Source organism: Phoxinus phoxinus, assembly GCF_949152265.1.
Source record: "Phoxinus phoxinus genome assembly, chromosome: 10".
Lineage (NCBI taxonomy): Eukaryota > Metazoa > Chordata > Actinopteri > Cypriniformes > Leuciscidae > Phoxinus > Phoxinus phoxinus.
In genome coordinates this window covers 17,586,755-17,658,843 of record NC_136885.1, presented here as the reverse complement: position 1 = coordinate 17,658,843, position 72,089 = coordinate 17,586,755, and the positions used below count along the sequence as shown (strand labels likewise).

At 36.0% G+C, this 72,089-nt stretch overlaps 6 protein-coding genes across 8 annotated transcripts in view; 4 read left to right on the top strand and 2 right to left on the bottom strand.

Moving 5' to 3' along the window:
- The window catches only part of grik5 (glutamate receptor, ionotropic, kainate 5), a 76,634-nt gene extending 67,837 nt beyond the window's left edge, over positions 1 to 8,797 (top strand). For 2 of the 3 annotated variants that reach the window (XM_079627138.1, XM_079627137.1), the window contains 9 exons: positions 1 to 108; positions 282 to 395; positions 1,303 to 1,412; positions 1,565 to 1,738; positions 1,880 to 2,045; positions 3,449 to 3,674; positions 5,446 to 5,574; positions 6,347 to 6,468; positions 7,485 to 8,797. The exon at positions 1 to 108 is cut by the window's left edge and continues 96 nt beyond it. In XM_079627138.1, the coding sequence (XP_079483264.1) occupies positions 1 to 108; positions 282 to 395; positions 1,303 to 1,412; positions 1,565 to 1,738; positions 1,880 to 2,045; positions 3,449 to 3,674; positions 5,446 to 5,574; positions 6,347 to 6,468; positions 7,485 to 8,090 (1,755 nt within the window). In that variant the 3' untranslated portion in view covers positions 8,091 to 8,797. Of the gene's footprint in view, positions 109 to 281; positions 396 to 1,302; positions 1,413 to 1,564; positions 1,739 to 1,879; positions 2,046 to 3,448; positions 3,675 to 5,445; positions 5,575 to 6,346; positions 6,514 to 7,484 lie in introns of all 3 variants that reach the window. The other variant, XM_079627136.1, reaches the window with a different exon arrangement.
- Positions 8,798 to 8,960: 163 nt separating this feature from the next.
- Positions 8,961 to 13,389, bottom strand: LOC307006300 (nectin 1b-like). The gene is made up of 5 exons (XM_079627139.1): positions 13,222 to 13,389; positions 12,137 to 12,496; positions 10,866 to 10,974; positions 10,209 to 10,240; positions 8,961 to 10,066 (listed from the first exon to the last, which is right to left on the bottom strand). Exons 1-4 carry the CDS (start codon positions 13,277 to 13,279, stop codon positions 10,222 to 10,224), a joined length of 546 nt encoding a protein of 181 aa, XP_079483265.1. The 5' UTR covers positions 13,280 to 13,389; the 3' UTR covers positions 8,961 to 10,066; positions 10,209 to 10,221.
- Positions 13,390 to 14,122: 733 nt separating this feature from the next.
- On the top strand, positions 14,123 to 21,842 carry LOC307006319 (cell adhesion molecule CEACAM8-like). The gene is made up of 8 exons (XM_079627168.1): positions 14,123 to 14,284; positions 14,519 to 14,845; positions 17,165 to 17,440; positions 17,551 to 17,805; positions 18,076 to 18,190; positions 20,114 to 20,157; positions 20,319 to 20,344; positions 20,802 to 21,842. Exons 1-8 carry the CDS (start codon positions 14,233 to 14,235, stop codon positions 20,934 to 20,936), a joined length of 1,230 nt encoding a protein of 409 aa, XP_079483294.1. The 5' UTR covers positions 14,123 to 14,232; the 3' UTR covers positions 20,937 to 21,842.
- A 5,998-nt stretch (positions 21,843 to 27,840) lies between these two features.
- On the top strand, positions 27,841 to 31,786 carry LOC307006104 (cell adhesion molecule CEACAM1-like; the record flags this gene model as incomplete). The annotated part of the gene is made up of 5 exons (XM_079626742.1): positions 27,841 to 27,974; positions 28,221 to 28,544; positions 30,971 to 31,246; positions 31,365 to 31,619; positions 31,773 to 31,786. Exons 1-5 carry the CDS (start codon positions 27,926 to 27,928, stop codon positions 31,784 to 31,786), a joined length of 918 nt encoding a protein of 305 aa, XP_079482868.1. The 5' UTR covers positions 27,841 to 27,925.
- A 24,215-nt stretch (positions 31,787 to 56,001) lies between these two features.
- Positions 56,002 to 64,484, top strand: ceacam1 (CEA cell adhesion molecule 1). The gene is made up of 11 exons (XM_079626542.1): positions 56,002 to 56,240; positions 57,322 to 57,630; positions 58,616 to 58,900; positions 59,023 to 59,286; positions 59,377 to 59,649; positions 60,776 to 61,027; positions 61,327 to 61,602; positions 61,687 to 61,938; positions 62,533 to 62,805; positions 63,412 to 63,642; positions 63,771 to 64,484. The coding sequence occupies exons 1-11, from the start codon at positions 56,189 to 56,191 to the stop codon at positions 63,857 to 63,859; spliced, it is 2,556 nt and encodes an 851-aa protein (XP_079482668.1). The 5' UTR covers positions 56,002 to 56,188; the 3' UTR covers positions 63,860 to 64,484.
- LOC307005972 (uncharacterized protein) lies at positions 64,063 to 70,429 on the bottom strand. The gene is made up of 3 exons (XM_079626543.1): positions 69,636 to 70,429; positions 68,984 to 69,073; positions 64,063 to 64,843 (listed from the first exon to the last, which is right to left on the bottom strand). Exons 1-3 carry the CDS (start codon positions 69,697 to 69,699, stop codon positions 64,713 to 64,715), a joined length of 285 nt encoding a protein of 94 aa, XP_079482669.1. The 5' UTR covers positions 69,700 to 70,429; the 3' UTR covers positions 64,063 to 64,712.
- Between the last annotated feature and the right edge of the window lie 1,660 nt (positions 70,430 to 72,089).

Here is a 72,089-nt window from a genome sequence, read left to right as displayed (position 1 = left end):
GGTATCCTCAAGTTCAACTTCCGCATCAAACTGGTGGACGATGGCCTGTATGGGGCACCCGAACCCAACGGCTCGTGGACGGGCATGGTGGGAGAGCTGATCAACAGGGTATGTAGTCGTGCTCATTAACTTGTTCTCTACTGAAATAACAAGTATTTTCACACGGTTGCATTCAATTCAGTTCTGTGTTATTTTCCTTGCTGTGTCTAGATGACTTTTCTAAGAATTTCTGTTGTGCTTCTACAATGTTTTATTGCTCTCTCCTTCTTTCTTTGGAACAGAAAGCTGATATGGCGGTAGCTGCGTTTACCATCACATCCGAGAGAGAGAAGGTCATTGACTTCTCAAAACCCTTTATGACCCTGGGCATCAGTATTCTCTACAGGGTCCATATAGTAAGTCACACACACACACACACACACACACACACACACAGAGAGAGAGAGAGAGAGAGAGAGACACAGTGGCATCAGTTTACGTAAAAAAAGAAAAAGAAAAATCACACTTTGTGAATGACCTCTAAGTTTACCTCAGGACTGACAAACTTGATAACAAGATTTATTGCTGTGGACTCTCAGAATGTGATAGGCTTGAGATATGGGGGGACAGTTGCAACAATGTATTTAAAAATATCTTAATTTTTGTGCTTTTCTAATCAAATGTTGTGATTAATTGAGATTAATTTGGATAACGAATTGGCACATAAAGTAATTAATTTTCATTAGGAATTTAACTCATAATTGTTGACTGATTTCAGGTTTTAATACCCTTAGAGTGACCAATTGTGTTATAAGCAAAACCTGACCCACACTCACTCAAACGGAAAACTGGTTAGTGAAATATTGGCTATATAGCCTATCTGGCGACTCTGTTGTGCCGTTCTGATCAATAGCGCCATCTTGCGTCCGGAGTAAAACATGCAAGATTAAACCATTTGAATGAACTGAGAGGATGATTTAAATTCAATGTGAAATTCTCTGCTTGTCCTGTCCTGAATGACAACAGCCAGTACAGAGTGTATAATCTGGATAACTAAGGGTGATAGATAGATAGATAGATAGATAGATAGATAGATAGATAGATAGATAGATAGATAGATAGATAGATAGATAGATAGATAGATAGATAGATAATGTGTCTAAATATCTAAATGCCTAAATACGTAATACTGCATTTACTTAATTTATGTAATTAAAAGATTGAATATTCATAGTGTACCTAATCCCTTATGGCTTTATTGCTGCCACTTTCCTTCCTTCAGTTGCATTAATTTACCTCTGTTTCTTTTCCACTGTCTCTCAGGGCAGGAAGCCAGGTTATTTCTCCTTCCTGGATCCCTTCTCACCGGCTGTTTGGCTCTTCATGCTGCTGGCTTACCTCGCTGTCAGCTGTGTGCTTTTTCTTTCTGCAAGGTACACACACAAAATCTGCAAACAATCATGGTCTTAATCAGTGTGTTTGTCTTGTTTTCCAGTAAAAATGTCGTACTCTTTATAGTATAGTGAAGAAATAAATATTTAATGCTCCATGCATTTCTCTCTCTCTGTGTGTGTACTTGTGTCAGGTTGAGCCCGTATGAATGGTATAACCCCCACCCGTGTCTGCGTGAGCGCAAAGACCTGCTGGAAAATCAGTACACGCTCGGAAACAGCCTGTGGTTTCCTGTCGGGGGCTTCATGCAGCAGGGGTCAGAGATCATGCCCCGAGCCCTATCCACACGCTGTGTTAGTGGGGTCTGGTGAGTTTGAGCGTGTGCTGGGGCTCCATATGTGTTGATGTTCATTTGAACAGAGTCAATGGACACATTACACAGCACAGCTATGGGCTTTTTGCTCTCTGCTTCCATCATTTATGTCCTCTCTCTCGCTCTCTCTTTTAGGTGGGCATTCACTCTTATAATAATCTCCTCATATACAGCGAATCTGGCTGCTTTTCTGACAGTGCAGAGAATGGAAGTGCCAATTGAATCGCCCGATGACCTGGCTGATCAAACCAATATACAATACGGCACCATTCATGGAGGAAGCACCATGACCTTTTTTATGGTACAAATATGATACTAATATTTAAGTGTATACACATCTATAGAACACATGCTGGCTTGCACATGTGAATGATACACAAGTATAAATCTCATTAACTTGGTGTTTTCACGCAATTTTACATTTATTACAAAATAAAAACTAAAGGCAGTAACAATATAAAAAATATATATTTATTTTGTTCTTTTTAATCAACTTATTTTCATCAGTCATCAATCTCAGTAAACGCTGGTCACAGACACGAAAATGTACCTTTCATTTCCTCAAGCTGATTGCTCACTAAACACACCTCACAGTCATCATGTTTTCAGGCCATTACAAGTTTGATTTTGAAGTGATATAAAGTGATGATATCTAAGTGGCTGAGATGTTGCTTTTTAATTAGTCCTCCCATTAACGCCATAATTTTGTTCCTTCAGACTGATTTGTGAACCTGCTCGAAAACAAGTGGCGGGATTTATCGCACGAACCAATCATATCCAATCATTCTCCTCTCACATGACTTTGCCACTTTCATTCTTAATTACCCCTCACCAAACCCACCGCATGCTTTTATGGGGTCTGTTAAAACTCAGTGGGCTCAGGGGAGGCAAGAGAGACGCGGTGTCCCGCTGTACCTTTACCTGTTGGACAGTGTTACTTTAGAAAATTAGTAATTTATACACATTTTATGTCACATTTTGTAATATTTGCATTGTTTTATTTTTATTTTTTTGTTTTATTATTTTCCAATTTTTCAAGGAGGCACTGCCTCCCTTGCCTTCTCGAAGGAAACTCTCCTGAAATATTTGCATGGATGAATCATTCGCAACAAGATCAATAACAAGCATTTAGTAAATAGATAGGGTGGGTTTTAATTTCATGTCGACTTCAAAACATCTTTATTGATGTATAAAGTTAACAATAGTTATAAAAATAAAAATAAAGAAAAGTAAAAATTTACTAGTCCATAAGGTTGAAAAATTAGCCTAAATTAAGTCATCTCCAGTTTTCTCCAAAATATTTTGTGTGGGATACAAGTTTATCTAATATAGGTGTCAGCAAAAAAATGCTTTATGCATCTCCTTTCACTGAACATCTGTTGAAAATGGAAAAAATGTGTTTAAATATTTTTTGGCTCAATTTTGTACCATATTCACGGAAAGAGCCAGCAGGCATATATTTGCATATGTGTATGGATGGGGTTTTGTTTGTCTTGTTTATTTTCTTGTTGGTTTTTCGTGTAGATTACCCTTGGCGTAATGACTGTGTATTTTCTTATCAGGTTTTTGTTTGCTCAAGTGTTTTTACCATCTGTGTGTGTGTCACTGTTTTCTTTCTGTTTGTTATTGTGCATGTCAAATAGAGTTTAAATGTTTATTTATGATGTATACACTGATGAAACATCCTCTCCTCCCCTCTCTCAGAACTCCCGTTATCAAACGTATCAGCGGATGTGGAACTACATGTATTCCAAGCAGCCCAGTGTCTTTGTGAAGAGCACAGAGGAGGGCATTGCACGAGTCTTGAACTCGAAATATGCCTTCCTCCTTGAGAGCACCATGAACGAGTACCACCGCAGCCTCAACTGCAACCTCACCCAGATCGGAGGCCTGCTGGACACCAAGGGTTATGGCATTGGCATGCCTCTAGGTGAGAGAGAGGATCCCTCGATTAGTAAAATTGAAAGATAAAAGTACACATTCATGATAGAAGCCTCACAGGCAATGTAGCAGCACTGTGATTCATGTGGTTTTGAAACCATAACACCATAATAACTCTTAAAAATAATGTTACCAACATTGTCAATTTATATATCTTTGACAAAACATAAACCTGCTCACTTTCACTTTGCATACAATCAGTTGTAATCAAAATTATTCAACCCCCATCGCAAATCAGGTTTATTGGCAAAATGTACAGACTTTCAGCTGTTTGCAATGAACAAATCAAACAAAGGTAATTAAAAATAGCTGAACACAACAAATGTTTCAAGTGATTTCCCCAAATTCAACTGAAAATGCAACTTTTAATGACTTCTGCAGTCTCAAAACTATTCAACGCCTTCATGGCAAGCATCTTTAGTTCTTAGTAGAACACCCTTTTGCTGTCATGACCTGCTGCAAACGAGATGTATAACCAGACACCAGCTACCTTTCTTGTGCTTTTGGGTCAGTAGTGATGGATGTCTTGAAGTTCTGGCATGGAAACCGCATGCATTTAGTACGTGCCTTACTGTGCAAGCTGAAACCTCAGTGCCTGTTGCCACCAAGTCTTGCGGCAGGTCTTTTTCAGTCTCACTCAAGGGCTTTTCTGAATCTGCCTTCTCAGAAATCTGGTTGCAGCCGTTGATAGCTTCCTTTTTCTGTGCCGTCCGTCCAGGTAGTGTAACCACTGTTCCTGTTTAAGTTTGAACTTGCAAACTATGCTTCCAACAATGTCTCTAGGAACATTTAGTTCCTTCGCTATCTTTTTGTATTCTGTTCCTTGTTTGTGAAGGGTGATGAGATCTTCTCTTAACTTTTTGGACCATTCTTTTGTCATATTTTTAACATGCAGTCAAACGTGACACCAACAAAGCTAACCATTTCAGATATTTCATGTGTTCTAGCTCAAGCACACCTGGTGCAAATAATGAAGCCCTTGATTAGCAGCATCAGGTGTGCTTGAGACAACACCTGTTTTGCAGATTTGTGCTGTTGTGGGGGATTCTATTCAGGGGGTTGAATAATTTTGAGACTGCAGAAGTCATTAAAAGTTGCATTGCAAACAGCTAAAAGTCTGTACATTTTGCCAATAAACCTGATTTGCAATGGTGGTTTAATAATTTCGATTACAATTGTATATGTTCATATACGTCTACATATTTCTGTCATGACAGCTCTCTGAAAGATAGGCATGGTAATGGATATGGCAATGTTATTGTATTTGATCTTGGCGGAATAGATCTGCTACGCTGCTGCTGCACATGTAACATACATGAAGTTACCCCCCATGCACAATATGCGTAAACGCTGCAACTTGTATGCTTACTAAATCACGCCACAAGACTTTTAAACATAACGCTTAGATTATACTGTTATGATTGCTTATTTAATAAGCAAACCATGCAATATGCACAGAGAAATGGAGTAAAAGAGTGTTCACTTATCTTAGATGTTGATTTCATATGCTTTCCGAAAGTGCGCTGCAGACTGCTCACAGCAAACTACCAGTAGTTATGTAAGCAATGATGAAGAAATATTTAAGATTCTGCACTATATACTGTAGGCCGCTAATAAATTAAGCGAGCATTAATCATGTAAACTTATTTGGCTGTCATTGGACAGACTTGTTTTTAGATGTGACATGATGTGAATAACTTATTGGCACTTCCTCATGCTAGATCACAAAACGCATACATCTGCATTATTCCGTCTCACAGGTTCTCCTTTCAGAGATGAGATCAGTCTGGCAGTGCTGCAGTTGCAGGAGAATAACAGGTTGGAGATCCTGAAGAGAAGATGGTGGGAGGGAGGGCAGTGTCCCAAAGAGGAAGACCACCGCGCCAAAGGCATGAACCTCTTCTGCACCTCAACGCAATAATTTCCACCCAGTCTCATCCCTGCTGAAATATCCATTTAGAAACGGTAGCTGTGTTCACAACATGTTAATTGGTCAAAAAGCTACATTGTTGCAAAAAAAAAAAACTGCAGGTAGTTCCAAAAACCAGCAGAGGGCTAGTACGGTATGTTTCTGGTCCAATATGAGCTTGAACCAGCTCATAACCAGCTCATAACCAGCTCATAACCAGCTACCATGTTCCAAAACACAAGGTGCTGGGTTTCTCACACCCACTGTAGCTGTCAAATGCAAGCAGTTTTGTGTGTGTTTAAAGTCGCGATGAAATGGAAGTATAGACAGTTCTTTTCTTCCATATTTTGACACATCCAAGTGAAACGGGTTCTTGAAAAAGAAAAAATGTAGGACAGGCACTTGATTGGTTTCTGATTAGATTGAGGCAGATCTGAATGTGAGCTTAAAGTCGACTGTGTGAAAGAGGCGGGTATGTCTAAATGTTTGGAGAAGTCTGGCATACGTCACCAGATAGGTCTGTCATTTTCAGAATATCAAGTGACATTTTAATTTAAAATGATGAGCTAAAAACTAAATAAAATAAAAATGAAATGCATAGATGAATCGTTCACAATAAGATCAATAAAATGCATCTCGAAAATAGGGTGAATTTCCACTTTGTGCCGACTTTAAGAATGTATATTTAATATTTCTATGCCTGTGATGAAAGATTGTCATAGTGTTTAAAAGTGTTTACTTCACTGTTGCAGGTCTTGGGATGGAGAACATTGGCGGTATATTTGTGGTGTTGATCTGTGGCCTGATTATTGCTGTGTTTGTGGCTGTGATGGAGTTTGTGTGGTCCACACGCCGATCAGCTGAAACAGACGAGGTACGGCCTCTCTCCTGCGACCGCCAATATCACAGTCACACTACAGTAGGTTACCAAAGCAACCCGCCGACTCCTCGCGTTAGTGTGTGTTGTAGTGAAGTCGAAGTCAGTGGTTGTTACGGTGTGCATGCCTACTTGTGCAATATATAGTTCTGTGATATTCATGTATATGCACTGCCAGCCAAAAATAAAAAATAATTAAATAATTTTGTATGTTTTTGAACGTAGTCTCTTGTGCTTAAGAGTCTCTAATGCTTTTTTATTTTTTTTATGAAATATCAACAGTAATACTGTTGAATATTATTACAATTAAAATAACTGCTTTCTATTTTAATATATTTTAAAATGTAATTTTTTCATGTGATGACAGATGGATTTTCTAAACATTTCTTATTATTATCATCAGTATTTGCTGCTTAATATTTTGTGGAAACTGATACATTTTTCAGGATACTTTGATGAATAGAAGTTCAACAGAACAGCATTTATTTGAAATAGAAACATTATAAACACTTTTAATCACTTTAATGCATCCTGACTGATTAAAAACAATTAAAAAAACCCACCTCAAATTTTTGAATAGTAGTGTATTATGGTTTCCACAAAAACCATAAAGCAGCACAACTGTTTTCAACATTGATAATAATAACTAATAAGAAATGTTTATTGTGGATCATGTGACACAATGTGATACTGAAGACTGGAGTAATGATACAAAAAATTCAGCCTTGCCATCACTGCAATAAATAACATTTTAAAATATATTAAAATAGAAAACAGTTATTTTAAATTGTAATAATTTCACAATTTTACTGTTTTTACTGTATTTTTGATCAAATAAATTCTACCATGGTGAGTATAAGAGACTTATTTCAGAAACATAAAAAAATCTTTATTATTCCAAAATTTTGACCAGTAGTGTATATATGTGTGTACATATCTGTGATATATACTTCTGTGATATATACTAATCTTCTTTTGTTCAAGCCTTTAATATATATATTTTCAACATTCAGGTGTCTGTATGTCAGGAGATGTTGACAGAATTCCGTAACGCTGTTTCCTGCAAGAAAAGTTCTCGCCTGCGCCGCCGCCGCCCCCTGTCCAGCTCTCTGGCCCTTCGGCACCCCACCCGCATCACTTTAGGGGCCCCGCGGCCCCTGCGCCTTGTCAGAGAGATGCGCCTTAGCAACGGAAAGCTCTATAGCGGTACGGGACCCCTGACGGGAAGCTCAGGGCCAGGAGGAGGCCCCTCAGACATGGGCCCCGGGCCCCAGCGACTTCTGGAGGACCCGTTAGGTGCCAACAGCACCCCCTCAGTGGGCCTGGCACCGCCCTCAGTGACAGTGCCTCTGCCGCGGGGCTGCACTCATGTGCGCATTTGCCAGGAGTGCCGGCGTATCCAGAGTCTCCGCACAACCTCTTGTACACGAATCCCTCCCTCCTCGGCCCCTCTGCCCCGGCTGGCTCCGCCCCCTCCTCACTCATCCTCCAATACAGACAGTGAAGGGGGAGGCGGGCCGAGCCCATGCCGGATAGGACACTCCCCATCTACAAAAGGCTGCACTTTACCACCACCTCAGTCTAGCAACAACACAGACCTAATGGGAGAGCAGAAATGAGGAAAAAAGAGACTGTCAAAAGGGGAGACAAAAGTATGACACATTTTTGCAATATTTGCCCCCTTGTTCAAAATCATAGACATATGCACTTTCCATCTTTTCCTTGGTACGACAGAATTATCCTTTTCTTTTGGATAGCCATGTGTCATATCAAGTATTCATTCTTTTGTATTATTGAACTATGTACTATAACAGTGACCATGTCTGAAGTAACCTTGAGATTTAAGATTGTCCGCCTCAGTCAGAGGATTTAGAAGTGATCAAACTTCCGGCAGCACACAGACGTCTGCTTGCGCTCAGAGGCAGACTGTGGCACAGACTCTCCTTCCCTTCCCTGACTGAATTCTCTCTGTTACGATAGAGGTCACACACAGGAAGTAGCACAGAGACGCTCTCGTCTTAACGTCATTCTTCGCAATGACACCGTACAGATCAGAGCCAGACCAGATGAGAGCACACACGTTAAAGGAGGACAATGACGCTAAGTTGTTAATTAAAGATATTCTAAACAGATATTCATACTTTTCTGTACTATACTTATTTTTAAATTCACTGTCTGTGTAATTTAATTCTGGGGTTGTGTTGTCTGAATTGGAAATTAAAAAATAGAGATACTTTATTGATACAGAGGAGATCAACTCTGAATGAATATGTATGTTACTGGAAACGAGGAGCTGTTTGTTCATTAAAACATGGACTTTGGTCTGTCTGTAAGAACTTGAGTGCGTGCTGGAGATCACACCACATACCTCAACACAAATGTACATGCGCTGCATTTTCCACAGAACAGTATTTTTAGAAACAAAGTCACACATCTGTTTTGGTTCAACTTACATTTGTACATATTCCCACACACATCACATGCACTGAAACATGACTGATGAAAGAAGGAAGAAAAAAGCAGAATTGAAACTTTAATTTTAATTTTAAAATAAATAGTTCTATACAAATGTGAATTGCATTATAAAATGATGCGTATTTACATTAATATTAGATCAGAAGATATTTTAGGTGAGTGCATTGAGGTCAAGGGGTCAGTTTTAGCAGTTTTAGGAGGGCTTCCACATGTTATGTTAAAACTATAGATCGACAAAGAAACTCATTTGGAATTAAAAAAATATATGAATTTGTCTTTAACAACATGCATTTTTCAAAAAAAAAAAAATACTCTCAACCCTTATGCTGTGTACAGACTGGATTTTGTTTTTCTGCTTTCTGCAGACATTTTTGTTCTTCTAAATCGAAATCAAAGCCAACAAAGGGATACAAAAACATGTGTCTTGTAATCAGGACATTTCTTTTGTTTTGAGAAGATTTTTGACTTTTGCATAGACCACACCGAATCAAGTCTAGCTCTAGAAAGAGAACAGGCACTCTTTTTACCAAAACACTGTCTGTCCGTTTTTGAGCCATTTTAGCAGAATAACAATTAAGGCCTGTTTACACTAAGAACAATAACTAGTGCCACACCAATGGACTATAAAGTTCTGTTTATTTCAGTGTCATGCTGCAGTTATGCCGTCTGCTGAATTCTGGATTCTGATCGGCTTTCAATGATTTGTATTTTTATCAGCTGAAAAAAAAAAAGTGATTCCAGTGATATTGTTCCTCTATAGTTATCGTTATAGTTCATGGTGTGGTTGTGTGGACTTGCTTATTGTTAGAATTAGAATGATCATTAACTTCATAGTTACAGTTATCGTCATTGGTGTGATCGACCCTTTATTGTCTCTACTGTTCAAACAGCTAATTCTTCAATAGACCTGCAGTGGATGTGACGTTTGTACTCTTTTATTCACCTGTGCATACACAGTATCCTGCTCTTCTGTGTGGACACCTAAAGCCATCTGATTGGCTGAGGCTCGCAGTGATGTTAAGCGACCACTGAAGCAAACAGCAGCGTATTCAATGTCCCCTGATGGTGAGGTGCTTCTGTTGACTTTGCCTGTTTTCAGAACCGTGGCATAAGTGACATCCTAATACATGAAGAGAAGTTTAGTCATTTGCAGAAGCTCATGGCCTATTTTGCACTTGTGAAATACCATGTGACTTGAGATTCAGGATTGATTACGTCTCTCACTAGATCATCATTCTTAACAGCAGGTACTGTATTCTCACCTGTTGTAGGTCATCAGGGCTCTGAGTTGTATCTAGTAAAGAGGTAAAACACTGGTCAAATAGCAGAATGGTTTCAAAGTAGAGGAATGGAGTGAGAAGTGTACAGGTGTGGCTTGAAGTGCAAAAGCAATTGGGAAAGTATGGTACCCCCTATATGGGCCACGGGACATTTTTTCTGAAAATCTGTCCCCATTATTTTGTAATCTGTACTTAAGAAAGAATCAGCAATATGTGCAGTTTCACACTGAGCATTTCCTTTAAAAAGAGAGATTTTAATCAACCCATGCTTGAATTTTATACTTACAATCTGCGGAAGTGCTGCCGGCTCTTCTGCCATGTGTAGCAAAATATAAAAAGAGAAATGTTAAAGGTCTTTTAACATCTAAGCTCATTCCCTTCCCTATGTAATATCAGTATGTCCTATTTTAGTTCCAGGTTTGGTAAAGATAAACACGACGATGGACATAATGCTGGCACAATTTCTTGGTTTTAGCTGTATGTCAAAAAAGTATTTTATTACAAATTGGGGAACTTTATTTAGGAGTAAAAGCTCTGTGTTTTTTGCTCTGCTTGGCTGTTGGCATGAATCTGTCATAATTCGACATTATCCACGACATTACAAATTAAGAAATTGCTAAATGTTTTCTAGTCACATACCGTCGGTTGATCAGGAACAAATACCCCACAGCAGCTGTAATCACAGTGATGAGCACAACAGCAGTCACGATCCCTACAGCCGCAGCGATGGACAGAACAGGAGGACTGCCTGTGGACGGAAAATCAGGAGGGAGCTCGTAATAAACCAGCAATTTTTGCAAATCAGTGGATTTTGAAAGAGCATTCATGATGTGCACTCTCTATTTTTCATGCTTATTTTGTGATTTCATTCATTTTATTCAGTGGTAAGCACTTATCACTTATACTTATGGTTAGGGGTTTGTTCCTAAGCACTCACTTAAAGTATTAAACGTATGCCGAGTAAGATGACCTAATTGTGCCACTTTTTAAAAGGAGGTGCACTATTACTTGTCACAGAAACCAGACTTATTTTTTTAATGAAATAGATTATCAAAATTCCATAGATTTGACTGCATAAACCCGAGCTCTGTCTATATCTCTAGGCTGTGATAGGCTACACCCTAGCAACAGGATAGCAATGCGGACAATACTGTGGCATTAGGAACTATTACAGCAGAGGCAAACTCAAAAGAAAAGTTAAAACGTTTTTTCATTGTTTACACATTTAGCCAAATAACTTAATGTTTCAATTCAGATATACCGGTAATTAAGGCAAGACACCATCCATAATACAAATTTAGGGTTGTATTTAATAGGCACTTTATGTTTGTTTCTGTAGATTTCAATTACAATATATCTTTAAAGGCATTTTTTCTGGCTGTTGACAGACTTGTGGAGTGGTAAAAAGACATGCATAGGCCTATCCCCTTTGCAAAAACCCTTAAGTCTAAAATGTCATCAAAATAACAAGAATTTTGAACCTGGTGTAATCCAATGTTCAAACTGGTGTTATTAAAATGTTAATATTTACTTAGATGTTTAAACATTTCAGAAAACTTGTAATGTAAACGGTTTTGCCATTTTTAATGTAAGTAATCATGGGTGATATTATATCTATTTTTTATTTTATTTTATTCTGGTGCCTTGCCTTAAGTAACATCACATAAACAAGAGTGCTGTTGTTTTTTAGCTTGCTTATGGTCAGACCATCAGGATCACAACCATTAATTATAAACAAGAAGTTAATATACTGTTACATTTGAAAAACAATATTCCCCCGTAACTTTGTATATTTTCATTTGAGCAGCACGTAGAGGCGCTACTGAATCAATTAGTGTTGGATGAACAAGACCTTCGTAAAAAATAAATAGTTTAGATTCATTGGTAAATTTAAATGAACCGTTACATACCTTCTATAACTGTAAGAGTGGTTTGTCCTTTATAACTGCCGCTAGGGAAGGTTGTGTAGTCACAGCTGTAAACTTCCTGATCACTCATTCTCACGTCTCTGATAATGATGGAAGCGTCATAGAGAGGTAAGTTCATACTGAAGGTGACTCGGTCTTTCAGAAATGTGTCATGCAGAAAAACGCCATGGTTCATATTAAAGATAATGATTTCATATGGATTGGACTGATTGTGCCATGTCCACAGTACTTGTGATATGTTGTCCTTTGTGTTTCCATAGATGTATTGGCACAACAGTGTGACGTCATGACCCTGGTACCCAGTAACCTTAAGATGGGTGAAAACTTTCTGTCCATGCAGTACTGGTGAAAAGAGAGAGAGAGAGAGAGAGAGAGAGAGAGAGAGAGAGAGAGAGAGAGAGAGAGAGAGAGAGAGAGAGAGAGAGAGAGAGAGAGTAAGGCTTTTAAATCATATGAAATATATGCATAGAAAGAGTTGAGCAGAATTAGTTTTCCTTGTTTACTGTATGTCTAATATGCTTTTATCATCAACATTTGTATTTATTTTATTAAGTGTTTATATAACATTAGTGAGTTCTTGTGAAAGTAATAAAACTCCCAAAACTAAATCATCCATGTTATTGATTCTTAATATAAAAATATGTTTAGAGATCTTGAAAAATTCAGTTAAAATTATGAGTTTTAATGGAAGAGATATTCAGAGTAAATAAATAATAATAATAAAATATTATTGATTGTAAAGACAGCATCTGTAAATATTACGAGAGGTTATATCAATTCTCTACGACAACTATGTTAGTGCAAACAAGATTTAGCACAAAGATCATTTATTTTAAAGTACAAAGTATTTTCACCATAGTTATTAATTTAAGTTACTATTTTTTAACACTGTATTTGTATATGAGAAAACAAAAATGATGCATTAAACTCACTGCATCATTTTTCTCTTGCATTTTTAAGAGCAAAATGGAATGAACAACAACAAAAAACATTTTCAGCATATCACATAATTCTATATCTATAAAATTCTATAAAAAACAAAACTAGTAAATACAGTATTGACTCACCTGTAAACACAGTGGAAGACAGCAGTAAAGGAATAAATACATTATGTAAGTCCATCATAAGCTTATATTTCTAAAGTGATGGCACACCTCATGTTAACACCAATCCATCTTATAAAAGAACTTCAAACTATTCAAAGACAAAAGGAAGTTAACAGCAGCCAATGCCCTGGCCATAAAGACTTTTTAAAACAGCTGCTGAAAAAGCAGAAATGTTATGCACAGGCATATTTCCTAGTAGCTGCATTTTTACACTCGTGGAGGAAAAAAAACATTCTGTGGTTTCCACTTGTGACTCACTCTGTGGTGTGCACTTTTCCATTTCTAATTATTCATATTTAATGACCCAATCAAGAAAAAAGAAAATGGCAATTTTAATTATAGTTTAATTCAGTTTAATTATATATAAAAAAAAACATTAGGCTACATCTAGAGTATCTTTACCTTTACCTGGCATAGACATTTTATTGATTTGACATTTCAAACTGCTAATTTATGGGCTTTGATCACTACACATTATAGCCTATAACACTGTGACCAATCATATTCAAACCTGAACTTCAATCAAATGTGTATCTTTTTGGCAGACAATTCAAATAAGATTTAACTTAAGTGAATTGGCCATGAACACATTTTTAAGAAAATCAAGAGAATAAACAGCAAATGTAATGTTTAATGTAGGCTATAGACAAATCAGTATCACATGTAACCTCATGTTGGACAGGCAGTGCTGGTGCTTGTGTTATTTACAGAATATAAATTCTTGAAAAGTGGCACTCCTGCAAACAGTAAAGTAAAATAGCGAGACTGAACTTTCTTTAATTTAAATGTTACTTGACTGAAATGATAATTGCTCACGTGATCAAATCTGTGACATGACTCGTGTTAATATCCAGCGCTAGGTGGCGCAGTGAGTTCTCTGTATTCTAGAACTGCCGTTTATCTTCACCTGAAAACTGATGTTTAAAGTTCAGATGATTTGAGCTGCAGCTCCTGACAGATGAGAGCTCGATCATGATGGTTTATTATCGTTTATACTGGACGCTGTGGATGTTGTCTTGTTTTGGTGAGACTTTTTAGAAATTAAGTTATGCTGCGTGTTGAATTTCTATATTCTTCTGTCTATAAAATAACTATATAATCCTCTTTTATTTAAATTCAGAAAAATCTATGTCTGACAATTACTGAAGTTGTTATTTTTTGTTACCTCTAAAAATAACTACAGTAGTTGGATTAATGAAAGTAGTTAAGCCTAATTGATTTGCAAAATGTAAAAACAAATGTATTTTTTTTCTTATAGGACAATATTTCGGTCAAGATCTGCAGTTTCCTGGTCCGGCTAATGGAGCAATAGGAGGAAGCGTGGTGCTCGCCCCTGATAACCCACCCTCCATATCGGTTTATTCAATTCAGTGGTCTTTTACTTCAGTTATTATAATTAGAGTAGTGTCTGGTGTAACTACAGTAAACACCGCATATAAAGGCAGAGTCAGTGTGGACAACAACACCCTCGCTCTGGAGCTGCGGAATCTGACACTGGGTGATTCTGGAATATACAGACTCAGAGTAGGCCTAACACCTACTGCTGGAGGGATACTTACAGGAGAAACTTCACTACAAGTGTTCGGTGAGTGTGTTGCTGAAACGTGGTTCAGTATTTACTGTAAAATAATATCCTGTAAATCTTTTACATTAAATGAACAGAAAACTACCGACAAGCCCTGCTGTCAGTATTTTATTGTTAATTTACAGTTCTCCTTTTAATCTACTTTATTACTGGAATAATACCATGCAAACGCATTTCATTGGGAGAAACTGATTTGAACTATTTAAAATTAAAAACTAATATACAGTATTAGTACTTTGAAATTATTTAATTTGAGTCCACTAAACAAAACATTTCGTAATAAGTGTTGGGTGTAATTAATTACTGTAATTATACTTTTCCCTTGAAAAATTAAAGTAAGGGATTACTCTTAATTTTTCAGTAATTTGATTACAGTTACTTCTTATGTAATTGCATTAAATCCTGTATAAAACAATTCTACAGTCACGTGAAAAAGAAAGTACACCCTTTTGAATGCTGTTTTACGTATCAGGACATAATAAAAAATCATCTGGTCTTTAGCAGGTCTGAAAATAAGATAAATACAATCTCAGATGAATAACAACATGTCATGACAATACTCCGTGTCATTATTTATTTAACCAAAAATAAAGTCAAAATGGAGAGGCCAATGTGTGACAAACTAAGTAGCTACGCCCTATGATTTAATTGCTTGTAGAGCCACCTTTAGCAGCAATAACTTGAAATAATAATTTTCTATATGACTTTTTAAGTCTCTCACATTGTTGTGGAGGAATTTTGGCCCTCTCTTCTTTACAACGATGCTTTAGTTCATTGATGTTTGTGGGCATCTGTTTATGCACAGCTCTTTAAGGTCCCGCCACAGCATTTCAATCAGGTTGAGGTCTGGACTTTGACTGGGCCAATGCAACACCGTGATAATTTTCTTTTTCAGACGTTCTGTTGAAGATTTGATTGCTTGGGGTCATTGTCCTGTTGCATGACCTAATTTCGAGCAAGGTTTAGCTGTCCTCTCACCTTTATAAGATTGTCCGAGGCCGGAGTCGTCAAGCACGGCATCAGCATCGGCATCTTCATCTGACTTTATTTTTATTAGGTCCAGATTTCTCTGCATTTGTTGCACATTGTAAAGAACACTGAATATTCAGCCACACTACAGGCATGCACTATATATACCATAGGCTATTATCTGGCAAAATGCAGATTTGTCACGTGACAACTTCTTATGCAAAATGAGATTAGGGGAGGCATTAGAAAATTGTATTAGATTTATTGATTTATTTTCAGTGTAACAATTTAAAATGTATTAAAATAACTACATTATATGCAAATTTACTTCTGAGTAGAAATTATTATTAATAAAAAAAAAAATCTTTGTTGCTATTTTTTTTTTTTTTTTTTTTCAGTTTCTCTGAGCAGTGCACGGTCTGACTTTGGGGTGAATTTGCTGGGACGTCCACTTCTGGGGAACTGGGGCAACTGGCTTAAATGTTTTCCACTTGTGAATAATCTTCCTCACTATAGAATGATGGAATTCAGATTTTTTGGAAATGGCCTTGTAACCCTCTAGATTGATGGGCAGCAACAATTGCTTCTCTAAGATCATTGCTGATGTCTTTCCTCCTTGGTATTGTGTGATTTTTTATTATTTCCTGATACATACAACCATACAATTCAAAAGGCTGTCCTTTCTTTTTCATTTGACTGTAAAACAATAGTGGATTTAACATCAAAATTTGGTCACAATCAAGAATAATTTATGCAATTTATTTGCAATCTTTTTATTTTTATTTATGCAATCTTTTCTATGAAAATCCATCAAACATAAATTGTATGCATTACAAACTGTGGAAATCTAAATAGACGCTTAAATAAACCATCTTGATATTTAATGGGAATTGATTTATGTACATTTTACACAAATTGCTGCTTTCCTTCAGTTGGTGTCAAAACAAACAGATTTACCTCTAATAAAAGGCTGTTTATCAATATGGCGCAAATATTCAAACATAAATAAACATTTCTAGGACTTTTGTACAGCCCTGGACACGCAGATTTGAGATATAGGGCCTCCCTGCCCCCTGCAGCCAAAGACCCTTGATGGCCCCATTGGCATCTACATAATATACCTGACACATGTTTTTTTTTTTTATACTATAATTTGCTAGCCATTTGTTAAATACGGTTTATAATGGTTGCTTTATTCATCAGACTTGTACTCACATCTCTGTGTTTGTTGTAGTCCTAATTTGACAACTTTCTGCCATGCAAAAGCACAAGTTTTTTTTTGTTTTTTACAAATGTTACTTGGGTAATTTTAGATCCAGTGTATTTATTCTTTCTCTTTCGTTTACGCAGGAAAAATATCTAATATCAGTCTTATTGGTCCAGAAGAATCATTAATAGAGGGATACTCATCTACTAACATCTCCTCTGAGGGAACTGGCAACATCACCTCTGTGGAGTGGATGAAAGATAACAGTTCTCTGTCTCCTAGCAACCGCATCATCTTCTCACCTGATAACAGATCTGTGTCCATCAGTCCAGTGCAGAGATCAGACAGTGGGGAATATCTGTGTACTTATAGAAACCCTGTCAGCTCTGAGACCGCAAAACTCAGACTGAACATCAGCTGTGAGTGTTAAACATTTAAACATCAAGATGATTCGAGCTCAAACCTGATATAGACATACTTCAGTGCTCAGTTTGTTCCTCTGACAGTGAGTCTCGTGTGTTTGTTCTAGATGGACCAGAAGATGTTTCTATTGAGGGTCTGAATGTGGTGGATTTGGGGGTTCCTGTGTCTCTGTCTTGCTCTGCAAATTCTGTTCCTTCTGCCTCATTCAGCTGGAGGTTTAATGGGACAGACACCAGTGTGACCACAGACACTTTCACCATAGAGAAGACTGACCTCACACACACTGGAGATTACGAATGCACTGCCTCGAATAGCGTCACAAAGAGAAGCGCCTCACAAAGACATGCTTTACTAGTTCAAGGTAAGTGTTACAACTAACTCTAAATGTGTTTTCAACTTTTGATAACCAGTATGTTGACCTTAATTTAATATTTGTTCATTGGAGCTTTCTGTTGTCCTCATTTTTTACTGTTTTGGATGTACATCTCTATTGCTCGTAATTGCCTTGTGTTGTCTTAAATTTAATTCAGTTTTTTAAATTAAGGTTTTGATACTGTGTATTTAAAGTGTATAACAATTATTGTGTGCAGTATATGGCCTTGGTCTGTTGTTTATTGTATCTTTTCTATAGACGGTAGAGGAGGAGGACTGACATCCGGAGCGATAGTTGGGATTGTCATTGGTGTTTTAGTGGCAGTTGCTGGCATTTGTGGTCTCATTGTCTATTTAATAAAAACTAAGAAAATGTAAGTAATCTGGCACCTCCTGGTGTAATTTGTAATCACAGCTTTAATTTAACATATTATATAGATTACTAATAATAATGTGTTTACAATCACAACATGTATCAGCTTTAAACAGGTCTAGATCTATATGACCTTTAAAGATCTCAGTGATTTAAAAAATATAATTCTCGTGAGATATCAAACTCAGGGTTTATGAACTGTCCAATTACAGTAAATTTCCCTAACATTACAGTTTTTCTGAGTCGCTTTGGTGCATTTCTCACATCACTATTTACATTTGCACAACAGTTAATGCATTTCTCAAAACAATTAGTACAAACTGCAAAACCTAGTTGATAACCTGCAAAAGCGTGTCACTTGCTCAAAATGGATCGCTCATTCCTCAAAAGCAAGTATTCATGTCAATGAAAGTGTCAGTGTCATCAAGATGAAAAGTCTTGACACCATTGCTTATGAACAAGATAGTCAAATGGCTTTGTCATGTTTTCATTATGACAGTTTACTCTGTAAATGTTTTCCAATGCAAAAAGTTAGATATTGGTGACACTACCTGAAAATGCTCAAGACGGCACTATATACTATTTGCACAGCGATTTGAAAAATACAGTAAAGTTACACATTACTGTATTTAGTGAGGTAACTACAAGACACTGAATGTGTCACATTTTTACTGCATATGCTCTTTGCAATTCTAATTTGTTCACAGCATTGTGCAAAAGAAAACATACACCCTTATTTACAACAAACATAAACTCCCTTTGGGTAGAGCTGTGCACAACTGTAAACAATATTGCAGTACATATTGGAACTGAACATACAACATACATAGTGTAATCATTCATGCACATCCAGACGTTCCTCTCTGCCGTTGTGATGCCATAATTGACAACATGATGCACAATTGTAGCCCTGATTTCAACAGGGATCCGCCTATGTACTTGGCCTCTTCTTCCCCTTCCCCTTCCCCTTCCCCGTCCTGCACCCTCACCCTCACCCTCACCCTCACCCGCACCCCTCTTCCACAAGGCTGGCCTTCCATTTCTGTGTCACAGTATTGTAGAAATGGTACTATGTCCTGCTTGGTTCATATATGCTTGTAAAGTGGGGGTTTATGGGATTCAGCTCTGACAGTGATTGTAGAGAAGTGGCTTATCATTGGTTGCAACTAGTAATGCTTTACACGATGACGACAGAGCAGAGACGGTGACGCAGATTTTGTACATTACAAAGATGGATGCCGCCGTGGAACATCACAACATCACTCGTTCGAATCAGCTATCGCGTCTGTTTCATGCGATTTAAAATTGTCATTTTCGTCAACACAAACAGAGAATTGCTGAGAGTCTCGAGATGTTTCTCCGTCGCTCTGCATACGTCATGACATTCATCGCTCTGATTGGTTTTAGATCTATCCGACGTCCGTTGGTGACGCCCCTGTGGAAATGAATTGTCTATGGAGCTTTGCCAGACCCTTACTCAGTTACAACTGAGAGTGGTCTGGGTTTTCCCAGGCTAGACTCAAGCAATGAAAGGAGGACTATTAGTTTTATATGGAATGACTATTCAGCATTCACAAGTATAGTTAATTTTGACTGACATGACATAAGCAAATGATAATGTTAGAAAACAGCAGAGAGTTGTATGAAAGCAATTAATGCATGTCAAAAAGCATTTGCAATTTGTTGGAAGGAATGAGAAACTGCTACTATGATGTGCACACATGACTAAATGTTGTGGAGGTTGAACTAACTGTTGTGCAAATGTAAATAGTGATGTGAGAAATGCACCAAAGCGACTGAGAAAAACTGTAACATCTTTTTGCAATATTTCCTACATAATAAAATGAGACTGTTATATACTGCATTTTTGTGAGACAGAAATGTGGTAAATATTTGTAAGAATTTATTTGTCTTTACTTTACAGCCCAATGTTATTAAACAAAGAACAAAAGGGAAAATCAAGTGGAGGTATGTTTCTTCGTAATACCAACATGAGTGTGGTTTGATTGAAACAACACTGATACTGATCATCATAATAGATTTCAGATGATTTATTCATATTACAAATGATTCAGGACGTATTTCTCTCAGTATCAAACTTACTAAATGTTTCTTTCTTTAAGCAGCAGCAGCAGCACAAAGCAGACAAGAGCCTGTGAGTGACTTTCAGTTTTGTCTTCTCATCACAACTATTCTTTTCATTATAGGACCCAATTTAAAACTGTAAATCTGATGTCAAATGACACATCACAAACACTTACAGGAAAGGTGTTTTCAATAGTAGTAACTGATATTCAGTTGTTCTGCCTCTTCTGTCTCTTGAGTCTTTTATCTCATAGATGTAATTAAAGAGTTTATGGCTTTTATAGCTCAAATGAACTTTAATCTTTCTCATATTGCTGCACAAAAACATGCTGAGGATTGCGATTAAACTATGGATGTTATTAACAAATATTCAATCATGATAATACCACTGATTAACAGCGGGCTTTCTGTTTCATGATTTAAATGTCAGCAACATTAACTTTTTACCACAATTTTAGCTCAAGAGACATCATCATTGTGTCTGATGTTGTGATTAAAATTTAAGAAAAACAAATCACTATTTTTAGGACTCAAACTATGACGAAATCATTGATATCCAGAAGACAAGAAGAGATGGAGCAGTTCCGGTGAAGAGGAGTGAATCTACTATATATGAGAATTTCAGTTATGAAGAAAACGAGTATGAAAATGTAAAGCATTGAGTTTCAAACAGGCCAAGGGCTCCTTCACCTCAGGTGAGCAGGTTAATAATATTAAAGTCCAGTCTGTCTTGTTGTACAGCATAATACTGTATGTGCTTTGGCTGCATCACAAAACAAGTGCTATTTATTCTGTCCTGTAGTCCTGCAGTAAAGTTAGGAAATCATTTGGTTGGATTCTTTTATCATATGCGTGTGTATAACCTCTCTATTCGGGTGTCAAACCCTCCTGTGCACAGGTGAGGAAATTAAGACTGAATCTACATTAAATCTATGCAAACAGAACTCAGTAGAACAGATTTAACAGCTGTTCTTCACATAGTCCTGAAGAACATGTTTCCCATCTTGTCTGTGATTATTTATTAAATATTTTGGCTAGTTTTTAAATATAAATTATATCTATAATTAATAAATTACTCTGGCTGATCACATTCACCCAACAGTTTACCAGAAATCATCAGACACATCCTCATTCTTTCTTCCTTGGACTGGGAAAATACAAGAACTGTGATAGTGGGTAATAAAAACAGAGGCTTCATTGTTCAGTGGATTCACCTTTAGACCTGAACACAACGTCATACAGGGAAAGAAAGGAGGAAGCGACATGGTTGTAAATAGGGGGTTTAGCTAAAGAAATGATTTCTTCATTATCTTTTTCAAAGAATGCAATATAAATACTTTTCCTGCTATTTTAATTTTCTTTGCTCAAAATAAAGAGTTTGTCTTGTTCATTCCACTTTCTGGTTCGTGTTTTCAGCTCTTTTGAATATTTATACGGCCACATACAGTACTGTATATTTTTTCATTCGTGATGTGATAACACTGACATGCAAGTGATAAGAATTTATCAAGGCAGATATAGTGAGTTAAACTTTTTCCATGAGGATGAGTGATTTTCATGAATTCTGAATAAACTACAAAAACTGTCAAATGTCCACTTTTACCACTTCAACACTGTGTTTGTTTAAAACAATTTAATACATTTGTTGACGTGATATAAATAAGTACTGCATGTTTTCCACTTTAAATATAATATAAGGCTAAGATAATATAGCAATACAAGATTAAAGTCGTAATATGTTGAGAATAAATGTAAAATTACAAGAATTAATTCATAGCACGACAATGACATCAATATGATAATAAAATAGTCATTTTTGAGAATAAAGTCAAAAGGATGTGGTGTACCATATAACATGTTCTGTGTTGTTTATGATCACGATCACCAGCTGGAGTGCCCTTGATAGCCACCAGAGGACACTCCGCCCCAGATTATTGTCATTCCCTCACAAACTACATTTCCCAGAACTCACTGCCCAGTCTTATCATCCCTGACTCTATTCAGCCATGTCTCATTATCTCATTACACCTTGTTGCCTGTTTTGCTTTTTGCATTACCCTTTTAATAAACTACTGCATTTGGATTCTCAACCTTTGCGTCTCAGGCAGTTCATGACATGTTATGTTTACACATTGATTCATATTTATATAGCCTACTAATAAAAAAGCAGGTTTATACTTGAAAACATCAAGTATTTGAGGTTAGGCTCAGTAGGCTTTGCACATGTTCACTGCAAATACATTGTGTATGTTGTTGTTTAACGTTATGTTTACATATTGATTCATATTCACGTTTGTTATTCATGTGTTTGCATGGTGTTTTTTTAATTATATTTTAAATGTTTTATTTTCATGATGTTTAAAAAAAAACATTCAATATTTACATTCAATATTTTGGATATTTTGCCTGCACTAATTTGGTTATAACTTTGTAGTTCATTCTGCATGAAAATAAATTCATGAGACTTTCTGAAGTCGACTAAGCAGCTGAACCACTATGCCTTTATGATCTGAAAGTATATTTAACCATACAGTAACAGTTATTTAAAAACAATTTACATTTTGTCAAATTTTATGAATTTTGACAAAAAAATTAATGTTTAACATCATTTTTATTTGTATTTACTGTAATACAGGTCAATACTGTGATACTTCAGAACAAATAAAATGCTAAACTTTGAAAAATAGTTATTTTTCTATAATTATTATATAAAGTCTAAACATAAATCTAAAAACTTAAACCTTGGTGTTCTTGGTGGCAGGCATTAAACCATGGCACATTGTCCATGTTACCTCCATAAATGAAAATGAGAAATGTGGATCTTTGTTAAATTCACAGTTTTGTTTTCACAGCGAAGTTTTTAAAAAATGTTTTTATTTATTTTATTATTTATTTATATAGCCTACATTTAAAAAATACATGAAATCCCCCCTAACACTGCACAAATGTACAGTAAAAACATTATAAAAGTGAGTGATATTACATTTGTTTTATAAAAAATACTTTATTATTTGGAGACCCCGACATCCTGTTTAAAACGAATAGCGCATAAGGGTTAATTAAAAGACAGGTTAGGGGGGGTTTATAAAAAAAAGGTTATTTATAAAATAACACTTCAAAAAGTATGAAAATTACTACATTATATGTTTATTCACTTTTGAGTTTAAAATATTATAAAAAAAAAATTTTTTTAAATCTTTCAATCGCTAACCCTACATATGAAGTCAGTGACATCAAACCTGACACTGGATGATTCTGGAATACAGACTGACTGTAATATTTAATGCTGGAGACGGGACACGTACAGGAGAAACTTCACTACAACATGTTTGGTGAGTGTGTTGCTAAAACTTGGTACAGCATTACTGTAAAATATTATCCTGTAAATATATTACTGTAAGTAATTAAATTAACAGAACATTACTGACAACCCCTGCTGTCAAGATGTTATGCTTAATTTACAGTCCTCCTACAATAATCACCTACAAGTATTAAATGCACTCTGTGTTCATGGTTCAATTAAGTAAAATTAATGGAAAAACTGACACTTCAAATCAACATAAAAAAAATAAAAAAAATAATAATAATCTAAACCTTGACAAAAAGTAGTCTTTGAGAATGTCTAGGTATAAAATCCAAATCCACAACTTAATACAAATAAGTATGTATGTACCACTACATCATTTATAAACCACTTTATATAGAACTATGCATCTAGTGGCTACACCATGGCATCACATCAGTTTTTCTTTTTTACTTCCATTAAACAAGTTCAGGCAAAACACTGTTTGCAAATCTCATGCACTCTTTTTGCAAAACTCTAAACACATTCTCACTCATTAAAACACATTTCGCACTGTGATGCACTTATGTTTCAAAACGCTAAACACAGACAGGCAAAAGTTAAACACAACTACAACACAGTTGTCATCGATTACACACAACGGCTCAAAATTGTTCACACTTATTTCTAATGATGAGACCAAACCAATTGTACAAGTCAGTTCAGAGTGCCAAAATTGATGTTGCACTGAATGTTGATACCAACAATGGAAACGGAAACAATATAAGAGGGAGAGAAGGAAGAGAATGTGTATAAGAGCGAGGTGAACAAGGAGGAAGAGGATGAGAAAGAGCAAGGTGTGGAGAATGTTGTCCAGACTGGATCTGACGCTCCAGAGGGTTTTCCACTTTGCCTGGCAAGAGACGACATGGACAAAGTCCTCAGGCCGGACCAGCATGAAGACATGATGCTGAAGCAGAATCAATCAATCTCTCACTGACCTTGATTTTGCAGTTGCACAACTCTTTTGAGTGTACTGTATCATGCTTTCGTTTAGAGTTTTGTTTGAACCTTTTTGGCTTTTGCAATAGTGTCACTGTATTTTCACAGTATGCAAGTGCTGAATATACAGACAATCAATAGGCCTAGGCTATACTTTATTCAGTACAATATACTTGCAGTGCATACACTATACAATTTATTCACCATACTAGTGTAAGTTGTCGTGTGATTACTATACTTTTTACATTATTGCAAAATGTGTTTACTTTGTTACAATATACTTTTTTTTCTGTAACTGCAATGCTTTGGATTCTGTGTTCTCCATTTTTTTATGTAGTGTCCAATGAATGATAGCGTTTATAATATTGACTCGCTGTCCATTGTTTGATTTTGAGCACAGATAATAATAATAATAATAATAATAACTTCGACTTATATAGCGCCTTTCATAGTACCCAAGGTCGCTTAACAAAAAAGGGGAAGGGGGGGTTTAGGAATCAAAGGACTTAGAGAAAAGAAATGTTTTGAGGTGCATTTTGAACATGAGCAGGGATGGGGCAGAGCGGACGTGGAGGGGTAGGCTGTTCCAGAGTCTGGGAGCATTGGCAGAGAAAGCCCTGTCCCCAAAAGTCCGTAACCTGGTGCGGGGTGTGTCCAGCAGGTCCTTGTCAGAGGATCGCAGGGAACGTGACTGAGTGTAGGGGTGGAGGAGATCTGTCATATATTGTGGTGAGAGTCCATGGAGAGATTTGTAGGTGAGCAGAAGGATCTTGTAGGTGATGCGTGACTTAATTGGCAACCAGTGGAGCTGTTGAAGAATGGGAGTGATATGCTGCCAAGGCTTTGTGTGTGTTAGAACCCTGGCAGCTGAGTTCTGGACATACTGGAGTCTGCTAAGAACCTTAGTGGGCAGTCCAGACAGGACACCATTACAGTAATCCAGACGGGAAGTGATGAAGGCATGGATGAGAGTCTCAGTTACTGAATGTGTGAGTGAAGGCCGGAGTCGTGAGATGTTTCTGAGGTGGTAAAAGGCAGACTTAGTGATGTTGTTGATGTGGGACCGGAAGGAGAGAGTGGAGTCCAGGATGACGCCCAGGTTGCGCACCTCAGGAGATGGAGAAATGGAGCAGCCATCCACAACCAGGGCCAGTTCTCCAACTTTCTTAAGCAGTGGTGCAGGGGCCACCACCAAGAGTTCTGTCTTGTTGCTGTTGAGTTTGAGTAGGTTTGTGGTCATCCATGATTTGAGATCCTCCAAGCAGTTGACAAGTTGTGAGGGTGGGAGCTGTGAGGAGGGGTTTGTGCTGATGTAAAGTTGAGTGTCATCGGCATAGCAGTGGAAATTAAGACCATGTTTACGAATAATATGACCTATGGGTATTATGTAAATGGTGAAAAGCAGAGGACCAAGCACAGAGCCCTATGGCACGCCATGGTTGGCGGGTGCTGGATCCGAGTTGGAACCATTTAGGGTGATGAATTGTTTCCGGTCTGTGAGGTAGGACTGGAACCAGGACAGTGCTGTGCCACTGAGGCTGATGTGCTCAGAGAGACGGTGAAGAAGGATGGAGTGGGAAACTGTATCAAAAGCTGTGGAGAGGTCAAGGAGGATGAGGATAGTGATAAGGCCATTGTCTGCAGCAAGCAGGAGGTCATTGGTGATTTTGATGAGAGCGGTCTCAGTACTATGGTGGGTTCTGAAACCAGATTGGAGAGGTTCGAAAAGCTCATGGTGGGACATGTGATGTTGGAGCTGGGCTGCCACTGCTCTTTCCAGGATTTTACTGAGGAAAGGGAGGTTGGAAATTGGACGATAGTTGTTGAGGTCATCTGGGTCTAAGCCAGGCTTTTTGAGAGTGGGGATGACTGCCGCCATTTTAAAGCTGGATGGTACTACACCAGAGGCAAGAGATGCATTTATGATGTTTGCCATAGGCAGGCAGAGGATGGGCAGACAGGCCTTGACCAGGGTGGTGGGCATTGGGTCAAGACTGCTGGTAGAAGTCTTGGCAGAGGTGACCAATTTTGTTACTTGGTCGGCGTCCAGTGGCGAGAAGGCAGATAGGCAGTACTGAGGTGAGTGAGCAGCTAAGTAGTGGGAATCCTGTTGGGGTGGTGTAGGGTGGTGAGAGACCCCAGGAGACTGGAGCTGCTGGTGGATGGTGTCAACTTTCTGCTGGAAAAAATCCAAAAACCTGGAGCAGAGGTCAGATGCCTCTGAGGGTCCAGCAACATCAGGAGGTTGAAGAAGACGGTTTATCGTGGAGAAGAGTTGTTTGGGGTGTTTTTGTTGGTTACTGATCAGTGTGGAATAATACCTTGTTTTTGCCTGTGAAAGGGCTTCTTTGTAGTTCATGACGTGTTCTTTAAATGCTTCATGATGGACAGTGAGGCTGGATCTTCTGTATCGTCTCTCGAGCCTACGTCCTATGGTCTTCAACCTTCGGAGCTGAGGGGTGAACCAGGGGGTAGGACGAGTGAAAGACACGTAACGCGTGGTAAGAGGAGCTACAAAGTCCAGGCTGAGAGAGAGGGCATGGTTGTAGTGTTCCACCATGCCATCGACTATTTGGTAGGGGTGGTAAGTGGCGAAGTGTTTAGATAAAATGGTTTTGAGGCAATTGTTTGATTTTGTCAGATGTTCTCTGAATGTGGTTTTAAAATTTGGATTTGTGTTTAAGGTTTTCAGAAAGTGACTGATGGTTTCAAGAAATGTGTTTTAGCAATTCAGAAAAACTGTAATGACATCATTTCGATTTTTAAATGGATTTTTTTTTTATTGAATTTTGATTCAATGTCTTAATTTCGACCTGTCATGATTTGGATTTAGTAAGTAAAAATTGTGACTTTTCAGTTTTCTGTCATATTTATGAGTTAGGCCTATGTCATAATTTAGATTTTTTTTCACCCTTATGTGGCGGAAACGGGCTTCCATAAACTTCCCGTCTTATATTTTGTTTTTGAGCTTCTGGAATTTATGAGGGTCTGAATAATGTTAGTTTGTTTGTGCCAGTAAGAAGTAATAGAAACCTAGTGAACATAGCATTTGTTATATTTAGTAAAACATGTATCAAACATGTATTATATATTAACCTTAGACCCACCCAATAGCAAGAGTGAATCAGTAATATAAAATAATTTATTTTAATTGAATAAAGCAATTTAATTTATTTGGATGTTACATGATTGAAGTGATTAATTTAGCTCTTCCATGATCAAAAATATGACTCCTGTTAATATCCAGCGCTAGGTGGCGCAGTGAGTTCTCTGTATTCTAACTGCCTTTTATCATTAACTGAAAACTAATGTAAATATTCAGATGATTTGAGCTGCAGCTCCTGACAAGAGGAGAGCTCGATCGTGATGGTTTCTCATCGTTTGTACTGGACGCTGTCGATATTGTCTTGTTTTGGTGAGACTTTTTATAACTTAAAACCGTGTAGCATATTGAATATCTCTATAAAATAACTAGTTAGCCTACTTCTATTTTAATTATGAGGTAACTGCAGAAAAATGTCTGCCTTCTACTGAAATTGTTTTACAAATAAAAAAATCACCACAGTAGTTGTAGTAGTTAACAGCAGAACAAACAAATGTAAGTAGTATACATTTAGTGCTATTTTAACTTGCTTTCATTTCTTTCTTTCATAAAACACAGGACAATATTTCGGTCAAGAAGATCTACAGTTTCCTGATCCGGCTAATGGAGCAATAGGAGGAAGCGTGGTGCTCGCCCCTGATAACCCACCCTCCATATCCATTCTTACAACTCAATGGTTTTTTACTACAACTTATATTATTTCAGTAACATCTGGTGTAGCTCAAGTAAACTCCGCATATGAAGGCAGAGTCAGTGTGAACAGCAGCACTTTCGCTCTGGAGCTGCGGAATCTGACACTGAATGATTCTGGAATATACAGACTCACTCTAACACCTACTGCTGGAGGACCACTTACAGGAGAAACTAAACTACAAGTGTTCGGTGAGTGTGTTGCTAAAACGTGATTCAGCTTTTAAGCATAAAATATATTGGCCTAAAAGATGATGATATAAACGGAATTTAATATGTATGTGAAAGGGAAAATAGTTAGCATTCATAGTTTTGTCAATGTAACATGCTGTAAATTAAACAAAAATGTGGATGTGTAAAATAATAAGATTGTTTCTGTAATCTCTAGAGATGCATGGTGTTGATTTTTGCACTCTTGTGTCCCAGGGATTTGTATTATTATTATTATAATTTTAAATGATTAAAACCACACATTTAAACTTAAAATTGTTATGGAAATCACACTAAAATGTCTTGGAAATGTGTTACTGTTATAATCTAATTTTAAATACCTTTTAGGCAATATTGTAAATATTGTTTATATAATCTTTATAAAATCTTGTCCAAGACCTAAACTTTCAAGCCCATATCTTTGACAATTTTAATAAAACATATGAATTATTACAAACCTTTGAAGACCTAAACAGTGAATTACACATAAACCTTTTTTGATTTAAATGGAGATTTTCTTCACAAATTAATACTTTCCTTCAGTTGTGGCATCATTTTAATTGCATTGCAACAGTTTTACTCCTGATTAAATAGTGTTTAAAGTTAAAGAGGGTCCTATTGGAGGGGTCTTGTTGACCGTGGGGCGCACATATTTAAGCACAAATAACAATTTTTTTCATTGTTGATGGGCCTTTACTAATGCTCTGGACCACGGTGCCTTGAAACATAAAGCCTCTCTGGCCCCGGGTCCAGGGCCCCTGAGCTTAATTTGGCCCCATTGGCCTGGTCAAATACATCCCTGACACATAGTAATACCCTGATGTGAATTTTGAAGCTATTGTGTTTTTTAGGAAGTTATTTTTATTTTATTTTTTACAGTTCCTTAAACATGCAAACTCACATGTTTGGGGTAGTTGTAAGTGTTATTATTGTGATATACTATTATAGTTTTTGTTAATATTTTGAATTAGATTTTATTATTTTATATAGGCCTACCTATACAGTTTTAGCTAATTTGGTGCTAGTTATTTTGGTAACACTTAACAAAAAGGTTTCATTAGTTAACTACATTAGTTAACATGAACTGAAAATTAACAATAGTCTACAGCAGGCCTGCCCTTTTCCAAAATTAATCAAAAGTGCCCCTCTCAGACAAATATTAATGATAATAATGTGGTCAATATAACAAAATGTATTTGATTATAATTAACATAATGTGTACAAAACTAAAGTAGCCTAAATTCCCGTTTATTTGTACGTATCTGTCTGTCAGTCTGACTGCACCCACACACCGGACGCGAATAGCGCGTCAGGCGCGAGTGATTTCAATGTTAAGTCAATGCAAAGACGCGTTACACGCGTTTTACGCGCGTAACGCGTCTTTGCATTGACTTAACATTGAAATGACTCGCGCCTGACGCGCTATTCGCGTCCGGTGTGAACGCACCATGAGGCATTATTAATTATCAATGTTGGAAACAGTTGTGTTGCTTAATGTTTTTTTTTTTGGAACCTGTGATACTTTTTTTCAGGATTCATTGATGAATAAAAAGTAAAAAAAAAATAACAGCATTTAGCCTAATTAAAATATTAATTATTTTATAAGTCTTTACTTTTTATTAATTTAAACACATCCTTGCTGAATAAATAAATATATTTATTTATTTTTTAAAGAAAGAAAATTACTGACCCCAAACTTTTGAACGGTATTGTATGTTGGTACAAAAGTTTTCTATTTTAAATAAATGCTGTTTTTTTTTAACTTTTTTTAAAAACTTTTTTAAAACTCAGTATCCTGAAAAAGTATGTATTGTTATAAGTATATTAAAATAGAAAACCATTATTTTAAATTGTAGTAATATTTCACAATATTACAATCAAATAAATGCAACCTTGATGAGCATATTTATGCCCCTTTATTACATTTGAGCTCCTGCCCCGGAGGAACTCTCTGCACGTCCCTGCCTACAGCAATTCATTTCAGTTAATGTTCATTTCAACATTTACATATTTTAAAACTAAAATTGTATTTGCTAGCATTAGTTAATGCACTGTGAACAAACAATGAACAGCTGTATTTGAACTAATGTTAATTAAGATTAATAAATACTGTAACAAATGTATTGCTCATGTTAATTAATATATTAACTAGTGTTGATAAATGAGACCTTATTGTAAAGTGTTACCATTATTTTAGTACTTTAATTTAAACTAAATGAAAATGAGAAATATTGCCTATGCAACAAGTTAAAATAATTGTATTTCTGTTAATGTTTATTGTTTATTCAAGTAATGGACATTTTATTTATGGTTTTAGTTTTAGATTTTTATTAGCAATAAGTGCTCACTAAATGTGAAAGACTAATTTTAGATCCAGTGTATTTATTCTTTCTCTCTCATTTACACAGAAAAAATATCTAATGTCAGGCTTACTGGTCCAGAAGAATCATTAATAGAGGGAAACTCATCTGCTAACATCTCCTCTGAGGGAACTGGCAGCATCACCTCTGTGGAGTGGATGAAAGATAACAGTCCTCTGTCTCCTAGCAACCGCATCATCTTCTCACCTGATCACAGATCAGTGTCCATCAGTCCAGTGCAGAGATCAGACAGTGGGGAATATCTGTGTAGTTATAGAAACCCTGTCAGCTCTGAGACCGCAAAACTCAGACTGAACATCAGCTGTGAGTGTTAAACATTTAAACATTTAAACATCAAGATGATTTGAGCTCAAACCTGATATAGACATACTTCAGTGCTCAGTTTGTTCCTCTGACAGTGAGTCTCGTGTGTTTGTTCTAGATGGACCAGAAGATGTTTCTATTGAGGGTCTGAATGTGGTGGATTTGGGGGTTCTTGTGTCTCTGTCTTGCTCTGCAAATTCTGAACCTTCTGCCTCATTCAGCTGGAGGTTTAATGGGACAGACACCGGTGTGACCACAGACACTTTCACCATAGAGAAGACTGACCTCACACACACTGGAGATTACGAATGCACTGCCTCGAATAGCGTCACAAAGAGAAGCGCCTCACAAAAACATGCTTTACTAGTTCAAGGTAAGCAGTTAAAACTAACCTGAAATGTGTTGTCATTTTTTAATAACCAATGCTTTTATCTTAATTTACCTATATTAAAGTATGTCATATTTTCAAAAATGTATGTTTTAAAAATAGTAATAGGTATTTTTATGACATTTTGTATTGCTTTAGATTACCTGGGGTAAAATTATTTGCATAAAAGTCTGGTACATAAAATAAATAAAATACACCCATTAGAAAGACATTATACAGTACCTTTCATACTGTACCTTCATAATGCCTGCTTAATTTTTATTTGAGTTTTTTTAATTACAAATTTGGTACAGGTGCATTACAGTAAGTATTGTGTACAGTACATGATCTGTTGTTTATCTTTATCTTAGTAGGTGGTGGTGGAGGAGGAGGAGGAGGAGGAGGACTGACAACAGGAGCGATAGTTGGGATTGTCATTGGAGTTTTAGTGGCAGTTGCTGGCATTTGTGGTCTGATTGTCTATTTAATAAAAACCAAGAAAATGTGAGTAAAACGATATGTTTCTGAATTATGTGCAATTACAGAGACTTTCCCTAAAATATGTCAATATTTATGCTCCTTGAAAGTACAAACTCAGAAGGACACAATGACACAGAATGCATCTTTGTGTGAATTTAGAAGTGCTGTGATCTTGTTGCTCAACTAACCATACCAGCATATTATTAGCAGGAAAGCAAAGCACTGCCCAATGCTCAATGAATAACACATAACATCACAGATGTCATTCCCTCTTAAAACATCGCTTGAGTGAGAAGAGAAGTTTAAATCTTTCAGGCTTCTGTACGTTGTCAGCCTAAAATTACTTCAGATATTTCTAATGGTTTCATCCTTGATATCAAGAACACAAGCAGCCAGGTACTTTAATACGTTATTTGTAGTTCATTTACAACATCGGTTTGGGGTCCTGAAAACACGAACTTGGGTTTCAAAGTGTATTTTTACTTTAACTATACCATTATCGTCTGTGTAAACTACAAAAATTTGTGAAAATGATGACGTCATGCACACACATATTCAGTCACTAGGTGTGTAGTGTTTCTTTACAAAGTGGCATCGCCAACTACTGGCCTGGCAGCACAATACAGCGTTTTTAAACGGTTTCGCAGACCCGTGTGAACAGGGATTATTTTGACAATGTTGTCCTCTGTATGCAAAAAACACAAAGGAAATTTTTTTCCATTTTTTAGTAGGCTACACCGTTGTCGTGTAAATGTACCCAAAGTTATCATTGTCTGTATATGCCTGTTTTTGTCACATGTCTGTCCTGTCTGGTGGTGCACATGGGTGTTTTGTTATTTTGGGGCCATGTGCTCTTGTCATTGTCTGGTCCCTCCCCCTTGTTATCTGATTATTGGTTTAGTTGTCCCACCTGTCCTGCTCGTTACCCTCCTTGTTTGCCTCCCTATTTAGTCTACCTGTGTTTGCTGTCCTGTGCTGGTTTGTGTGTACCTTCTTGGTGTTGCCGTGCGTTGGTGTTTGTACCTTACCTGTCTGTCATCTTAATAAATCATCTCTGCAACTGAATCCACGTCTCTCGTCTTCCACCCGTGACAGTTTTTGAGTCATTCATTAGTTGTCATGGTTTCAGAATAGTCCACACCTGTTCCTGTGCTGTTGATGATCTTTCTTCTTTAAGCCCTGAGCTTTCTTCTGTTCATTGTCTCTCATTGAAGTTACGTTAGTTCGTTGTGTATGCTATCGCTCTTTGTGTTTATTAAAAATGTCTATTTTTCGTTTGTTCTGCGTCACACATCTTGCTTGGGATTTAACTACATGGCAACGGTAAAATAAAAATGTATATAATTATATGAACAATTTGTTATTAGAACTATTATTTTCAAAGAGTTCAATAGGTAAAAAGTAAAGGAAATGTGCTCCAATAGCTTTTGCTGTGGTAATGATACAATTTTTTTATGGAGGTACTTAGCTGTTTCTACACATTACATGAGCACTTTAGAGCACCCTCAGTAATTTAATTCCGAAACCGGGCCTGTATTTATCGGATAATAAAATGATATCAGCAAAACAACTGTAATAAGCTGCTGATTTGTGAGACAAAAATGTTGTAAAGATTAACTAGTTGTAACAATGTATTTGTCTTTACACTACAGACCAAATCTAACCCTTCACAAAAATGGACAGGCAAGTGGAGGTATGTTTGATATTTATTCATAATTTCAACAAGTTCTGATTGAAGCAATACTGAAACGGCTGGACACAGAAAACAGAACCCAAGAGCAGATCTGTTCCAACAATGTTTATTGGACAAAAATCAAAGTAAAAGGAAACAATATTTAATCAGGCAGACGAGCCACCGATCATAGGGGAAAGAGACGATTCCGTAGTCCAAGGACAGACAAGGGTCAGCAACGGGTAGGCAGTCCAACAAGGCAAGAGTGCAAGACAGGAGAGTGGTCAAGAGGCAGGCAGGGTTAGAACCAGTAAACACAGCCTAAGGAACAGGGCAAAGAATAATCCAGGTACAGGCAAAGGTCCAATAACGGAAGCAAATCGAAAATGGTTGGGGAAACTAAACTGCAGGACTAGGAGAAACAAAACAAGATAAAAAAAAAACTAGACCAGACAAAATAACAATATTTAAATGGCTAGAGAATGACAGAAAAACAGTCAAAACACTCTCTTCTTCTTCTTCTTCTTCTTCTTCTTCTTCTTCTTCTTCTTCTTCTTCTTCTTCTTCTTCTTCTTCTTCTTCTTCTTCTTCTTCTTCTTCTTCTTCTTCTTCTTCTTCTTCTTCTTCTTCTTCTTCTTCTAATGGCGGTTGGCAAACAACTTTTAGGTGTGCATTACTGCCACCTGATATGGAGTGTGGATCACAATAGCTTTACTCACTACTCTTTAAATATACAAATAAATACATAAATAAAACCAATAAATACCTACATAAATATCTAATAACATTATTAATATTAATACATTATCACTCACATCATTATTATATACAACTTTCTAAAACAACTAAGCTCATATCCTTCTAATAAGCCCTGTTTTATTCAAAAACACAAATATTGCTCTATACCCTACACTCGCTGAATTCATTTGTAATATTTCCTTCATTTCAAATCTAATTTTTTCTTTACTTAACCAGTCTTTCAGCCTCATCCTTTCCTCCTTATACCTATGACAATCAATAATTACATGTTCTACTGTTTCATTAATATTACAGACCTCACACATCCCAGTTTCATGTTTCCCTATTATTTTTAGCGTACTACTTAATCCAGTATGCCCAAATCTCATTCTCGAAATAATGTCCTCTTCCTTTTTATTCCTATTACTTTCTCTCATGCCTCCTACCCTCTTTTGGATGCTGTAGTACATTCTCGCTTTTGTTTCCATATTCCACTCCTCTTGCCACTTCTTTCTCATTTCTGCTTTAATTATACTTTTAACTTCCGCCTTACTATATCTTACTACCATATCTACTGTATCTCTACTTTTTTGGTTGCATTTTTTGCATATTTGTCTGCCAATTCATTTCCATCTACTCCTACATGGGCTGGAATCCATATGAATTTTACTATTACCCCTACTATTAACTCTGAAAACAGTTTAGGCTATTTCCAACATAATATCCTGTCTTGCTTCTGATTGCATGTTCTTAATACTGGTTAACGCACTGCTTGAATCTGATCCTATTAACGCTTTTATTGGCTTACTATTTTCTACCCACTCAAGGGCTAAGAGAATGGCCAACATTTCTCCTGTAAACACTGACAATTTATAATTTACTCTCCTATTTAACATAACATTAATTTCTGGTATAATGACCGCAGCTCCTACTCTATTATCATCTGTTTTTGAAGCATCTGTATATATCTTAGTAAACATAGAATAATTCTCCTATAGGTATCTGCTAACCTGACTCGTGTCAATACTATTCTCTTTTTTCCACTCTAAAAGGTGCAAATCTATCTCTAATTCCCCTAATAGCCAAGGTGGAACATTGGATAATGGCACAGTGGGGCTTACCATCATATTTCCTATCCCTATCTCACTGACTGCATCTCTTATTATCCAACCAAAGCTCTTACTCTGTCGCCTTTCCTTTTCTTGTCTTTCCTTATGCCCTTTTAAATTTGCCCAGTACGTTAATGCTATCTGATTTCTTCTAATATCCAATGGCATCTCATTCATTTCCACTTGTAATGCTGCTACTGGGGTTGTTTTAAAAGCACCACAACAGAGTCTCAACGCCTGACTTTGAATAACATCCAACTTTTTTAATAATGTTCTCGAAGCAGACTGGTAAACTGTACATCCATAATCAATAACTGCCCTAATTAATCCAATATACTGTTTTCAATGAGGTCCTACTTGCTCCCCACTCTCTACCTATCAGACATCTTACTACATTTAGTATTCTTTTACATTTTTCAATAACATTCTCAATATGTATCTTCCAGTTAAGTTTTTTGTCAAACCATATCCCGAGATATTTAAAACATTCCACTCTCTCAAAATTTTTGTCATAAAGTTTAAGTTGAATCTGTTCTTGATTTTTCCTTTGTGAAAAACAGACTACTTTGGTCTTTGCCACTGAAAACCTAAAACCCCATTCCATTCCCCAACACTCTACTTTCCCAATTGCCTCTTGCATCTTCCTCACTATATATTTTATATTTCTTCCCTTTTTCCAAATTATCATCTGCAAATAAAGAAACACTTATAGATCTATCAACTCTACTAAACACTTCATTTATCATAATTGAAAACAAAACTGGACTAACTATACTCCCTTGAGGAGTTCCATTTTCCACTAAATACTTTGTACTCAATTCTTTCCCTATTCTTATTGCGATCCACCTATCCGTTAAAAAGTTTTTGATCCAACTATACATTCTACCTCTCATTCCCATCTGAAAAATCTTAATCATTAGTCCTTGTTTCCACAACATATCGTACGCCTTCTCAACATAAAAAAATACCGATACTATACTTTCTTAATTTGAGCTTTTCTAATTTCACTCTCTAAACATATAGCCGGATCTATTGTGCTTCGTCCCTTTCTAAACCCACTGTGGTATTCCTTTATTAGTTCTTTTGTCTCCAAATAATACTTTAATCTTTCATTTATCATTTTTTCCATAATTTTCCCTATATGTGAAGTTAAAGCAATCAGTCTTTAACTTGGATCCTTACCTGGTTTACATATAGGGACAATAATTGATTCTTTCCACTGTTTTGGCAAACATCCCACTTCCCAAACCTTATTATATAACTTTAATAACATTTCTTTACTCTCATCATTTAATTTTTTTATCATACAATAACTTATTTGATCATTCCCTGGTGTTGTTTTTCCCGATTTTCTTAAGGCATTATTCAATTCACCCATTGTAAACATCACATTTATGGTACTTCCATTGTCCCCATCATCCTGCATTACTTCAACATTATCTCTTATTGTTTTCTCCCTCTGTATCTTTTCCTCATTACTCAAATTACCATTATGTATTTTAACAAATGTCCTTGCCAGCAACTCTGCTTTACCTTTGCTCTCTATTATTACTTTCTCTCCATCTTTCATTGATAACCATACTCTCTTTTATTTCCTAACATTCTCTTAATCATACCCCATACTCTATCTAATGGCGTACTTCTTCCTAGAGATTCACAATACTTCCCCCAAAAGTTTTTCTTAACTCTATTGTCTTCCTTACTACAGCCTGCTTCCTCTTATATTCAATTAAATTCTGAAAGTTATGTGTTCTTTTCAGGATTTTAAATGCCTTATTTCTCTCTTTAATTACCTTTGTGCATTCTTGCGTCCACCACGGAACAATTTTCTTTCTATTACTGCCTCCTCTTTTTGGTATCGACTCTTTTGCTGCACCTAAAATACTACTACTTAATTCTTCATTCAGATCTTCAATTCCCTGATTTATACTAACCTCCTTTAATTTTTCTTTGGACAATATTCTAAACTTGTTCCAATCTGCTTGCTCAAATTTCCACCTACTTACTTTCTCTTTCTTTTGCATGTCCCTTTCTATTCCAATTTCTGTAAATATAGGATAATGATCACTCCCTATAGTGCTCTCTTTATTTACTTCCCAACTACTTATCCCTACCAAAGACTGGGACACTAACGTAAGATCTATTGCGGTTTCTGTACCCTTACTTAAATTTATCCTTATACCAGATCCATCATTCAGACATACTAATTCCTTTTCATCCATTATCTCTTCTAAAATTTCTCCATTCCAATCTTCTTTTTCACCCCACACCTTACTGTGTGCATTAAAATCCCCGCACCAAATCATTTTTCCTCTCCACTCCTCCAGTATTGATTCTAGTTGTACTCTCTCTAGTTTTTTACATGGGTTATAGAAGTTAATCACTTTAATCTTTTCTTTCTTGTTCCATATTTCAATAACTATTACTTTATTTTATTTTATACTTTACTTTACTAATTATTTTTCAGCCGACTTTTTACTTCTACTCCTTACATTTTCACGCAATTATCTGTACTTTCTACTCCTTACATTTTAAAAATAGCCTCGTTACTCCTATTTCATTTCTGCTTGTTTTCATTCGGCTTGTCGTCGTTCAAAAAAATGGCCAATTATACAATAGATCTGAGTCCCGCCTCCTGAACACACATCGCTGAACTGATTGGCTTTGTGTTTTCTTTCTAACTTGTGAGAGGCTGTCCGCGCGGCGCGCTGTTGTTACATTTGGTTACTGTAGATGCGGTAAGCGAGGTAGAAATGAATCAACAGTTTTGTGCTCAAGAATACGGAGCAAATCGCGTCAAATATTGCTTTGGGGACAGCCGTTTTTACAATATTGCCTACTGTATGACAATCGCGGGATAAGTGGCAAACATAATCGTTAGTGTGTGTGTGCGTGCGCGCGTGTGTGTGACGTGTGAGTGAGAGGAGAGAGAGAGTGTGTGTGTGCGTGTGTGTGTGTGAGAGAGAGAGAGAGAGAGAGAGAGAGTGTGTGTGTGAATGTGTGTGAGAGAGAGAGAGAGAGAGAGAGTGTGTGTGTGTGTGTGAGAGAGAGAGAGAGAGAGAGAGAGTGTGTGTGTGTGTGTGAGAGAGAGAGAGAGTGTGTGTGTGTGTGTGAGAGAGAGAGAGAGAGAGATAGAGTGTGCGTGTGTGTGTGAGAGAGAGAGTGTGTGTGTGTGAGAGAGAGAGAGAGAGAGTGTGTGTGTGTGTGTGAGAGAGAGAGAGAGAGAGTGTGTGTGTGTGTGTGTGTGTGAGAGAGAGAGAGAGAGAGTGTGTGTGTGAGAGAGAGAGAAAGAGAGAGAGAGAGAGAGAGAGAGTGAGTGTGTGTGTGTGTGTGTGTGTGTGCGCGCGCGCGAGCGCAACCATTATAGTGTCAAAATATCCCCACAAAGATGGCAATATCCGAAATCCTTACAGTATATGCGGCTGAAACCGGTAGCCTAGTGCCTCACAAGTTTTTCAACATTTACATTTTAATAGATATAACATTATAGTCATTATGGCCTTAGAATTTTTTTAGGGGATGCACTATAGGCCCCTTTGGCTTTTGTCCTTAATGGCATTTTTTGCCTTGCATTACTTTTACTTTTATACTTTAAGTAGTTTTAAAATCCAGTACTTTTACACTTTTACTTGAGTAAAAAGCTTGAGTTGATACTTCAACTTCTACAGAAGTCATTTTAAACCCTAGTATCTGTACTTCTTCTTGAGTAATGAATGTGAATACTTTTGACACCTCTGAGGTCAGCATATATCTTTTCCCACGACAAATCTTTCATGTTTAGGAATTTAGCTGTTGCCTTAACTATGATTTTAATCTTCTCTGTTTTTGTTTTTGCTTGTTCTGAGCAGTTGATGACGTGCTACAAAAAGCACTATCCTATCCATTGATATTCCTGTATTTTCCTTCTCTGACCCCGTTCCTTCTTTAATTGTACTAATATCTTCTTTTCCTCTTTCATTATTACATATTTTCACAGCCTCTGCGTATGTTACTTTCTGATTTGATTTGAGTTTACTTTTTTAACCTCTACTGCCTTTTTCCGGACTTCACATCCCCCATATGCTGCTGTGTGGTTCCCTCCACAGTTACAACACTTTATTGTTACATTACTCCCACATTCTCCATATGCATGTTCTCCTCCACATCTACCACATCTCTGTATTTTCCTTTACATACATTTGCAGTATGTCCATACCGCTGACATTTGTAACATCTTAATGGAGGAGGTACATATTCTCTGACGGTAAAGCTCATATATCCTACCATCACTTTCATAGGAAGCATCTCATCTTTAAACTGTAGCAGTATGGACTCACTATCAGTTTTTTTCTCCATTTCTGAAAGCCTGCATTAGAGTGATTTCTGTGATCATTCCTCCTTTAATCACTTTCCTTAGTTCTTCCAGATTCTCTTCTATGGGAATTCCTGTTATCACTCCCCTAGATCCTCTCTTCTCACTGATTATTCTTTTTTTACATACTGATTGCAGTTTCATAGCTTTATTTTTCTGCTCAGCATTTTTGCATTTCACCAATAGACTCCCATCACGCAACACCTTCGCCATTTCTATTTCTAGTTGTCAGAGTGATCGGGCTAACTGATGTAATTTCATTCCCCACTTTAAATTTAAGAATGATCTTAAACTCTTCCATCATAATCTTTTTCCTTAATTCTCAACTTTCTTCATCCTCTTCCAATGCTCTTTTATTTATCATCGGACTACTCTTTTTTCCCTCCTCCTTTCTCATACTCTTTTCCCAACCCATCTGCATATCTTCATCCTCTGAACATCCACTATAGTTTGCCATTCTGATCCAGTCACAAATCAGATTATATGCCATGAACCCACAAACAAAACAAACTAAATAAACTTATTGCAAAAAAAACAACGAAAGACCTTCCTCTTCAGCAATATTTAGCCGCTCAATCCCTCTTTACATTGGGACGCTGCTGCGTCACCCTCCTGCTCCCGCGTAAACTCAGTCCTCATCTCCAGAGATGGAGTCATGAACCTCACTTCCCCTCTCATCATCAAAACACTTTGGCAGAGAAGGCAGATAAAGAAGGGGTCCAAATAGTGTGAGAAATCAAACAAGAGGGGAATCAGGTGAGAGGTGGGTAAGAGCACTAATTACAATGCTGCACAGCTGTGGTTGCCCAGGAAACAGAGTGGGGGAAATAAGAAACAGGTGAGAGAGAGAAAGGTGTGCAGTAGCACTGATTACAAATGCAGCACAGCTGTGGTGCTGTGGAAATATACAGGTAAACAAAACCAAGAGACAAAGCAGAGGGTTGTTCCATAAAACATTTAGTCATTTAGCAGACGCCTTTGAATACAAGCCAGGCTTATTTTGGTTAGTCAGACTTATTGTCGGTTGATTCTGTTTCATAAAGGTAACTTAAAATAGTTCAAACTCAGTTACCCCGGTAAACTAGCCTGGTCCAGGTCAGGCTAACTGTCAGGCTAAGCCTCAGTTGTTACACAGATCATCTAACACTGACCAATCCAGTGACTGGCAATCTCTCATACCATTATTTGACTTCATTAACCACTATCAGTCTAAAAATAAATATACAGTAAAGAAAATCTACTTGCTACATATAGGCTACAATGATAAATGATGTGACACACACACACACAATATCCAACAGGTTTTCTTTTCTTACTGGCTGAATGTTTTGTTCTCAAGATTTAATTAAATAGTTTTAAATATTTATGAATACATTTCTCTCTGGTTTTATTTGGCAGCTGTGGTACAGCGGTTATTAGAAGAACATTAGAACATCACATTCTAAAATAAAATAAATAAAAAAGCTTATTAAAGCAGAAGATAAAATCACAAAAATGTTTACAAAAGCACAGTATACATTTTAACTGGTAAGACGAATCTGAGCTTAGTATTTTACCCTACACTTGATTCACCCCATTACAATAGTCCCTTTACAGTTATTTATATCATAAAAATACACTAAATTGTAGGTTTAAAATTCTAAATAAGGCACATCTAATGTCCAACAACAAATATTTTAGCATATATGTATATGTACTTTAATTGTCTTTCAATTCAAACACATTTAACACAATTTTTCAAATGGACAGGTCCTTTAAAGACATACTATTTTCCCCCAATAAATCTTTTGTGATAATACCCACCAACACATAGCCTAAAAAAACACATCATTAGAACAATAACCAATAAGTACATAGTCAGACACTTTTACATATAAAAAGGGGGAAAATTAAACATTCACATATTTATATCAAACTCTTATAGTGACACCTAATTCCAAGTAATATATCAAATATTAAATATTAAATAAGTAAATAAATAAAATAACAAATAACTAGAATTAAAAGGGAGGGAAGGTTATTTAGTTAATGTAGGCTAATGTATTCCTTTAGCCTATTTTATGGAATAATCTTTGATTTTAGAGTTGCACAGAATGTATACTTTTGCTCTTAATTTCATGTTATCCTCTCCATAATGTACTGTATAAACTAAATAACCAAACATTCTTGCTTTCTCCAAAAAAACTATTATTGCTTTAAAAGATGTAATTCTCAGCATTCTAAATTAGTATACGGTCATCTTTGTTAAGTAGTTTAGGTCCTAAACCCAAAACTATATTTTGTATCATTATTATTTTTGCTTTCTTAAAAAAATCTTCCCTGAATTATACTTCTGTTAATTTTTTGATTGTAATCAATCATTTTTTGAGTGTGATGAGCTTTAAGTTCACTGCAACTTATCCAACATCCTAAAAGATAAATTATTGTAATTAGAAGATATTTCTGGTGTTATAAAATATCGCATAGCCTATTAATTGTCCAAGCAAAATGTATATAGGGATTAGTTAGAATTATTGCGCTCCTATTTGGCGCGCATGCGCGCAGCAGCGCTCGTTCAATGTGAAGTTTAGCAGCAAAATGGAAATATTTGCACTACTTTCTAAGATTTACAGATGGAGAATGTTCCTGTGAAATGTAAGTTTTGCAAACACCATGTCTCAAACGCATAAAACAGCACAAAATAAATGGTGTTTGATGGTGGATCGATTTGATCTATGATCGACCTTTGGGGCTGCTTAAGAAACGCGTGCACACGCAGTTATCTAGACTAGATAAACCTGGATCAAATTAGTGGGATTGCGTAAGCTTGAATTACCTTTTATGAAACCGCTTTAGCCCCAATTTATTTGTTAGGTTTATTTAAGTCGGGTTTTGGAGTTTAATCCCCGCTTTTCTTAGCGTCTTTTATGGAACAACCCTCAGGAAGAGCAATGATTAAACTCAAGTCCTGACATATACTGACTTAACCAATTATAGCTAGATTGACCATGATAGTGTCCATCCATCCCATTTTTCAGATGATCTATTCTATTACAGATGATTCAGAACATTTCTCTCAGTATCAAACTTATTGAACGTTTTTTTCTTTAAGCAGCAGCAGCAGCAGCAGCAGCACAACGCCGACAACAGCCTGTGAGTAACTTTACATTTTTGTTTTCTCCTCATCATCACAACCATTTTTATCTTTTATTCTCAGAATACCTGATATAAAACTGTAAATCCAATATGAAATGGCACATTACAAACACTTAAAGGTGGCAGTATTCTGCCTCTTCTGTTTCTTGACTATTTTATCTCATGGAGATATAATATATAATTAAAGAGTTTATGGTTTTTATAGCAGGAGTGTATTTTTAAAGTCAGTTCAATAGGACTTTAAGCTTTCAGAAATTACTGCTGTGAGCTATGGATATTGGCATATATTCAGTAATTTTGATTATCATGATAATTACCACTTTGACACTTCTTTTTCACCATTTAAATATCAGCAACAACAAAAAAATTATCAGGTTTTTATCTAAACTGACATCATCATTGTGTATGACATTGTAATTTAACAAAAATGATTGACTATTTGTAGGAATTGAACTATGCAGACATCAGCCATTTTCAGAAGGCGGGCGGAGAGAGAGTGACTCTGGGGAATATAAGTGAGCCTAGTACAGAGTATGCAGAGGTAAAACCTGGAGCCAAGTCAAAGGCTCCTCCACCTCCCTATGGAAGTCAGGTGAGCAGTTTCATATAATAAATGTTACCTATCCCATTGTAAAACACCATATGTGTACTTTAGCTGCAATAATGCATCATAAAACATCATAAAACAAGTGCTATTTATTCTGTCTTGCAGCCATGCTGTAAACAATAAGGAAATCGTTTGGTTGCTTTCTTTTATCATATGCTTGTGTAACGTCTCCCTTCAGGTATCAAACCCTCCTTTGCGCAGGTGAGGAAGTGAAGACACTGAAATCTACTTCCACATATTGCACATTTACCACATTTTGTTTATTTCTTTAATTTTGATTAATTTTGCTGAATGTTGTTGTGTAAGTGAAATGTAACATTTTCAGTTTTGAATGCAAGATGGCCTGTCAGGCTGTGAAATTGTTCTATTTTCATAATTATGATAGGGAAGACAGGGGAGAGTGGTAACACTTTTTGCTTTAACATCTGTTGGTCAGGGCTATTTATCTTAAATTTTGATGCAATGTTCCCAGATTTATCTGATACAAAATTATGTTGTTTCGAAATATACAACTTGTTTTGAAATCTCTCTATTGTGAAAAATAAAGTCACATACAAAATGACATTACAACATACGTACCATCTAGGAGTTCGTTGTAACTGTATGCGTGGGGTGCAACATTATAGAGAAAGCATGGTTTAAATTTGGCACATGCATTTATTTATTTTCAATGAAATGAAATAAAAGACTGAACAAATACATAAAACATGGGCTTTCACAGTTGTCAAATATCAGCTTATGCAATGTCCTATTTTGTCACAACCCTTGCCAGCTCAGAGATGACAGGTCCAGTTAAACAAGAAGCTGCGGATTCAGATGAAACATGTTGTCTATTAACATACATATTAACAACCTTATCGCATCAAATTATTAAGTGAATTGTTGATTTTTCTATCTTGAATTTATCTTACATTTTTTACTCAAGAGACTTCTACTGTCACCTCAATAGGATGGTGACTATGTATGATTGCATCCCTGTACGTAATTTGGTTAAGTAACTGTATTACAACTCAGCACTTGTTACAACCATCCCTGGTCTCCCACAGCATGCCTTTATAACATATAGCTGAAACATCATATGAAATATCCACTGTTTGCGTCATATGCACCCCCAGTGCCTTTATAACTTGTGATTCACACTTGATAATGTTCCTGATCATTCAAATTGAAACTGTGACAAATGTTCAGAGCAGAGGACTGTGCTCTGCTAATGTGTAGATTATTATTCATCTTATCTAAACAGTCCATACACATTCTTCCTCTAAATGTTTTATATTTATAGGCTAATAGCTATCACATAAACAGCTTCTCAGAAACCATCAGATACATCCTCATTCTTTCTGTCTTGCACTGGGAAAATACAAGAACTGTGATAGTGGGTAATAAAAAACAGAGGCTTCGTGACTAAGCTCACCTTTAGACCTGAACACGACGTCACACAGGGAAAAGAAATGAGGGGGCAACATTTTATTCTAGTCATAAACAGTAAGCTTTGGTAAAATATACAAATTATATGGCTGTTGTTTCTCTGGAAGTTTTATTATCTGCTTGCCTAACTATTGTTCATTATCTTTACCAATGTGATATAACTATGGTTTTGTTATTTATAATTTATGTAAACTTCAATGACATTTGACAGAGTTATTTAATTTGCTCAAGTTTCCCAATAAAGAGTTAATTTCTCATTCTACCTTTTGGTTCTGGTTTTCAGCTCGTTTGTATGTTTATAAGGTCACGTACTGTATTTTTCCCTCATGGTGTGATAACACAGAACCGCAAGTGATAAGGATTTATCAAGGCAGATGTAGTGAGTTAAACTTTAACCTTTATGTGTTTTATGATGACGAGTGACCTAAAAAGTATCATGGATGAAAAAGGTACAATATACATGTCTTATTCATGCATAATGTTATTTCAGTAATACTCTTAAGTGATTTTTTTTTTTACATGACTTGTTCTCATGTCATGCTCAAAAAGAAAATGGCAAGGTCGATTTCACATAAATATATTAACATATTATGAAACTTCTTCCATTTCTTTAATATCCGTTAAAATTACACGCATGTGCACTGACTTGACCTTTGTTTCTTCCTATTTTTTCCCCCTGAGAAATAAAAGCATTTCCTTTCTTGCGTAACTCTGAACTGACAGGACTCTTTATTTCTAAATTCATTGCTAGCTTTTACAGAAGTTAAATGTTGTGTCTAACTGTTTTTGATATGAAACTGTAAAAACAGATGAACAACTTATTTACAATAAATTATTATATGGTGGTTACCATGTTCATGTAAAACAAACTGTCTTTGATAGGTTACTGTTTTACAGCCTGTTCGATAGTTATCCTTAATCATTATATAACAGTCGCCTTGAAATGTGGATAACGGGTACACAAATACTAGTTGTTTTGACATAGCTACAATTTTAGCATAAATGCCTTTGTGATCATTATGAAACTGAAATAACAGTCAAGTTACTTTCTGATTACATTTCTGAACTTGCGGATGAAATTGTGGTCAGAACTTAAGCAATATTTTCCTGGATCAACATCTTTGACTCCTAGACTTTCATTGCTTTGAATCAGAGAGTAGATCGGCTTGCAGGTCTCCACACTGTAATAGTTCAGAGCCGCAGACCTACAAGGAAGGACACATTGACCACTGCTGCCACCTGTTGTTTATGAAGTGAGAAATACCACAACAACATTTTCTGTTTACCCAATGTTACCCTATTGATCATTGGGCTAAATTCCAGTCAAATTTAATGTAAAAAAAACAGTTGCTTGTCTGGGATCTGGGAAGTGTGGTGTCATCGTCAGTTTTGCCTTTAGATGGCACTATTGAATAAGGGCATTTTTGGAAGACTCCCTATAGCCTTCAACTGTTTACTTTACTGGATCAAAACAACTTTCATAAGTATCATATGTGTCAATCCCATCCTAATTTCCCCCCCACGGGATAGGCTATAGCAACACAAGATTTGTTTTCCAAGAGCCCCAATTAAAAAAAAATAAGATTCAATTTGATAGCCTATAAGAAGTAACTAGGCCTAAGGAATAAGAATTGTTGAAGCTTTTAAACAGATAGCCTACCTAGCCTACTAATAAAATAAGAGGTGCATATGAAAAATTTATTTGAGTTATTTGTTTTTATGTTGACCATAGGCCTATATAGGCCCATATTAGCCGATCTGTAGGCCTTTTTTGTTTTGGGGGTGTGTGCTAGTATATTTTATCATGCTGGCTTGTTAAAAAAACACATGATTTTTTCATATAGGCCTATTTAACTGCGAGTTCTTCTCTGATGTAAACATTAGGCTAATGATGGCGTCAATTTCAAACCAATTCGAGCCCGATTCAGACCCTGACAGTTCACGAACAAAAGGAGCATGCAGGACGGATTTCATGCAGCAGTCACGGATTTCACAGGACGTTTCAGAGTGTTTCACAGGACGTTTTTGTAATTTTCTTATAGCCTACATTATACGATGTTATCCACCATTTAATCGTGTTATTTGTCGGAAAAATATAATACAAACAGTAATCGATCACTAAAACATGTTTAATTTTCCTAAGGAGTGGTGCCTTCAAAAGCAGAACAGAACGGCAAACAAGATGTTTTCCATAAAATGCAGCACACAGATAAACGTTTGGGTTTTAATGTTCAGGAACAGTGTTTTAAATTAATTTCGTTTAATTAAGTTCGTCAGCCTTAGGAAGGTCATTGTCAATGACATTTTAATTTGCATACACTATTAAAACAACACATGTTGACCATGTGCTTTAGCATCATCTCAGTAAAATAGACAAAAATAGTAGGCTACAATAGTAATACATAAAAAATAAATAAATAAAAAGATCATCAAAAGGATGAATAGGCCATGGCAAACACATATGTGTCTTAAGTTGTACTTTAAAAACATGTACAGAGTCAGCGTCCCTAACATGTAGCCATGCTATTCCATATCTTGGTGGCGCTATAGGCTAATGCACGATCCCCTTTCTGGGATAACTTGGTCCTTGGAATTTCAGCAAATTTTGTCAAAGTTCAGTAACACTGACCAATAGGAACACAATTACTGACAATCTCTCATACCATTATTTGACTTTATTAACCATAAGTCCAAAAATAAATATACAGTAAAGAAAATCAACTTAAATAAGGCTACAATGATAAATTAGACAATATAGACCTACAAACATATATATGTCGGGGTTTATATACATACATACATATATATATATATACATATATATATATATATATATATATATATATATATATATATATCCTACAGGTTTTCTTTTCTTACTGGCTGAATGTTTTGTGATTTAATTAGATAGTTTTAAAAATGTATGAAACAAAACATTTAAAATAAATAATTACAAAAGCACAGTATACATTTAAACTGGTAAGATGAATCTGAGCTTAGTAATTGCTATATTAACCTACACTTGATTTACCCCATTACAATAGTCCCTTTACAGTTATTTATATCATAAAAATACACTAAATTGTTGGTTTAAATTTCTAAATAAGGCACATCTAATGTCCAACAACCAATATTTTAGCATTTATATTTTATGTACTTTATTATGTCTTTCAATTCAAATACATTTCACAATTATACAAATGGACAGTTCCTTTAAAGACATAATATTTCCCCCCAATAAATCTTATTTTTCCTTCTACTTTTTTCTTTTGTGATAATACCCACCAACACATAAAAACAATTAGAACAACAACCATTAAGTACAGTTAGACACTTTTACATATGAAAAAAATGGAAAAAATCAAACATTCACATATTTATATCAAACTCTTATAATGACACATAATTCATAATAAGTTATTAAAGTAATATTATTTAAATATCAAATATTAAATAAGTAAATAAATAAAATAACAAATAACTAGAATTAAGGGAGCGAAGGTTATTTAGTTATACGCTAATGTATTCCTCTATTTTATGGAATATTCTTTGATTTTAGAGTTGCACATATCTTTTCAAAATCTATACTTTTGCTCTTAATTTCATGTTATCCTCTCCGTAATGCACTGAAAAATCTAAATCTAACCAAACCTTCTTGCTTTCTCCAAAAAAATAGCTGTAATTCCTAGCAATCTAATTAAATAAGTATAAGTCATCTTTTTTAAGTAGCTTAGGTCCTAAACCCAAAACTATATTTTGTATCTTTATTATATTTGGTTTCTTAAAAAAAATGTATTCCCTGAATTAGGCCTACTTCTATTCAATTGTTTTATTATAAGTATAAAATGAGTGTAATGAGATATAAGTTCACTGCAACTGATCCAACATCCTAAAGATAAATTATTATAATCAGAAGATATTTTGGGTGTTATAAAATATCCCATTGCCTATTAATTTTCCAAGCAAAATGTAGGCTATAGTCAGAATTATTGCGCTCCTATTTGGCGCGCATGCGCGCAGCAGCGCTCGTTCAATGTGAAGTTTACAGCAAAATTGAACTATTTGCACGACTTCCTAAGATTTTCAGATGGAGAATATTCCTGTGAAATGTAAGTTTTGCAAACACCATGTCTCAAACGCATAAAACAGCACAAAATGCATGCAGTTTAATGGTGGATCGATTTGATCTATGATCGACTTCCAGGGCTGCTTAAGAAATGCGTGCACACGCAGTTATCTAGACTAGATAGCCTAAACCTGGATCAAATTAGTGGGATTGCGTGAACTTGAATGACCTTTTATGAAACCGCTTTAGCCCCAACTTATTTGTTAGGTTTATTCAAGTCGGGTTTTGGAGTTTAATCCCCGCTTTTCTTAGCGTCTTTTATGGAACAGCCCCCAGGCCTCTTCCCCTTTTTTTGCATATTTTGTGGGCAAAGATTATTTAAATGAGGATTATGACTTCATAATATCCGAAAAAATCGCGTTGTAGTCCAAACGCTCCTTTCATTGTAGTTCTTGAAAAGGGAATTCTGTAAAAATATTTCCCATGGAGTGGACTGTAAGATGTGTGACCTTGCATATCTTTATGCTCAAACATTTACATTACGCACTTACGAACACCTTTACAACACTTAGAAAAATCGGCCTAACAACAAGACGAACTTTCAACAATGTTCCATCTACTGAATACTGAAGCCATGATTCTCACTAAAATAACCCAGGCGCAAGATGGCGCCAGTGGCGTTAGTATGAAACAAGGGAGCGCGCGACTACAGACTGCACCGGTTTCAGCCATAGACAGTATGGGTTTCAGCAGAGCCCGTCTACGGAGAGCCTGTTCACTCCCTATTAAGTCCTATTGTACCGAATTTTGGTTGTAGTTCCACCAGAGTTCCACTGGGGGCGATCGCCCCCGAGTGCAAAATGAATGGGAGTCTATGGGGCTAGACGGCTAAATTTGTCCCTTTCAGCCGATTGCCGTTGAGAAATCTCAGATTTGATTGTAGGTTTGGCAAGTTCAACATGGGTTATAGGTCGAAAATTGAATGAACGAGTACTATGTCCTTTCGATTTCTTACAGGTTGAGTTGTTGTTGCCCATAACATGCTAGCATTCTGCTAATGAACGCTGATTGGTCAGTGAAGGACTGGTTACGACCAGAGATACCGCTTGATGGCATCATGGCATCCGAAGCGGGAACAGAATGTATTCTAGCAGAAACTCTTCTAGCACGTGTGTTTACCTGTGTCAGCTGTGCTGGCGATGCCTCGAGAGAAAATAAAGTGCAGAGCGCGAAAGCACCACAGTGACTGAAGGATTGCCGTAAAGCAGTATCTCTGGTCGTACGATGTGTATGACGTCATTGACATTTTGAAAGACTTTTTAAAGCAAATAAGTGACTCTAAAAAATCTAACACCCAGCAATGTGCAATTTCTTTGCATCTCCTTTCGAATACAACATTCAAATTACTAGACAAAAAATTATATCTTGAGAAAAGTGGATTTTGAGGGGTATAGCTCCATAGACCTCCATTCATTCTGCACTCGTCCTGTGAGCGCCCTCATATGGAATCAGAGTGGAACTGCAACCAGTCAGAAGCCGGAAGTGTAGCGAGAGTGAACCTTCTCCCCTTATTAGACATTCTCTGGTTTCAGCCGTACATATCAATGGTTTCCTTTAGATACCGCGATGATGAGTGGTCCAATCAGAATCGAGCATTCCAGAGAGCCATGTAGTAGCCTACCGGTAATATTCTCGTCCAGCCCAGAGCCATAGAGAGAAAGAGTTGCGACACTCTTTGATGTCGCCGCTATGGCTGTCACGTGGTTCATGTAAGCCCCAATAGTTCCAAAACATACGTTGGCTGTCATGTTATTCTATGGGACAGACAGCAGCGATTGCATTATTGAACGGAAAATATAAAATAAAACACACACCCAAGTACTTTTTCAGCTGTTATTGCATTTTGTTAATGTCAGTTTTGCATTTGGAGAGGCAACGAGGTACTGTATATTACTTATATTAAGTTTTAGGCGGAAAAAGCTTAGTGTTCATGTTCGCATGGGTAGTAGCACTGGCTTTAGCGGCTCTTTTCCATATAATTTATCTGATGATGATGGACGTCTTATATTTATTTTAGCACAACTGGGCTGTATTAGGCTATTGATTCCCGTGATTTTGCTTATAAATTCCGATTCAGCCATTAGCCTAACGTTACCTTCGTGATCACGCAGAGGTCTGCCGTGGCGGTCTGTCAGTATTCGCTTAGAAGCTAGCTCACTTCTTCTGATGAAAGTGTCCACCCCCAGGACCACAACGTGAAACATGATCATGTTAAGACTATATAATTTTAAAGGGCACCTATTATGGAATTTTGAAATTTACCTTTCATGTAGTGTGTAACATAGATCTAAGTGAACAAAAACACCCTGCAAAGTTTGAAATATGAAAGTGCACCGTATATAAAGTTATTGTCTTTCAAAAGTAAGAGTCGACTCGGAGTCATTTTTATGATTAATCGTTAGAAGACCGAAGCTTTTTCTCTGACTAGATGACGTCAACTTGTCAAGTTATTTGAATACGATACGCCCACTTATTGCGCTCCAAGGCCAGCAGGGAAACATCAGGGCGACGAGACACTGTGTTCTGAAGTGCGACACAAAAGACAACTTTTTTAATCTGCCCAAGGAGGAGCATTTGAAGACTAAGTGGCTACAATTCACTATACCACAGAAGTATAGTCCGAGCCTTAATTGTGCTTTGTTCGCACCATTTTGAAGACGATTGCTTTTTAAATGCAATCAAACTTGGATTCTAAGGAAGGAATATTGAAGGAAGGTTCAGTTCCAAGTGTATTGCATCAGCTTCCTCCTCCGTATCACAACCTGTAAGTGTTATTAATCATTTTTGCTTTTATATTTTATGTAGCATGCTTAATAATTATTTTGTTTGTTGTGTAGGCTAAGCACCGTTTAGCTTCTAGGTCTTCAATGGCAATTGTATTGAGATGTGAAGTGTTTGTCGTTGTTTTCGGAGTTGTCTAAAGAATAGAGTAATACCTCGTAGTAACGTAAATCTGCATTTTTTGTGTGTAAAAACGTTATGTTTATGCATCGGGCTAACGCAAACAAAGACTGATTGTGCTTTTACAATATGAACTCTGGGCTATCGCTAATAACATTAAATTATTTATCTTATTTTTCGTTTTTTACTACAAACTATAAAGCAGTGGACTATAATCATTATTATAACACAATTTAATTGATAAAAGCATCATTGTACTCCGTGTTAAAAATAAGTATTATCTCTGTAAACACTGCTGGGTCATCTGACCAATCAACGCAGATTAGCGTCGCGCAGAGGAGGGGTTTTGAAAAATGAGTCGTTGAACGATTCATTTGGGAGTCGGTGAGCAAATCAGGTAAAAATAAATGCATATTATACGAAAACAAAAGTGTTTTTTGTCATTGCATGCATGTAAAACTGTTGTTGGGGACTCCCACAACAATATTAGGAACATTTTAAATGTCATAATAGGTGCCCTTTAAGATTAAGCCATACACATTATCAAAACAGATTAAAAACGAATTCCACTGATACAAATGAAGGTTTTCAAATAAACTATTTTTTATTAAACAATGACAGACAACAAAAATGTGTGCTTGTGTTAATGTGTGTGTGAACAAGAAAACCAAAAACCAGGGACAGGTGATCCATGAAACACACAGGACTGGTGATGGCCATAACAATCCTAGAGGTCCAGCATTGTTCTCACAAGCCGCTTCACTCAAGACAACAAATTAAAAGTTAGTAGGCTATATCCCAAAAATTCAATTAAATAAAAGTTGCTATAAAGATTCATTACCGAACTAATTAGATGCTACCTTCACAGCTGGCGAAGTCGCGCTAGCAAGCAGCCAGGCAATGCTAGAAAATCGGTTGATACAACCAAGATAAAATATAAATAATTACGCTGTGCATGTACAAATGAAGACCAGTATAAGCATCGCAAAGGGCCTCTAAAACAATATAGACAGTTGACAATTCAAAAGAAGTTGATATTTCATCAAGTTACCTCTGGAACAACTCGACGCGCTGCAATGTAAGTGAATGGGGTTCAACGCCCAAATGACAGTGTTTGGAACTAATCCGATCTCCACATGCCGGAAGTAGGCGGTTAAAAGTGCCGCCATTTTTTACAACGGAGGTCTATGGGAGTGTCGCAACTCTTTCTCTCTATGGCTCTGGTCCAGCCTAAAGTGAGTTCGCGTTGTTGCGGTGATTGCATTACAGAACAAAACCTTTTATTTATAGGCATATATCATTACATTTGAAATGATATGAGTGTCTCTCCTACGGGTAGCCTACAGATAAATAGAATCAACATGCCTTTGTCTCAGATGTTGCCTTGCGATATAAATGCAAACATAAGTAGACAAATATTTCCAGACAATGTTGTGCATTACAGCATTAAAGGTAAGGCTGGTCCAACCCAGCTAAAAAAAAACAGGCTTTGGTATTATTTGTTCTTCGATCTCTTATTGAAGATAGAATTGTCCCTCTTTGGATATCATTTTACAGACTTTGTTTACTGACTTTGTGGTTCCCACACAATAAGGGTGCAGCATCCATACTATTTATTCCTACTGGTTATCTGTAAGAAGGTTTACAGATCCATTTATTTATTTATTAGAAACCGGCCTTGGAGACTTTAAAAGAAGAGTTCACCCAAAAAGTTAAATACATCATACATGTCAAAAAAATTTTTGCTTTACACCATTACACAAATCATATACAGAAACTGAATCTCTGTTTCTCATTTTAACAGGTTTATCTGAAATGAAAACAAGAAAAAACACAAGAACACCAAAGAGCATATACAAGAGAAACTCAGATCTGTTTGCTCAAGGTGAGTAGCAGGTAGGGTTGCAGACAAAAATGATTTTGAACAATAGCACTGTGACACAAATATTTAAATAGATTCTCTACCATTTTACATTCGAAACGGTAGCAGTTGTTGGGAACCGAGAACAAATTATTATACCGTAAACACTTTTACGACTACTCTTTTAAAGAAAAGATTTCATTCTCCATCAAAAAATGTCTACATAAACATAAATCTGTGGGGTTTGTGCCTAAACCAAGAAAAAATGGTTTAATCTACTGACTAATAAAGTGCTAATGCACTCTTTAGAGGTAGATAGATATAAAGGTATAGAGGTGTTCCTTTAGAGAGCATTGCCCCATGCAGCAACAAGCTAGTACTCCGTACTTCGTTCTGAGATTGTGCTAACATCTGACGTATAGTGTAAGATGGGGGAAGATGCCACCCTTAAGAACATTGTGAATGTACTTTTAAATTGTAATATATAGCTACTGTAAGTTTATCTTTTGGCCCCCTGTCATGGGCTGAATGTCTGAATGTTCAACTAATTCATGAAATGACTGAATAATAACCCCATGTAGTACAATAAATATTAATAAAAAAAATAACACTAGTAACAACATGTCACTTGGGCCTTCTGTGCCAATTATCTTACACAAAGGTCTAATTTTATCTTTTCACTTCACAATAAAACTTACGGGTTTAAATAATTCATATCTACAAAGACTTAGACTGAATAAATATTGATATTCAGAAGAAATGACAATATTATAGCGTAGCCATTCGTCATAAGTGATGACTGAATTGAGATTGTTTGACTTCTGGTCAAGAGAAAAAATGAAGGTCATCTTGCCCTGGTGAACATCTTACCCTGTCTTATACCCTATATGTTAAATATGTACTATAAACAAATGACGTGGTTCAGTATCTCACACTGGGGGTATATTTACATATAAATATGATTTCAAATAAATATGAGTTGTCAATTGATGGTATCTCCAAAGACATATTGACGATTAATAGGATCGCACTAATAGAGTAGTGTCCCCTCACATCGAGAGGGTCCCTGGTTCGAGACCTAACTGAGCCAGAAGATCTTTCTGTGTGGAGTTTTCTCCACTTGTTCTCCTCGTGTTAATGTGGGTTTGTTCTGGTTTTACCCACAATCCAAAGACACAAATGTTAGGTTTATTGGAGACTGTAAATTGTCCTTCTCTCCAAGGGTTTCCCTGTCTACGCCCCGAGACGCTGGGATAGACTCCAGCATCCCTGCCACAAGAGAATGAATGGATATCGTACACCAGTACTCATGATTTGCATGTCCAATTTATTTGTTATTATGTTTGATTATTATTAGGCTCTGATCAAACGCATGACTAAATTTCATATAAAGTTTTATTCTTATTAAAGTATCTTATTAAGCCTTATTAAAGTTTTGTTCTTATTAAACTTTATGAGAATCATTCTTGGGCGTGTCAGTGCTGAACTTGAAAGTCAGCCAAAAAGCCTCTATCACATTTAAATAATCTCAAAACAAACAGTGATTCATGATTTTTCACTATTTTTACTGCACAAAAACTCATGTCCGTGTGAAGTAATCTTTTAGAACGCAAACAAAATGAAGTAATGTTAAACATAGCATTTCAATGATATCAAACCTGTGTTCGGTTTACACTTAAGATAAAAGTTTAATATATTATGAAAACATGTAAATACTCAGAACTTGAAACCAGGAGTGACGTTGGAAGGTGTGAAGGAAAACAGCTAACTTTAATTGTCATAATGAGTCACTCCGTGTTAATATCAACTCTTAGTGTTGATAGTCCACAAGTTTTACAGTAATAACTACAAATCTTTTCCTACCACATCAGGAAATATTGAAATACATATGGCTTGACCTTCGATTTGTGACTTGAATGTCAGCTGGGTACCAGCATTCAGATTCCAGATTATAATCAACCACAACAAACACTGTCACTCAAAGTGAATGTGTGTGATGATGACAAGGGGTGTACCTTTTTGTCACATGCTTTCTCATTGGAGAACCTCGTCATTATAACAAGGTAAATATTGGTAGAATGAAAGTATAATAGTGATTACTCCATTCATCTGAAGACTCGTCTGAAGTCTGTGGAAGAAGTAAATCGTTTTAGTTAGGATTTGCAAAATGGGACATCAATTATTTACCTTCTTCTTCCTCACCTCAATCTGCATACCAGGTATTTATTCAATTGTATTTTCATTTTTAATTGAGTTCTAATTTCTTTCTTTTTTTTGAACAACAATGCAGAAAGGAGATCATTTATTACTGTAAATGTACCAGTTTTACAAATTTACCAAACATTGTGTTTAACAGAACAGTTAACTTTCAAACTTTTTTTTATTAAATCTGTATTTTACCATAAAAAAAACAAAACTAAATTTCATCTTCATCTTCAAATCTTCTCAAATTCTGTATAAAAAGAAGGTACATTTTAAGAAATTGTCAGTAGTATTTAGTAACAAATAACTTTTTAAATTACATTTATATATATTTTGGTAACACTTTACAATATGGCTTCATTTGTTAACATTAGTTACTACATTAACTAATCAACTAACAACGAACATACTATTTTTTCAGAATTTAATAACCTTTGTTAATGTTGGTGTTCATGTTTATGTTTCTGTTAGCTCACATTGTATTAACTCATTTTTACAGCTTTCAAGCTTAAACATGTATTAATAAATGCTGAGCTTAACAAGAACTAACAACAAACAATACTTCTAATGCATTTATTAATCTTAGTTGATGTTAACTAATGTAGTTAACTACTGTTAACAAATAAAACCTTAAGTGTTTCCTTTATTTTAAAAAACTTGAAGTGTGAAATACTGTAATGTAGCAGTTCTGAATATTCAACTTTTTTCAGGTTCGTCTGGCTGTATTATTACAAGAAATATATATTTGTATATTTGAAGAAATGTACATTTTGGATACAGTGATCACCAAAATGAATTACATTGGCAATAGCCAAGCTTAATTAGAGGGTGATCCACATAATAATTACATATTAAATATATGCTGTTCATTATACACTTTATATTACCTATGTGTCCTTTTTACTCAAGCTAGAACATACTAAATATGAAAACTACAACTATGGAAACAAGCAACGAATATGCAAAGGCTACATGTAAATCAGTAGACTTATTTCCATCAGAATACAATGAGAGTTTAATATTTTCTTACTTTATATGAATGTTTTCTTAATGTTTTCTGTTTAAAATGACACTGACTGGCTCTCCTGCCTCTCCTAGGTCTTTATGCACTGACCCTGGTTACACCATATAACCCTGTGGAGGTCGGGAGCAATGTCACCATAAGTTTGAGTCAACCTGTCAACATTACAGTTGGGAGCTGGTTGATTCAGTCTGGTACATTGTTCCTATGGGTCGGACAAGACGTTTACCTGGGTAGTGGCAACCAACCTGGAATAGAGTTCAACATCACTACATATCAGCTCACCTTATTGTCAGTAACTCTGAATAGCTCCGGCACGTATATATTGGAGTCCTTCCGTATAAACAATACCAGTACCAAAGCAGCGATTACATTAGAAGTTCAGGGTAAGTTGAATAAAGACCCTCTTACCCTACACACTGTAAAATTAAGATATTCACAGAACTTGTATTTACTGAATTTATGGCAAGAAATGTTTATTGCATCAGCTGCCTACACATATAAAAAAATAAAAAATAAAAAAATAAAATAAAACCCCCATAAGAATAAGAAGAAAGGATTACCCTAATTAAGCTATAGAATTTGATGTTTTTTAGTTCGTTCAGTGAAGTCAAATTATATATTTTTATCTTGAATAAAAACAATTAATTTAGATGTTACCACATAAAGCACATTTTTTAATTGATCTAAATAAGAAGATTTCTATATCAAATGTATTTTTTTATGTATCAAATTCTATGCAAAAAAACAATGCATTTTATTGGCCTGATAATCTGTCCACAGTTTTATAGACTGTTCCTTCAATGTGACCACTGATTCATTTAATATTCAAAACATCAGTTTAACGGAAACTGAACTTTTACATAAATATTAATGTTAGAATAATATATAAAAACATTGCAGATTTTACCAGAAATATCTACATATAACATTATTTGCTTTACATTGTACACTTTTATGAGGGTGTATTCAAAACAAACATTTGTGCAGTTCAAATTACTTTTAGCTGTTTACCTTACGCACTTACAAACATTTGCACTCTCTGCTAAAAAATTATAATGCGTAATATTTGCCATGTGGATACTTCATGCTCTTTAAACACAAAAATAACTTGTTAATAACATTAGCCTATACCAACATGAACCTGTAAGCTTAGATAACAGCATGATGTCTGATGACACCAATGGTTTACATGTACTCTGCAATGAATAAGTCGGTGAACAGATGATTTTGTTGAGGGGATGCAGATAAAATAATTGGATTGATGATGGGAAAAGTAACGGTCAACTATACATTGGTAGATAGGTAGGCCTATACATGCTTTGAGCTTGCAGAAACTCTTGTACTAAAACATTTTCTGTTAACTTGTAGAACGTGTCAGTAATGTTACTGCAGATATAAGCGCTGACAAGACAAACCTAGTGGAGTTTAACGAAACCGCGACGTTGACATGCACCGCCAGAGGCACGGCACTGCATTTTTCATGGCAGAACGGCAGCTCTACAGTCACAGCGGGAGAAAGAGTTCAGCTCAGCAACGGTGGACGAAATCTCATCATCAGTAATGTGACGCGGTACGACGAAGGTCCCTTCAAGTGTGTTGTGGTAAACAACATCAGTAGTGGAGAGAGTACTCAAATGAATCTCACTATAAGCTGTGAGTATAACAGCACAAAGTGTTGATTTCACTACATATTCCTTCAAAGGGCATTGTGAGGGAGGGGCAGCTGACAATAACATGATTCAAAAGCTCAATCTGAATTGGTTTTGTGTGTTTAGATGGGCCTAGTAACCTGAGAATCACAGCCTCGCCAGACTACATGACATTCGCTTCTGGTTCGACCATTTCTCTGTCCTGCTCTGCTGAGTCCAAACCAACGGCTTCTTTCTACTGGACACACAACGACAATCCTCTGAATGTCCATAGTTCGAGTTTTAATATTACAGACGCTACTGAGAACAAAACGGGACAGTACACCTGCGTTGCCTACAATTCAGTCACGCTTAGATATGCTGCAGTGACAAAAACTATTCATATAGTTGGTGAGAACACTCGAAATATGGTTGTCAACATTTCTTATGCTTGATCTTGTGAGCTTTTTATCACCAATACATTGTTGTTTGTTTATTTAGACCCAATATCAGCAGTGGTAGTGGATCCATCAGGCACTCCAGTAGAACACATGCCTTTTAATCTAACCTGTAATGTTGTGGGGCCAGTGGAATCCATTCAGTGGATGAAGAATGGCATGCACCTGTACGCCAACGATATGATCACTTTTTCCAATGGCAACACAACCTTGAGCTTTAATAAACTCGCTCTTAGTGATGACGGACCGTACCAGTGTGCCGCCAGTAATGCTGTCAGCCACAGAAGCAGCCAGGCCTACAACCTTACGGTCAACTGTGAGTATGATATATATTTTCAGAACATATGTTTCATATGAATACTGTAGATTAAGATGGGGTAAGATGTCTACCCACCATAAATTTCTCTCTTGACAATAAATAAATGGTCATTAAATGTCATCGTGGTCTTATTAATCTGGGCTTTTCATCTGAACATCAGCATTTGTGAGATTTATTCCATCTGAACATTTTTGAAGTGAAATGATAAAAATATTTTAGTTTTAGATAATAGTGAGCTGTCAATTTATTTTATGTTGGATCTTGATTTTTAGTTATTATTTATTACAAATAATTTATTTAGTTCCTACAAATTATTTCACGAATTCAAACATCTTCATTATTTACATAACTTATAGCTAAAGCGAGTTGAATCATTCGATTTGAATCCATAGTATTTTATAGCAATCATTTATATAATTATATATTATAAAACGTATATTTTCCTTGATTCTGATTGCTTGAGCCGCGTTCAAAGCCGTTGTGAATTACTCTACGAACACAGCCATCACCTGTGACCATTACATCAGTATTACTCCACTGTTGATTTTATGAATACAATAAATATTAAATTATTTTTATAAATGCAATAAGCCCAGTGAAACCGTAGTTTACAGTGAATTTATAACAGATAAGGGGCATTGTTAGGCATGGCTTCTTGGGGCTTATTTTTGCTTTAATCTAGTTAATATGTTTCTCTTTAAGATTGTACATTAAAAAAATAAGAAATGTTACTTGAGCAGCAAATCATCATCATAGAATAATTTCTGAAGGATCATGTGACACTGAAGACTTCAGCTTTGCAAATTACAGTAATAATTCAATTAAAGTTCAATTAATTCATTTCAAGTAGATTGAATAAATTACTATTTTAGATATATTAAAATAGAAAACTGCTTTTAAATTGTAATATTTAAAAATATTATTGTTTTTTATTGTATTACGAGACTTCTTTCAACATATTTTAAAACGATTAATATTATAAACTTGATATTGAATGAATTTAAATAATTGCTCAAATATTTGTGTACTTCATTGTTAGCTATGTGTATTACAATGTTAAAAAATAGTGCATAGTATAGTTTCTTGTAATAGAAAGTTAACACAATTCATGTATTTTTACTAGATGGCCCAATCAACACAACAGCCTCTGGTCCAGATGTAGCCAAAGTGGGATCCGCCGTGACATTCAACTGTTCCTCTGTCTCCTATCCTCAAAGTCAATACAGCTGGTATTTCAGTGGCTCAAAAGTAGCAGAGGGCTCAATGTATGTGACTGCAGCTCTCCGAAAAAACGATAGCGGACAGTACACCTGCATGGCCTTCAATAACATCACAGGCCTTAGCAGCAACTCCTCAGTGCACTTAACTGTACTTGGTGAGTCGTTCAATTCAGTACTTTGCTTAACTGAAACTAGCGAATGTGTTTGTTTTAAAGTGTGAGAATTTTTGACAGTCTGATCGTTTTTAAAATTTGAAATGGTTGGAAAGGTGTTTCATTTATATATATATATATATATATAATTTTTTTTATGGTGAAAATGGTTATGGTTTATGGTTATGGTGAATATTTTGGTATTTTGGTTATGGTGAATATGGAGTAAATTATGAATTTTTTTGTGGGGTGAACTATCCATTTATATGATGTCATCTAAAATCTTTCTGTCTAAATTTCAGATCCAGTCAGTGCTGTTGTTGTAAATGTGGGCAATCAGCAACCAATCTTCAACCAACCATTCACACTAACCTGCATTGTCAGTGGAGATGTTGAGCACATTCACTGGATGAAGAACTACATGTTCCTGTATCCTACAAATGGAATCACTTTCTCTAGTGACAATACCACCTTGACATTCCAAAATCTCTCTCTCCATGACGACGGACATTATCAGTGTGAAGCAAGTAACGCTGTCAGCAACTCGACCAGCCCCGCCTATGACCTTATGGTCAACTGTGAGTAACACAGATATATTTGTAACATGTCAATTTGAATCATTGTTCATGGGAATCATTTTCAATGTATATTGCATCTTTCAGATGGTCCATGGAACCAGACAGTTGAAGGCCCAATCATTGCAGAGATTGGGTTCAATGTGACCTTTAACTGTACTGCAGACTCTCGTCCTCAAAGTCAATACAGCTGGTTCCACAATAGTTCAAAAGTGGGAGATGGCCCAGTGTATGTGACTGCAGTTCTCTCACTAAACGACAGTGGACAATACACCTGCATGGCCTTCAATAACATCACAGGCCACAGCAGCAACGCCTCAGTGCAGTTAACTGTAATAGGTAGGTCTTTTTGTGTCCTGTCAGGATCTTTTTTCAACCCAATTGTTTTTAAATATGTAAAGAGATTATTTGAAAAGTTATGCTCATTTTGCTTACATAATATAGAAATTCTCTCCACTCATTTATTTTGGAAATCAGACTAGACTGGTTGTACTCTATATTTTTGATTCCTTAAAAATTACTGATTCATACGAGCCATTTGATCAAGCTACAGTCGTGCTCTATGTTTTTTATTCACCTAAAAGAACTGGCTCATGAGAGTCATTTGTTTGGGGAATCACACTACACTGGTTGCACCATTTTGAAATGAACCGGATCATCAGTCAGTTGTTCTTGAATCGGACTACACTGTTGCAGTGTTTTTTTGTTTTTGTAGCCCACAGGGACAGTTCAATAGAAAGTAATTTGTTGCTAAAATGTTGCAGTAAATGTATTTTTTATGGCATCACATTCAATACAGACCACAAACTAAAAATCATTAAAATAAAGATAATTCCAATGAAGATTATGTTGAACGCGACCCTAGAAGGTACATAATCACACTACTTACAATACGGTGAGATGGACTAATATAATATTCTGTACACTCTACAGATCCCATCACAGTGGTAGTGATCCCTGATCGTCTCATTCCTCTGGCTTCTCAAAGTCTGCAGCTCAAATGTAATGTGACGGGACCCTACAACAAAATCCACTGGCTTCGAAACAACCTGAATTTCCAGCCATCAGGCGGAGTTATATTTTCAGGAGATAATACCACTGTGACCTTCAATTATCTGAAGACCGCTGATGACGGACAATATCAGTGCGTCGCCACAAACTTATTGAAAGAGCATGTCAGTCAACCATATGGTCTTGCGGCCGTCTGTAAGTAAAAAACATAAATGTTTAAAATATAACTGTAAGCAGGAATTAAGGGGCCAAGCACAAAAGGGGGACTAAACTAAAATCTAAATGAATTTGAACTATGGCATAATTTGTATCATAGTGCTCAGTATTACTCAGTATTCAAAAGCTAATAGCATTATTAAAATTTCCTTTTGACCACAAGGTGGATGTCTCAAAACTTTTTGAAACATCACCAGGGCATGGTGCCAATGACATAACGATGCATTTCATAACAATGCACTACTGTGTTCATAAATAATTGCATTTTACTACAGAATTCAAAATGGCCGACATGCAAAAATTGGGTAGTACTGTTCGTGATTTGTGGTCAACCTGTTCAGAAGTTTTAAGCTAAAAATATAATTTTTTCATATCTCAAATTTCATCTTAATACAGCAAATCGCTGTGGAGCTACGTGCTCTTCGTCTAATTTGTTAATTTCTCAACTTTTCGGTTGGGTCTATCAAAATGTCAGGATGGTCTGAAGGTGTCCATCAGTGCTTGGCTCCTAATTACTTTGATATAAATCTGACTTTAAAAGACTTTGTTTTTTGTACAAACTAAACCTCTATGTTTACCGAACAGTTGGACCACAGAGTGTGCAGATCATTGTACATCCAGGGATTCCCACCAAGTTGACATGTCAAGCACTGTCTCAGCCACCAGCTGTTTTTCATTGGCTCGCAAACAACACATTAGTGGGAAATCAGTCTACGGTAGAAGTTCCCATAAAGAATATCCTGGGCAGCAATTACACCTGTGTGGCCAAAAACCCTTTGACCAATGTGACGGTCTACACCAGCCAAGTCGTCAATAGTGAGCATTAGCCCAAATTCACACAAAACAGTTGACATGCAATATAGAGGTTAATCGTCAAAATATGCCGGAATAGGAAGTTGTATGCTGTGTTCTTGAAGTAACCATCCTCTCTCTCTTTACCACAGACCCCAATGCTGCTGTCGGCGTCCAGGCGAGTGTGTTGCTGACGGCTCTCATCGCTCTGCTGCTCCCTGTGCTTGAGCTATGGCTCTAATACTGATGTTACTGTCAGGATGAACATGGCATTTCTGAATTAGGCTAGTAGATTAGTTGAATTGCTCAAATTCATTGTAAAACACATTTAAACATTTTTGAAAGCCAGGCATAAGCATTTATTAACGGAACACTCTTTTGGCAACTAAAAAAAGGGGGTTACATTTTAATGGAACCATTCTGCCTTATTTGCCTATATATTTATTTTCAAAAAATTATATGTGGTACATTTTTTACTATCATTAATTGGACAGTAATTTAATGAATCACCCATTTAATATGCTTTACTCTAAATTAAAGATGAACCTCACAGATGCAGGATTATTCTGATTTGTAGCTCTCTTTTTTTAAGGCGTGATAGAAATGATCTCTTTCTGGAAAAAAGCACCAAATTCGGGCAAATTACTTATCCAAATGACATATTATCCTAATTCTATTTACTTCACAAAGTTCATGTTTCTTATATCTCGGAATTATGAAATCTTTCCTTAAAGGAAAAGGATATGCCTACTGTGTGATTTATGTATTTTGTGATTATTTAAAAGATCAAAAAATGTGAAATGTTATATATTATATACATGTTATTTTCTTTATGGAACTAAATAAAAGCAAATGATTAAAAAAAACTTCTCTTTTTTATTGGCAACCAGTTTTATTTTGAAATGCACTTGCACATCTTTTCCCAATATGTAAATCTTTTCCAATTGTAAAAACTGAACTTAGAACACTGGATAGATTAAATATTTTGGAATAGTATAGATACAAAAGTAGTTCAGTATACACTACTTACTTTAGATATTGTGTAATAGGTACATAAATGGGGCGTATAGTTTGTGTGTATAGTGACTGCGAGATTAAATCGGCATACTGGGGCCATTGTTGGCTTTCATCTGCTTCCTGTTTCCTCCAGTCAACTGTTTGCATTTTTTAGATGTCGCAATCCCCTTCTTTTGGCAAAAAGCTTTCTTCTCTTTGCTGAGGAATCCTACAAATAAAAGAAAGTTAAATGGATAGGGCTTTCAAGTGATACAATTTTTAATCGTATTAATTACACGATGTAGCAGTTAATTAATGAATCGCACGGACATCAGTTTGGCTGAAATTACCCCCAAAAGGTAATAGTCATTAAAGTCATTATTGTGTTAGATGAGAAAAGCATTAAATAGACATAACAAAAAGTAGCTTTAAATGTTTTATTATTAGGCCTATTATTTGATTCAACATTCAACAAACTTTTAGGCTTCCACGGCCACGAGGGTGAGTAGCCTACGTGATGACAGAATATTCATTTTTGGGTGAACTATTTAATGGATTTTTAATTAATATGGAAACATGAAATATTTTTTTTATGAAATGATACTCTAAATATACTAAAACTGCCAGTACGTGGTCATAAATGTCTAAATGACTGAGTCATTCATTCGATTCGGTTAAACAGCTGATTCATTCAGGAACAAAGTAAATGGCTCTCTTTATGAATGAGCTTACAGTTCTGCTCTTTAGGTAATATCCTCGTTGGCTAAATTTAGCAAAAGCAGATAATATTGTCTGAAATATAACATCAAATTAACTTTTTATTTAGTGAACTAAATTATATCATAATATTAACTTCTTAATTATTGAACTGTTTTATAAAATCAGTATCACATTTGATACTATTCGGACAAAAACAACACTTGTGTGATAGCCTATTGCACAATATGTAATATATATGCGTACTATATCATGATATAAATATGAGACAAACTCATACAGGAGCAAATATATATATATATATATATATATATATATATATATATATATATTTGCTCCTGTGAGTTTGTCTCATATTTATATTATAGTTATATTATTAGTTATTATATATATAACTGCAAGTTGTCCCAGTGTTTCATGTCTGTTGAACGTAAAAGACAAAATGGTCTGTAGGGATGGGAATATCGATATGAATTACCAATATATCGATACCTTGAGTATCGAAAGTATCGTTACTCAAACAGAAATATCGATACTACAATGTTTTTTTTTTTGTTTTTTTTACATTGATTTTGTTTATTTGACAAGAAATTTAATGCGTACAATATTGAATTGGATGAATAACCTATGTTAGTGAATAATTGAACTATTTTCTTGCTTATCTGAACGCCTATGCTGCAAACAGGGCTGCGTTTCCCAAAAGTAACCATTAAACCATTGATGCTTTTGGGAAACGCAGCCCAGAACAATGCTTAAAGGATAATTCCGGTATTTAACACCTTGAGTCTATATTGTAGTTTGTTTTGGATGAACAAGAGTGGTGGACAACATTTTTTTGACAATGGTTCCTCTCTCGAGTTTTTGACTATAATAGAATTGGCCATGGACTCATTTAACATTGGAGTCAATGGGCATGTCCGCAAATGTCAATTATAATATTTTGTAGATTTCCATGGTTACCACTACAAGTAAACAATTTAACCATGTGTAAACAAAAATATAAATTCCAATTAAAGGGTTAGGTCACCCCAAAAATATATGTGAACCTATGTATAGTGTAAAATGAAAGAGTCCTGTCATTTTGATTGATGTGGTGTTTTACACGGGAAGAATTGCTCTGGAGCAGAACTGTCCCTGTGAGATGCAATGTCACAGTAAGTCATGCAACCTGTATTTACCCAGGGATGGGCGATACCCCTTATTTGTTTTCAATTCGATAACGAAACTTTCAAGGCCAGTATCACAGACACCGATACCAATCTAAACTGAACTTTTACAATTTTTAATTTCCTAAATCATTGAATTACTAAGAGTAAAATGGGTAGTGATACCCACTTAACATTATATTTGAAAGGCATTTTAACATTCAATACGCCTTAAAGGTAGCCTGGGAAAACCCAGACCACTTCCGGCAAATTTAGATTTGCTCTGCAAGTGGGTCTGGCAAAGAGCCCATTGAAACCCATTTCCAATCCGTCGAAATCGCGGCACCAATCAGAAACGTTGGGGCGGGCTTTACACGATGACGACAGAGCAGAGACGGTGACGCAGATTTTGTACATTACAGAGATGGATGCCGCCTATCGCGTCTGTTTCAAGCGATTTAAAATGGTCATTTACAAAAACGGCAAAAGTCGTCAGAAGCCATTGCTACATCTTCCTGAAAAACACAAACAGAGAATTGCTGAGAGTCTCAGATGTTTCTCCGTCGCTCTGATTGGTTTTAGATCTATCTAATTGCGCCCAGAGCCATTTGAGCGACGTCCGTTGGTGACGTCCCTGTGGAAATGAATTGTCTATGGAGCTTTGCCAGACCCTAACTTAGTTACAACTGAGAGTGGTTAAAGGGTTAGGGTTAAGGCTACCTTAAAGGGTTAGTTCGCCCAAAAATTTAATTTCTGTCATTAATTACTTACCCTCATGTCGTTCCAAACCCGTAAGACTTTCGTTCATCTTCGAAACACAAATGAAGATATTTTTGATGAAATCCTTCCCTCCATTGACATCAATGTCATTGCAACTTTCAAGGCCCAGAAAGATGGTAAAGACATAGTTAAAATAGTCCATGTGACTATAGTTCAACCTTGATGTTATGAAGCGATGAGAATACTTTTGTGCGCAAAACAACTAAAATAACGACTGAAAAGCTCTCAGATTTCATCAAAAATATCTTCATTTGTGTTCCGAAGATGAACGAAAGTCTTACGGGTTTGGAACGACATGAGGGTGAGTAATTAATGACAGAAATTTTATTTTGTGGCGAACTAACCCTTTAAGGCGTATTGAATGTTAAAATGCTTTTCAAATATAATGTTAAGTGGGTATCACTACCCATTTTACTCTTAGTAATTCAATAATTTAATAAAAAAAAATTTTTTTGATCGGTATCAGTGATACTGGCCTTGAAAGTATCATTATCGAAAACAAAATAAGTGGTATCGCCCATCCCTAAATTAGTCTGGGTAAATACAGGTTGCATGGCTTACTGTGACGTTCCATCTCACAGGGACAGTTCTGCTCCAGAGCAATTCTTCTTCCTGATGGAAAACTTCCATCATCACACTTTAAGAAGCACACTGAGAGACACTTTACAACTGATTAATTGCTATAACGCATTGTCATGGTAATATAAGGAAAGAGCGATTATAAGCTCTATGAGATCGACAGTTTCAAGTGAGTTGCGTAATAAATGTTGTTTTCTTTAAGACACAGAGTAAATAAAGGTGCGCTCACCAGCCAACTTACTTTAGTTACATGTTAGCAACATAATTAGGCATTTCAGATTGTTTTATGAGCAATTTAGCATCAGTTGTCATCAAGAAGATTGAGTCATTTTGATGCTTTTCCCCCATCTTACTTTTAATTTATTTATTATAATCCAAAGCTCAAAATAATATTAGCATTTCCGCCTCAGTTGTAGCCTATCTTATGCAATCATTATGAATGATCTTAAACAAATAAGTTTTTTTCCCCCAAGCAATGTTACAGACTTGACTGCATTAACAAATAAAGGGTGTAGAAAAGCTTGATAAGCAAACAGGTTTTAGGTTGGTTTAAGCTTTTTTTTTTTCACCAGTAGGATAGGTCATGCAAACCGATCAGCTGTGCTGGTAACTTAAATAATAAATAAAAATAATCACAATTAAATGGAATGAAGATTTGCCTTCTCTATACAATAACAGGCTATAAGTAGTCAACATTTGAAGTGGATCAAAACCTTTCATCAAAGTTATACATGAATTTTGAACAATACCCATTCCTGTCTTAGGACAACTTTAATGAACTTTTTTGATCCACTTCAAATGTTGACTAGATTCAGTGCTTCCTCAAAATTCACACCTTAAAAAATGAGAAACAAGCCCGTTATTAACAGTGGTAATCGACATACCACAAATGCCGTTGGAGTTTAGCTTTGTACCTGTTAAATGCCTTAAATGCGTACAGTCATGATTTTGCTCATTGTGCATCAGAGTTTCCATGTCAGTGTGTAAGAAAATATAAGAGATTTGGGGCTCCTAGTATTTTGTGACATTCAAAAGTATTTTTTAAACCATTTGATTTGATGGTGACGTCATGGAGGTTTTCAGATATATATGTACATTTCTGATTTGTATGTAAAAACCTTATGCACAAAATGTGAGTATCATCTTACCATTGCAGTTGCAAGTCCTGACCTGCCTTCTGGACATAATGTAACCGTTGCCCTCTGGAGATTTATCTGAATCTCTCAGCTGAGGCTGGGCTGCATCAAGGACAAATATTGAAACATCAAATATTCAAATAAATCACACATTTAATATCATACATTTTAATTAAAAATATTATATTGCAGGATTTTAAGGTGTAGTTTACCAAAAAATTAAAGATATTTAGAAAAATGTTAATGGTAACCAAACAGTTGATGGAACCCCATTGAATTTCATAGTATTTCGTACTTTTTTTCATATGGAAATCAATGGGGTCCATCAACTGTTTGGATAACCATATTCTTCAAAATATCTTCTCTTGAGTTCAGAAGAAGAAATTCATACAGGTTTGGAACTACTTGACGGTGAGTAAATGATGACAGAATTTCATTTTTGGGTGAATTATCCCTTTAACAGATGTAATTTAACAGCTAAATGCAAATGCAAAACAAGCAATAGGTCTATATTGGTTTGGTTTGTAACATTACAACGCAATATAACATAACAGCAAATAAAAAAACAATAAAAAAACAAACAATATATATATATATATAAATATATATATATATACATATAGCGCATACCTTAAATGTAATTATAATTAAAAACATTTTTTACCTTGACAGTGGATGTTAGTGGCAATCACCAGAGCAAAGGCCAGCAGAAGCACCTGGAACTTCATCGTTCTCACCAGCACTCAGAAAGAAAATGAGAAATACTGTCTAAAGAATGCTTTTAAGTCTCCTGCTTTTCAAGAGAACTCTGTAGTCAAATCTAGGGTTACACAGTATTTATATGACAAAGCTCTGATTTCTGGGTCTCAAAAGCCACGTCTGGTTATGCCCCAACTTGCTGGATAGAATTTTAGAAGTGAAGTGTGAATGACTTGCTGACAGCATTTTTTTAGTTTATTTGTTTGATGGAAACTGCCAAGATCTGTGATGAGCGTTGCCATTATTTTGCAGAATTTCAATATCCCCTTTGTAATTCAAACTCTGATGAATCCTCACAGAATTTGTTCTTTTTCTTACCATATCATATTTATACCTTAGTTCGGTTCAAGTGAGACCTTAAGTCCAGTGCCAAATGTTCTGCATTAGATAGTTTTGCAGGAACCTAAAGGTTCATATTTCACTAAACCTTTCAAAGTCTGATAACATTATTCGGTTACAGTGATTTATCATGGAAGAAACATGACGGATGTTCTTGTGAACAAGCACCTGGAGGTCTGGGTCACATTTGATGAACAACTCAGGACCAAAAAAATAAATTCCTTAACAGCTAAATGATGTCAAGCATGCACCCCATAATCAATCTTGTATTCACTCAGATTCATTTAAGACATGCTGGTTTGACTAAAACCATTGTATAACTGCAAAACAAAATAGGGAAAAAATATCGTCTTTCTGGAGACACTCTCAGAAAAAAAGAAGAAATTATATCTTGTGGAGTTCTTTATTCAGAGTTCTGAACTCAACCCGTCTTAGGTCATTTGGAGTAAGTAGGCAGGTTCTTCTGTTGTTTTTTAGGTCTGTGATAATGAGTTTATTGCAATACTGCAACTCTAGTTGGTATAAGAGTCTGTCTGTTGTGCTAAAAACAAAGGTTTTTAATCAATTAAAAATCTGCTCAAAGATAGTAGGGCAGTCGCTTGAGAAGCTTTATGACTCAGCCTATTACAACAACGTTCTTAGGCTGGCTAACAATATAGCCTCTAATCCTATGCATATCCTGCATAAAGAGTTTGAACTACTACCATCAAAGCGGAGGTATAGAGTTCCCAAATTTAACAAAGTGAAGCTGAAACACTTTTTTGTGCACCAGGCAATCCTAGCGCTGAACAAAAACACCTAATCAGAGATCAAGAGTATTGAGATAGTGTGGTAGATGTATAACTGTGCGGTTTGAGTGAATGTCAATGAAGAATGAATGTTAAATGTTGTTGTAAATATGGATACTGTTATGCAAGAAAAAATTCAGACTTAGTCTGACAATAAAGTATAAAAGTAAAGTAAACTAAAGTAACCCATCTGAGATGCTTTTGCATGACCTCAGCGCTGCACATGTCAAGAATGTGGCTGAAATAAAACAGCTTTGTGTAGACAAATGGCACAGATTCACAGAAATCATATTGCTGTGTTATCTGTTATTAAACCCATAAACATCCCACAATTTCAAATCACATACTTAAATCCTCACTCTGCACTGAATATTTACAATGTCTGATAAATATATGAAACTATAAGCATATTGTTGTTGTTGAATACTAGAGTTATGCAGAAAACCAGTTTTCATACTTTTTCCTCTAACTTTAAATCAATGTCTTGAAGTTGGCTTTCAGAACAGATAGCCCAAGATAAATTAGATTCTACCAGTAAATCTACCTGTCACATGCTGACATTATAATAAATGTTGTGCAATACATTTGAGTTGATAAAAGAACTAAAGAATACATGGGTTGTCTCGAAACTCACTGATTTACAGATATCCTGAACCTGTAATTATATCTTTAACAATCTGAATCACTCAGCTAAGCTTGATATCACATGTCATCTGACACTCTTGTGTGTACACCATAACATGTCCCAGCCCAGTGCTTGTTTTCTGATGCTTATCAGATTGTAGGTGCCAAAAGTTAACAGTATTTGTGCAGTGACACAATATCAAAGAGCAACTGACTTCAGTTCATTCAGCTGAAGGAGACCTATTGGTCTGAGACTGGCTGACTCTCAAGCATGTTTTCTCAAAGCAACTGGAAGTTACTTTAATGCAACCCAGTATCACGCTAAAGCGTGTAATACACACGCTGATCCACTAGCGGATGCATGTCAGGGTCACGCTTTGCCTCCTCTAGGCGTGAACATGACACGCATGAGTGTAGTTAAAATACCAACAGGGGACAATCATTTCTTCAATCGATATCCTATAGGCTAGAGGGTTTTCACTACACGTCATCAATCCGGAAGTCGGCCATTTTGGAGGCACTGAACGTAAACAATGCCACTGAACTGAAAGGACTCGCAAATTTGGCTGATTACTGCTGCTGAAAAACGGTTGTGTTTTGGTCTGTAC

Bases quoted from the DNA above. Each gene is read 5' to 3' on its own strand.
- LOC307006300 (XM_079627139.1), bottom strand. From the start codon at position 13,279: ATGATGGACTTACATAATGTATTTATTCCTTTACTGCTGTCTTCCACT. The intron at 12,497-13,221 runs GTGAGTCAATAC...TCTTTTCACCAG, and splicing joins GTCTTCCACTGTGTTTACAG to TACTGCATGGACAGAAAGTT. The intron at 10,975-12,136 runs GTATGTAACGGT...TTCCGTCCACAG, and splicing joins CACTCTTACAGTTATAGAAG to GCAGTCCTCCTGTTCTGTCC.
- LOC307006319 (XM_079627168.1), top strand. From the start codon at position 14,233: ATGATGGTTTATTATCGTTTATACTGGACGCTGTGGATGTTGTCTTGT. The intron at 17,441-17,550 runs GTGAGTGTTAAA...TGTTTGTTCTAG, and splicing joins ACTCAGACTGAACATCAGCT to ATGGACCAGAAGATGTTTCT. The intron at 20,345-20,801 runs GTGAGTGACTTT...CACTATTTTTAG, and splicing joins CACAAAGCAGACAAGAGCCT to GACTCAAACTATGACGAAAT.
- ceacam1 (XM_079626542.1), top strand. From the start codon at position 56,189: ATGGGACATCAATTATTTACCTTCTTCTTCCTCACCTCAATCTGCATA. The intron at 59,287-59,376 runs GTGAGAACACTC...TTGTTTATTTAG, and splicing joins AAAAACTATTCATATAGTTG to ACCCAATATCAGCAGTGGTA. The intron at 61,603-61,686 runs GTGAGTAACACA...TGCATCTTTCAG, and splicing joins CTATGACCTTATGGTCAACT to ATGGTCCATGGAACCAGACA.
- LOC307005972 (XM_079626543.1), bottom strand. From the start codon at position 69,699: ATGAAGTTCCAGGTGCTTCTGCTGGCCTTTGCTCTGGTGATTGCCACT. The intron at 69,074-69,635 runs GTAAAAAATGTT...TCCTTGATGCAG, and splicing joins CACTAACATCCACTGTCAAG to CCCAGCCTCAGCTGAGAGAT. The intron at 64,844-68,983 runs GTAAGATGATAC...TTTTATTTGTAG, and splicing joins CAGGACTTGCAACTGCAATG to GATTCCTCAGCAAAGAGAAG.